This window comes from Nelumbo lutea, chromosome 6 (genome assembly GCF_056320005.1).
Source record: "Nelumbo lutea isolate HS-2025 chromosome 6, American lotus-T2T, whole genome shotgun sequence".
NCBI classification, from domain to species: domain Eukaryota; kingdom Viridiplantae; phylum Streptophyta; class Magnoliopsida; order Proteales; family Nelumbonaceae; genus Nelumbo; species Nelumbo lutea.
Genome location: NC_142689.1, coordinates 36,606,491 through 36,678,579, shown reverse-complemented (window position 1 = coordinate 36,678,579; position 72,089 = coordinate 36,606,491). Strand labels below are relative to the sequence as shown.

General features: G+C 36.1%; 2 protein-coding genes across 2 annotated transcripts; one reads left to right on the top strand and one right to left on the bottom strand.

The window, feature by feature from the left end:
• Nucleotides 1–47,551: 47,551 nt before the first annotated feature.
• Nucleotides 47,552–52,281, top strand: LOC148848560 (bifunctional UDP-glucose 4-epimerase and UDP-xylose 4-epimerase 1). The gene is made up of 9 exons (XM_088949063.1): nt 47,552–48,025; nt 48,154–48,203; nt 48,312–48,447; nt 50,447–50,548; nt 50,720–50,947; nt 51,051–51,132; nt 51,344–51,426; nt 51,518–51,609; nt 51,934–52,281. The coding sequence occupies exons 1-9, from the start codon at nt 47,828–47,830 to the stop codon at nt 52,016–52,018; spliced, it is 1,056 nt and encodes a 351-aa protein (XP_088805189.1). The 5' UTR covers nt 47,552–47,827; the 3' UTR covers nt 52,019–52,281.
• A 9,860-nt stretch (nt 52,282–62,141) lies between these two features.
• On the bottom strand, nt 62,142–62,807 carry LOC148848559 (uncharacterized). The gene is made up of 2 exons (XM_088951336.1): nt 62,496–62,807; nt 62,142–62,432 (listed from the first exon to the last, which is right to left on the bottom strand). Exons 1-2 carry the CDS (start codon nt 62,805–62,807, stop codon nt 62,142–62,144), a joined length of 603 nt encoding a protein of 200 aa, XP_088807462.1.
• Between the last annotated feature and the right edge of the window lie 9,282 nt (nt 62,808–72,089).

Here is a 72,089-nt window from a genome sequence, read left to right as displayed (position 1 = left end):
TTGAGATCCTTGGCATATAAGACAACTTGTAGAAGGGATATCAGCTCGGCCTTCATATTTGAACAAAAGCCAAAGTAGCGGGCAATATCAAAAAGAAAGGTTCCCTCATGATTTCTATAAATACCAACCCCAACACTCTCCCTGGAGTTACCCCTAAAGGTCCTGTGAACATTGAATTTAACAGTGCCCAACTGCCCATTGTCAAAGGAACCCACTTATTCCATATGAACCTTAATCTCCTAGGATTCAGCTATTTCAAATGGTCATTGGATATTGAGAAGGGTACTCTCCAATCATTCTGTCTGGATTACTTTTCCCAAGCTTTCACCGATGGTACATTGAAATCATCTATTGGGTGTAATTTATAATCGTAGGAGAAGAATGGGACTCTATTCTATATTGCAAACTGGGATTGCTCCATAGCAGAATGGAAACATGAGTAGGTTCAACTCAATGGACATAGAACCACATAATTCCAGCTGAAACACTATTACAGAAGCTTACAATATGTATTGGTCAAGTCACCATGTTCCTCTCTGGGTTCTTAGTTGCCAGGTCTCTGCTACATGTTACGTATCCAACAAAATTGGTCATTCATTCATGTTGGTGATCATATAAACGTAACAACAAATACAATCTTGTAATTTGTTATAAATACATATTAATTTCAAATTTGTTAGATTCTTTTGCTTGTACACTATATGTTCACTTCACAAATGCCATTTTGGGAGCTATTCCTTCATCAGAAAATAGTTGTTATTCTTTGGATAGCGTTGGTACTTCAACCTTCTGGAGTGAGGTTAAGATATCTCAACTTCTGGAGTTCCTCAAAGCAGAAACCCCAAGCTATTTGGAAGCTTTGTACTCACTGCTTCACGAAGAGCTGAGGGATTGCTTGATCCAAGAGCAGTCTTGAAGTGCTCATCTATAATGTGCATTGAGTTGAGCATCTCAACATCTATTGATTCGTCTTTCTAATCAAGGGCATCCATCTTTTCTCTGATGCACTTAAGAGCAACTTCAGTACACAAAGCTGCAAGGTCAGCACTAACATATCTGCATGTATCCTTGGCAATCCTTTCCAAATCAACCTGCACAGAGGAATCATAACAATAACTAAATATAACTGCTGACAGACGTATCAAAAAAATTCCTTTTGGTAGCCATACAAAAGAATTCCAGAATTGGTTTGAAAAGTTGTGTGTCTCAGAGGAAGTTCCAGTAATTCTTGTATTTGAGCCATCTCCTTTCTGACTCCACTAACTTCATCATAACATAATTCATCTAACCCATCTTCATCCTCCCTTACTAACTCCCCGTCACAAAAGATGTCAGTGTCTGGAGTAACCACACAATACTCTGCTGGGTCCCTCTCAATAACCTTAAATCCAATACTCCTCATTCCACCTCTAACAAGGAATGAGCTACAAATGCAACCGCTCAAATCAGATCTGGTAATATGCTGAAGGGTTAATGATAAAAACAAAAAATCAACAAGAGAATATCCAGATCTGGTAAAATCAAAATGAATTTGAATATCAAGAATACCTGCCTTATATGTGTGTTGAAATTATAGGTAGATGTTTTCAAATGTACAATTAGATAAATGTACTTGTAAAGTGTGTAATGAGTTGTTACTTGATAGAACTCTCCTCATGAATGACAAGAGAAACATTACCCAATGGGTGCACCAGTGAGGCCACCCTATGTATTTTATTTTAGATCACATCATGTATGTGTATGTCTATATATGTGATGTAGGCTTCTATCTCAAAACAAGGAACCAAGGACGCCTTCATTTTCTGTAACTTTATTTAAAAACTGGTGCCATTAAGAGCTTCATTTATAGAGAAAATAAAGCAAGAGCTGAGGATATTTTGGGGAGTTGAATGGAGCCTTTGTTCTGATACAAAATAAAGTGAGGACCCTCTACGCCCCTATGCAACTGTATCACTGTAAGAGGCTCTTTCTTCTCTGCTTCTTCCCCACTCTCTTTTTTTGGGAAGGGGAGGGGACCTTGTGTTACATATACAGAAAAAAGATACAGTGAGTAAACAGGGAGACAAAGAATCCAAGTTGGAGGTTGACTCTAGAACCTTGGTTTCCGTTTTCTCAAGCAAGCAATCTGTCTTTAAATCACACACCCATCAGAAAAAAGAAAAAAAAAACAAAGAAAATTGTAAAGAAAGAAAGAGAAAAGAAAAACTACAACACCAATTCCCAAATTTGACCAACATATGAAACTATTTGACTAATCCCAGATCTGCCCACAAGATAATAATCTCATAACCATCTGTTTAATTACTCTGCTAAGTACTAACTGATCAAGTTCAATATCTTTGCTATTCACTTGCAAAAAATAAAAAATAAATAAATAAATAAATAAAGAGATACATGATATGGTGTCACTTGGGGTGGTATTTTGGCCCACTTTTTACTGTCCAAGTTCAATAGGGCTCAGCTAGGAAAAGTGCTACCCCACGCCACCCTTCAGGGCATTAGTTACATTCAGTTAATCCTAAATCTAAAACCTGGCTCTAAGTGGTGTTTGCCTACCCTGACCCAGGAAATGTTGGGATACATACAACATAAGAAATCAGCCACGAACCAAACCCAACTTAAAACAGGACTGCCATGACTCATGCTAATCCGGTTCAGGTGTAAAGCGTTATCTACAAGATTTTAGATTAGTCAATTTAGGACTCTCCCACACCCATATATTGTTTTAGAGTTAATATTATTTTAATATTTTTCATCTTGATAATGTTTCTATACTATAAGAAAAAGAATCCGGAAAGAATTTTGGTTTTTGACTTTTCAGTACTTAAGAACATTTCAGAATAGAAAGAGGAAAACACATTGTTCTTCCTATACATGAACCTTAAGGTTCTCTCTCTTTGGTATGTCAAACTCCACAACTCCCTACTGGTAACTGTTCGTAAGTTTCAATGCACTGAACTAAGTGCAAAAAAGATTGCACTTCGTCTTTAACAAATTATCATGCTTTTAATAATGAAATTAAGTGGTTCCTTGGGCTGTGCCTGAAAAATATAGCATTTATAAATATCATGTCCATGCCACTAAGGCTGGACAATGAACAAACATTTTGACTAGAATCTTTCATGTCATATTAAAAAAATTGTAAATTTAGAAATTCATTTTCTGTTATCGAAATTGACTTTTCATAGCTCATAAACTCTAAATATCAAACAAGAAAATGGGATATCAGTAGTTGCCTAGAGATGATGTAAAATTTATTTAAGGCCAAAAAGCTGAAGTTTAATAATGACAATGTTCTAAAAGAGTTGTGTCCAATTGAGCCATATGCCTCATTGCACCTTGCTGAAAACTTTGCTACCATCTAAATGCCCAACATGGATAACAATGGTAAAGCATCCTCACCCGAATATCACCTAAATGCCCACCATATCGACATTCAGAGCAGCTAATCAATCTCACAACTTAAAATTTCACCAGCCATCTTCCACCGCAAAATGCTTATATCACTCTGTTAAAGAAAAGTTAATGGGATTTTAACAAGGATTAGTAGTAATTATCTTTAAAGAAAATAATAATTGCATATTTAAATACTAAGCAACTGCATAAATACCAAGCTGAAGTCCCAGTTGCATCCTCAACACAAGCAATCCATATATTTCATTACAAATACCCCACAATGGGTACTACAAATAAACAAGTCAAATTTAGTCGTGTGAGTTCTCAATTCAATGTTATCATTGTAGATAAAATATAAAATCTAATTCATCGAAAAGAAAAATGATACCCATTGTCTTCCTGAGATGGGGCATCTGTTCATGCATCAAAATCCCATGTATTAGGCCATCCCACACCAATGGCCCCATACTATGGTAGTTGCCTTCGAGAATATTTTGCTAAAGTATAACATTAAATATAAATTATAAATCAGAATTGATTGAATAAAAAATACCCATACAAGTTTGATGCTATGCAATACCTGTGCATATGTTGGTATATACAAGAATGGGCATGAGGCACCATCGTCTTACTCCTTGCATTCTCGGTCAATTAAAAGAAAACCATAAGCATTAATTATCTAAAAAAACAAATAAACCAACTCTTAATGGGCTAATCCTCAACTATCAAATTATTATATCAAAAGATTAACATATCAATAATTTAGCTTACATCATCATAAACCAACCCGCCGCTTAACAAAGTATATAGATGCATAGCAGTAAAATAATGATTCTCGTTCATCTACACCACGTTACTACAAAATTAATAAATTAGAGCTAGCAACTATCTAACTAACTAGGACAATGTACTTTGAAATTATTGTTGGTAAGCAGGTTAGCAAACCTTTCAATTGGTGTGGACAGGAAATTTTTAAGAATTGATAGATGCTTTCTTGCAATACTTTTTTTTTTTTCAGAAAAATTGCGCCAAAGGTGCTGCCCATTGATAACCTGAAGTGAAAATGTACAAGAAAGTAAGCTATATATTAAATTTATATCTAATTTTAATACTGAAATTTAAGTAAACTCTTCAGTCTCATCAGGAACTGCGGCACTTCCTACCTCAATTGGTGTATTTCGCTCTCCACCTATCTTTAAGGTGGACTCATAAGGAGACAATAAAACTTGAGATTTCTTTCTACTTCTCTGCCTTTGCCCTTGTAGGCCCATCATCACAAGTATTATGCTTTGAAGAAGAAGCAATTTGATGATGCAATATTTCAACCTCCTTTGTCAAACTTGAGGTTGAAATATTTCAACCTCAAGCTCGACAAGTCTTACCCACATGGATCTACAAGCAGGATTCCTACACTTCTCATCACTTTGATCAGCCAACAAGTCCCGCTCCTCATCAGTAACTCTTCTTGGTTTTTCAAGATCAAAAAAGGTTTTGAGCCTTCAATCCTAAGATGAGGGGCCAAGTGAGAGTTTCCTTGTTTGTACTTTGGTTACTAATCCAAGTCATTTAAATTTCGACACCGATGGCTAGATTGGTAAAAAATTAGTCTAACTTGGCCTCAAATGGGTTCCGTAAATTTTCTTGGTTTTTAGAAACCGAGAAAAATTCTCAACCCTAATACGAGTCATGTAAACTTTGACACCAATGGTCGGGTTGATGAAATATTAGTCTTACTTGCCCCCATATAGGTTCCATAAACTTTCTTGATTTTCAGTAACCGACAAAAGGTTCTCAGCCCTAAACCCAAGATCTATGGGACAAGTGACAATTTTTCTCTACTCATCTGGGTTAATAATATATATATAATGCATACCTTGACACAATGGCCAATGAGACAATTTTTTTCTAATATGGCTAAATTTGGGTTTAGTAACTTTTCTAGGTTTTCAAAATCCAAGAAAGGTTCTGAATCATAAACCTAAAGATGAAGGGGCTAAGTGAGAGTTTCTTTATTTGTACTTTTGTTACTAATCTAGGTTCGTTAACTTTTTTTGGTTTTCAAAAACCAAGGTTCCCAAATCTAAATCTAAACAACAGCTTGTGTAGTAATATCCCTACTAGAAATTGGTTTTTTATGCGAAGCTTGTTTATACAGAATATGCACCTATGACCTCCTTCAAATGAAAAGCTTGTGAAGACTTTACATTTCTCCCCATTCCTATTGGTTTTGTCTGCAACAATTAGTATTACATTAAAACCTATCTCTATAGAAAGTTTTGTCCCTATTTAGAATGTATGGACTTCGATATTAACAACTTCCCCCACTACAAGGGGGGTCGAGGGTAAAGCAAGAATCAAACCTGCATTGATAAACACAAGCCAATATCAAATGGCTCCAGATTGACTAAGTTGCATCTATCAAGGTTTAACTTGGTAAAACCTTCTTCATGGGACCTCCAATATACTACATGCTTATCCCTCCAAGTAGAGTTTTTTGCAACTAATGTCCAATTCCTCCCTATATCATTAATGAAAAACTGTGAAAATAAAACGAAGGCATTGACCTAGTTTCTCTTAAGAATACGATCACAAGCAGTAGCCAAATCTCTCTCCTTGTTAGTGAGTGCAAGACTTTCACGAAAAAACCATCCAATTAAGGCTTGCTAGTAGCTAAATCTCTCTCCTTGTTAGTGAGTGCGAGACTTTCACGAAAAAACCATCCAATTAAGCCTTGCAAGTACCCAAATCTCTCTCCTTGTTAGTTTGTGCAAGACTTTCATGAAGAAACCACCAATTACGCCTTGCATATAGAAAGCAATGGAACGAAAGTTACCAAACCCAAAAGGATTTAATATTAGCCACTTCTCAAAAAGGGCTAATATCATGGTGGATTTCAAATTTTAGCCTTTTATCACACCATCTGCAATTCTCCTCCAATCCCTTTGTGGTTTTTCAATAACCACTATTTACTTCCTCTCCCAATCAACATTGGCAACATTTTTTTGATAGATAACATTGGCAACATTGATGGTTAATTGGTTACCTTATCATCACTTTTAATGTATCCTAATGTCAATAGCGCTCCCATCAAAACATTCTTTTCACCATCTTAAATCTATGCACCACCATCATGTTAGGCTACCTAAACTATGAGAACTAAACAATCCCCCCCTCCAAAGCAACGTATTCACTATTTCACTTATTTTTTAGAGAAATAAGTGAAAGTATTCGACATTCTTGAACACTCAAAAAATAAAATATATCATTAGCCCTATCTATAAAAAAAATAGAGATATTGACATTCTTGAAGAACTCAAAAAATAAATTATATTATTAGCCCTAGTTGTGAGAAAAACAGAGATATTGACATTATTGAAGAACTCAAAAAATAAATTAGCCCTAAATGTGAGAAAAATAGAGATATCGGCATTCTTGAAGAACTCAAAAAACAAATTATATGATTATCCCTAACTGTGAAAGAGAGATGTTATTGAAACAGATGTCTCGATAGAAGGAGAGAAGAAAAACATAGTTACCTTCCCGAAGTGCTTTGTGTCTAAAAGAGCTATTTATATGTAGCATACTTAACCAAACTAATGTGTAAAGCAGCAAAGCTACCATTATCGTCAATTCTGATGATAAAGCGCTTGGGGTCAAACTTTAGAAGAGAAGACTTACATCTTGTGAATCTCTTTTTTTTTTTCTTGTTCCTAAATATTTGCCATCTTGTTTTAGTCTTACAAGTATCACTGTATAACTTCCAAGTTAGAAAGGAGAAGGAAATGAGACAATTTAATTTAAAGAAAACCCAGTTGGCATAAAACCTAATTAAGGAAAGGGAATAGAATGATCTCATCGATTGTGTATATATATTTTTATGTAGTATTATATGTACAGTAATTTCAAAAGTATACCCATTTGAAACTAAATAATGGAGATCCAAACAAAGGAATAAGGCAGTGAAATATCATATTATATTTCATAGAGTTTTCAATCTCCCTAGAGATGGAAAAAAATAAAGGAACAAACAACCTCTTGAGTCTTTAATGGAGACAATTCCTAGGCATGTTCACTATTATTTTAACCATTATTACTGAATACATTGGAATGGAAAAACCCTAGCAGTTGAAAGCAAGGCAAATAAACCCAAAAATGTAGCGAAGTAAGGCAGAAAAAAGAAACTGATAAAAGAGAATAAATAAATATTTTACCAGACAGAGATGAAGAGAAACTCCCGAGCAGAGAACCCAAGTGTGTAGGCGTTCACTCAGACGAGCGATTAAGAACTAAAAGATGTAGAGAGAAGCAGAGATTCACTCTCACGAACTGAGAACGATGTAGGGAGAGTCCAATGATTACAAAGAAGGAGAGAAGATTGGAGACTCGAAAGAACGAGAGATGCATGGAGATTTGAGCGATTACAAAGTAGGGAAGAGATGGATACTCGAGAGAGAAAAAACATTCGCACGTAGGAGGGAAAGAGGATCTGAAGATTTTGTTCAAAATTAATAAAGGGGCAATTTTGTCATAAAAAAATGAGATACGAATTGTATCTTATACGATGCTCTCCTTTCGTATACAGCTGCTCTTTTTTGATATTTCTTCAAAAAAATTGCCATCTTAGTTATTATATGAAGTGTGTTTCTTTAATTGATATTAAGGCCGAAAAGCTACTCTTATCGGCTAGAATCCCTTTTTTTTTCTTTCTTTACATATCTATTTCCCTTCTTTTAGTCTCATATTAAAACAACAACAGTAACAGAGATGTATTAGAATAATAGTAGCAATGCTCTAGTACAGGTTGCTCAATAATGCAAATGGTATCCGAAGAGGCCTAAAACCTGTGTGCAATCCAAAACAGGTTGCTCGATACTGCAACCTACCTACATTTGTGTTAAAGGAGGTATTTCATTCCTCTTTCATTCAATTTGTTTGTAAAATGTTAGTCCTCTGTTTATTGAAAAAAGAGAAAAAAAAGTGACCGAGCTATTTTGAGTCAAAGGAATGGAGAGTTAGAACCCATGTTTGTGAAATGCAACTACTATGCAAGACTATGTTTGCTAAATGAGTTAATTATGGGAGACTTGTCCGTGACCATAGAATTCATTGCGTGTCAGACGGTGGTTGTCTTATTGACCCAACGTCACTGTTACGTTCGCTATTCCTAACGAATAGAGCTGTCAATGGACCGAGTTCGGATTGGACCCATTTGGACGGTCCGAAGTGTTACATCGGACTGAACTGGTCCAAAATTTGATTGTCCAGTAAATTAGTGGACCAAAATGGATATAGTTTAAATACCCAATGGTCCGTTCAATAGTCCGCTTAATCTTTTTCCCTCTTTTTCTTCGACAGCTTATCAGAGGGTTTATCTCCGGCAATGATTATGCATTCTCTCTCTATCTCTTTAAATGATCTCTTCTTTAAGCGATGATAAGTGATCTCTTCTTTAACTGATGGCATACTACAGAGGTTTCTCTCTCCAGCAATATTACAGAGTGTTTTCAAACGATTTCAGCAACAATCTCTCTCCTTCATCTCTGGCAACGGTTCCAGCCTGAGGTGTTCTCTCTCGCTTCAGTAGTATTTTAGAGAACGTTTTCAAACAATTTCAGCAACGAGATCTCTCTCTCTGACTCCCAGTTTTTTTTTTTTTAACAATTAAAGAGAGTAGATACAATAATAACCTTCCTAAACAAATTTTTGTTTCCAGATCACAAACACAAGAAAAATTTAGGAATTCATCAAAATCCCCCAATTTGTCCCACTTCACTTGAGAATCCATCATGTGCTCAGATTGGAGAAAGCAAGTTCAGAGATAAGAAGTTGAAGGCCGCTCGCTCAAAGCTAACGTTCACCAAATGGTGATCTCTATCATTGTGGAAATTTATTTTCTTTTTATTTTTTTATTTTCTATTTTAATACATTTTTATATTTTGTGACATTTTTAATAAATGTTTTAAATATCGATGCGCAACCGGAATCGCTTTGGCCACTGGTTTTTGGGTCAGCCGTTTGACCATTTGACTCAAATGGATGGCCCATTCCATTTTAAAAAGTAAAAAATAATTAAAATAAAAAATGACAAAAAATGGTCTAACTAGTTGATGGTTCAAGTATCCAGGTCAATAGGTCATTGACCAAATCAACGCTTTTTGGCCAAGATACGGGTTAATGGTGAAATGGAACCAATTGCCTTGATGGTTTTCTAACTGAACGGTCTAACTATACAGGTCAATGATGGTTCGAAAACCATGTTTTTAATATATTTTTATAAATTTTTATATTTTTTATGTAATTTATTTATGTTTCATTCAGTTTGGATCGGATTGGACCCAATCCAATCCATTTGCATTTTAATTCTACCAGTTTGGATCTAGCTTGTATGGGTTTTGACTAGATTGGATTTGATGCATTTGTAAATGGATCCAATCAGATTGGACCAATTGGACCAAATCTAATCCAGTTAACACCCTTACTTATTGATGAGTTTTTTGTTAGTAAGGGTGAATTGGACTTGGATTGGATCGGATAATTGGATTGGAATGGATTGCAACAATTGTTATAGTTTTTTATATATTTTTCCGGATCTCTCATGTTATTTTGGTGTTTGGTCCAAGTTGGATGGAATTGGATCCAATCCAATCCATTTATATTTTAACTGGATTGGATTGGTTTGGATTGCAGTAGGTGTTATAGTTTTTTATATATTTTTTTAGATTTTTTATGTTATTTTGGTATTTGATTCAATTTGAATTGGATTGGACCCAATCTAGTCCGTTTGCATTTTATTTGGACCGAATTAGACTTGGTTTGTTTAGATTTGGTTCAATCCATTTATAAATGGATCAATATTGGATTGGACCAAATCCAATCCAATTGATAGTCGTACAAGCAAGCAACAAATCTCCTATTCGGGTTAAGAAGATGATATATGTGGAAAAATCCAGAGGAATTTTGTGCTCATCTTCCCTAGTTTGATCCAACTAGTTGAATTACAGTTTCGCTAAAAATTGCATTGTTAAACTGACTTCAGGAATATACTATGCCATCTTCAATGGAGGCTGGTTTTATGACCCTTTGGTTGGTTTCAAATCTGGTCTGGTTTAGTGCAAGATTGATTATGAAAAATATAATTTTTCAAAAGATAGGGAATTCGATTCTCGGAAGGAGTAGGAAATTTTTAAAAATTTTCCCAGCCATCTAGCATGGTTTGGTCATTCATATGATGGATCCTAACCCTTTCTTCAAAAATATCTTTTTTTTTTTCAATTATATATACATGCATATATATAAAATATATAAATACATATGTACATTTGTTAATGAAATTTGTACATATTTTCAATCAATAGATATATAAATTCTTTCAAGCCTGACCAACTCTCCCAAGCCCAACTAACTTAGCGTGGCCCAGCTCAAGCCCAAGCACAATTCGAATTGTTTGGGCAGCTCAAATTAGGTCTGGTTTATAAACTTGACCTTAACGTCAGGTTGGACCAGGCTTGCATTCGAGGTTTGCACCTTTTAAGGTTAGGCATGCGTAGATCTTCTTCCCGACCTAGCCTGCCCGAATTACACCCCTACTCTTGATACAACCATGGAAGTGGAACCCAATAAACTTGATACAACCTATTCCTCTAACAATAATAAAATTAAAAACAAGAAAAATAATTAAAAATAAAATAATATAATATAAATTTGTTAGTTTTAAATTTTGTTTCATTAATTAAAATCTCATTTAATAATTGCTAAAATTAAACACTAGTAAGTTTATGGTTGGATTGGATTTAAAACTTATTTGACCCAACCCTAGTTTTTGCACATGTTGTGATTATGTTTCGGTTTGTGGGATAGGCTTGGGTTAGACAATTTGGGTTTGATGTTAATTTTGGTTGTTAAGTGCTTGGGTAGCCAAGGCTTTACCCATTTTACCCATCCCAACTTGGGCACACTCCAACTCAAGTCTTACCCAACAAAATGCATACACGCATGCATTATATTTGTATATGTCCTATCAAATTATGGGTCATCATTTTCAGCCTAGCCCACCCTACCTCGAAAATTCTGGGATTGTTTAGGCATGGTCGTAGGCTCATTTTAGCTTCGAACTCAAGATGGGCCCAAGCTTAAGCTATCCTTTATCACAAATGCAATCCCGACCCTGCCCATCATTACCCTTAAATGTATAAGATATGTATATTACATTTGTAAATGGAATTTGTGCATATCTTGAATCAATTGTATTGTGAAGTTAGGCCATGAAGTCCAATAAAAAATGTTAATTAAATAAAATTATATCCATGCATTCTTTTAAATCTGACCAATCCAACTAAGCTTGACCATACCTAATAACTCGAGCCCGAGCCTTAGCCTATCTCTAAATTCTATTGTGTTAAACTAGTTCAATCTAGGCCTGAGTTCGTAAACTTTGGCCTAACCACAGGTTGGATTAAACCTAAGATTGAGATTTTTACCTTTAGGATTGGACTTAAATTTATCTTCAATGTTACGCAGTTAACTTAGGATATAATTATATAATTTTTATTATATAATATATATATATATATATATATATATATTTATACATATTTATACACATACATTTGCTTATATGGCACAGCCTGACCTGTTTCACATGGGAGATGTTATATCATGCCAAAAGTCTATTGGAACATATTTTGTAGGGGCCATATCCCAAAAGATATCCGTGGATAATTCCTAACTAAGAAATGCATCCTACATATCTCTCAATACAAGATGGCGATGTGTGGCTGCAATTCTGGGTTGGTAGAGTGTGTTAGAGATTAATGGGCAAGAAATCTGGTTTGGGAGGGAAACCTTGTATTTCTGAATTTACATCTATTCCCCATGGAGGGCGCCCCACAAACGCCCCATAGCATATCTCAATCATGTATTGGGAACATTTCACATTGACAACTTTGGGAGATGTTCCCAATGCACACTAAGATGTGCATGCAGAGCGTTTGTGGGGCGCAGATGTGATTTTTATATTTACCTTCATTTTCTGTGCTTTCATATGCTTTTCTTCAAACCAAACAGCTAAAGATATTTTGGCTGTATTTGGAAACGATGCAAATGGAGTGTAAATCCCGGTTCAGGGTAAATTTGCACTTTGGTTCATTTTTGTCTGTGTTTGGCAGCATTACAGTTATGTATTCATAAATGACAAAATACATTTTCCAATGCATATTTACATTGATAATAAGATGTAAAAATACATCAATAAAAAAAGATGTAAATTTGCAATCAAGTGGGCTTTTAATAAAAAATAAAAAAGGCATATGCTTTATTGGAATTTGTATTTGCATTATTACAGCTAAAAATTTGTTTGGTAAAAAGGTAAATTTGTCGGTGCAAAACTAACCCAATTTGCAGTTTATATGAACCATTTTATACTCTACATATTTGCATCCACACTTATTTGCATTGTTTCCAAACACACATTCAGATTCGCAACATGTACAACAAGTTAGGAAACTAATGAAAGATGAACAAATCATTGATGTTTTTTTTTTCTTTTCTTTTCTTTTTTTTTTGCTTTTATGGTTTTGATGGTGAGAAGTGATAACTACATTGCTTTTGGCCCAGTTTAATTTGCTGCCAGGTTGAGTGTAGGCTGTCAATGGATTGGGTTTGACCTGACGGGCCCAGCAGATTGACCCGATTGCATCAATTCCAGTTTCAGGGTCGGATCTGTTTCTTGTTTTTTTGGTTCCAATTATTATCAGGTTGGGACCGGTTCTGCCCTGTACAGAATTGATTCAAACCTGACCCAAGCCTTATTTATTTATAGATATATATTAAATATAGGGTAAATTATATATAGGTATCCTGTACTTAGGGGGTAGTGACAAATAGGTATCTGAATTTTCAATTGCAACATTTGAATAAGAACTCTCAAAAATAGACATTTAGGTCCATTCATTAGTATTCCATCAGTTAAACATTATATAATGTCAAAAATACCCTTCTTGAATATTTTTGAGATCATTTTGCAGAATAAAATCATTACCAAAGAATGAGATTGTCAAGAAATTTGAATATGTTATTTGCTGTCCATGTGAGAACATAATTGCAGGGAGACATTCAATTACCTGAGAATGATCTCAGAAATATATGAAAAGGGTATTTTTTGCATTATGTAATGTTTAATTAACGTTATATTAATGGATGGACCGAAATGACTATTTTTGAGAGTTCAGGGTACTCAAGTATTGCAATTGAAAGTTGCAGAAAACCTATCTGTTGTTACCCCAAAGTACAAGGTACCTAGCTATCTGTAATTCACTCTTAAATATATAATATTTTCAACAAATTTATTATAATTGGGTCATCGAGTTAGACCTGATAAACCTGAGAAGTGAGAACCGATTGGTTTGGTTTTAGGTCTAACATTACAGATCCTATATATAGGGTCTGGTTCTATTCTGAGACCTTAACATTTATTATCAATCCACGACAGCCCTGGTAGACTGTTCTTCCGTTTGTGAAAGAATGAAAACGTTGTCGTAGGCAAAGTGACTAGAAATTGCATATTTGTGTAATAACTAGGCAAATAAAAATCAAGAACCAGAGGCATTTAAGAGAAATGCTATAATGAGGTTGATCTTAAACAAAATAAAATTTATTTAGAAGATCACACTCGTAAAGCACTTTTTGTGGATTTTGCACTGAGATCTGTATGTGCATCAATATTAATGCACGGTGAAACGTAAGATCATAAGGCTATTTTTTGTTTGAAGGAAAATGTAGGGAAAGGAAGGGAAAGATAAAGAAACCTTTACAACCTTTATATTAATTTTTTTATTTTTTTTCTCTTTTTCCTACTTTTTCCTTTTGAAGCATAAAATGATGACAGCACGCCAGATGGGGTTAGGGCCTGAAATTAGCTGGTAGTTAGCAAGGGGTGCAAGTAGACCTGATAATAATCTGATCTCATCCGAATTTGACCCTATTTCTATCGGATTTAATTATATAAATGGTCAATCTCCATCACAATTTATTCATCCGCCCTGCATTTTGAGGTTTTCAATAAGGCAACGTAGGATCAATCTTGCTCGATTCTATGCTTACGGCTTACCTTTACACTTTGTACGTAGTTCCTAGCCGTAATTCAGTCAAGCCTTTTCTTTGAAACCATTTAGAGACTTTGCGTTAACCTGTCAATATTATATAAAACATTTTTCACAGAGTGATCAGTACCGTTGAAAATTAATTCATTTCTTTGAATCCAAGCATGCCATAAAATGTAAACTAAAATAGTAAATAAATTATTGAGGGTCCGCTTGGTTTGCAATTGGAATCGGAATCAAAATCTTTTGGAATAGGAGGAATGACTTATTTCCATAGTCTGTTTGATTCAGCCAGAAATGGAAATAGGAATTGGAATCAGCATAGACTTTCATTCCCAAAGGAAGGGCACTGGGGTAGGGAATGGCCATTCCCTTAAATGGGGGAATGCCATTCCAGCAGGAATGGGAATGAGATTCTGATTCCACCCAAATAAACAGTTAGAATTAGAATAGCCCATTCCGATTTTGATTCCAGACCCCTATTCTTGCGAACCAAATGGGGCCTGGAATTATCATTTTAATTCAAAAGAAAATTAACAATAGAGAGCCAAGAATGAAATTATAAGTTATTATCCACCATATCTATCATAAGACCATGCTTACCAACCAGCCAAATTCACCTAACCTTGTTACAAGTTCAGGCATGTGTAGAAGGGTAGAGTAGTCTTTTTAATAGTTTTTTGGTATTTATCTGTAGAAAGTGTGTTTTGCAAATGATTTACTTTTATGTTCACTTAGATATCAAGACATACTAATCTTTAATCATCAGTTTATATCCAAGCATCTTTGAAGTTTTGGATTTTAGTTGACATAAATGGCTTCAAAGAATGTATGAAATAAATAAGAAAGTTATACTGTTTTCTATAAACCCTCAAAGGGATATTAAGGGGGCATTCTTTTTCTGGATTTTGAGGGGGGGGGGGAAGTTGGTCAATGGGATTTTGATTTCCATTGACCAACAATTTCATGCTCTTTTTTCATATTTATGTGGGGATCAGGGAAAGTTTATTTTCCTGGGTGTTACTTATCCAGGTAAGTGATACCCTTCTCCTAAGTGGGTAAATAACTTTCTCACCTTGGGGTAAAGTTATCAACACTTGAATGGGACAAAAATGCCCCTTGTAATAATGAATTTTTATGACTAAAATGGTCATTGCTTTATTTACATGAGAAATAAAAGAACATGGGTAAATGCACTTACCTGGGTAAATCTTTCCTAGGAAACATTTACTTGGGCAAGTGCATTTACCTGGATAAATAGCTTACTGAAAAGCAAGCAGGCCTAAATAAAACCATTATTCTAAATAAATTAAGGGTTCATTTTGTTCGTGGGAATAGGGATCTGGAATCAGAATCAGAATGGACCATTCTGGCCAATTCCAACTGGTTTGGTTGGACAAAATCCGAATCCCATTCCTATTCCTAGGCCATTCTCGTCTAAACCAAATAGACTATGGAAATGGACTCCGATTCCAAGATATTTTGGTTCTGGTTCTAGCTGCAAACCAAATTGACCAAAGAGATCAATACATTGAATGATAGAAATAAGAGAATTGAGGTAAAATCCGAGGCCCTTTTTCTTCAGCCTTTCTTCAAGGGACCTCAAAGCTTAAGCGTCACAAGACTTTCAAAACACCAAGTTATTTAATATTTGGGGATAGGGATGCCACCTATGTTGCCGTAGTTTTTGCAATGACTATAAAATATTTAATTGTCTGCAATCTAAGGCCATCTTTGGGAGTGCTTATTCAAAATAAGTGCTTATTTGGGCCATTAAGCACTTATTGGTATTTGGTAAATAAGCCCAAAATAAGTGCTTATTTAAAAAATAATGGCTTATTTTTTAAGCCCAAATTTTCATCTTTTTTAAAGTGATTATACAATAAGCGCTTATTCAATTTTTTACCACTTACAAAATTATCCATGGTTGAAATTTATAAAAGTACTTCCGTAAAAGTTCGTTTATAAAAGCACTTTTATAAAGTATTTTCGTAAAAGTGTTTTTGTGAAAATACTTTTATAAAAACTTTTATGAAAGTATTTTTGTGAAAGCACTTTTACAAAAGCACTTTATAAAAATACTTTTATGAAAGCACTTCTACAAAAGTACTTTTATGAAAGCATTTTTAAGAAAGTACTTTTATAAAAGTATTTTTACGAAAGTACTTTTATGAAATTACTTTTACGGTACTTTTATAAAAGTGCTTTAGTAAAAATACTTTTATAAAAGTGCTTTCATAAAGTTACTCTCATAAAAGTGTTTTTATAAAAGTTATTTAATAAAAGTGCTTCCAAAGGATGTATTTTGAAAATTAGAAAGAAATTGAATGACAAAATAGTCACAAATGCTTATTAGAGAAAAAGACTACCAAATGCCCAATATTTTAAAATAAATGCTTATTTTAAAAAATAAGCTCTTAAAAAAGTTGGGTGCCATATGCAAATAAATACTTATTCGAATAAGCACTTATTTTTAAATTAAGCACTCCCAAACATGGCCTAAATACTAGCGGAAATAACATGAAAGAATAGTGCAACGATAAATTTGAAGAAAACTTTAGAGAATTAAAGTATTGATATGTTATTTTGGTGCTTTTTGTCGTGACACATCATTGTTAGAATAGCTATATCAATTGTATTGGAAGTGTTCTACTGTACGTCCTGGTAACACTGAATGTGATAATACAAACACATAGAGATATGAGGTCTCTTTTTAGGATATATATAAACATTGAAGTGAGATAGAGGTAAATATTAAAGCGGAAGGAGATTTAAAGTGAGGGGGAATAATGTTCAAGTTTTTTTCAGTAATCCAAAGTGGAACATAATATAAAACTTGGGGGAAGTGGTTGTTCACATAAGCGGTGTGAAGGTGGGCAAAGAAATCTTTAATTATAAAAAGTGTTAATAAATATTAATAGATTTAAATTTGAAAAAGAAATTTGTTTTGTATATGCTAGGAACAATATGAAGGTTTTGAACCAATTATTTCCATTCAATGCTAGGCTATTTGGAGATCTTTTTGGTTTTGACATTTGTGTAACCCATTGTAGTAGTTGTGTAATGTTTGTTCCTTGGACAAACTTTGGTTATATTGAACCTTTAGTAACTGTGCAAGATTACTATTTAAGTTCAATGGTTATTATTTATGTACATTGTATTTTTAGTCCTTAGCTTTTTCTCGTATCACTTGCTGATCTTTTAAAGTTAAGGGTTCGACTATGATACAGGAAAGAAGAAAATCTTGTGATCAATTAATGGGTATCATAAACATGTTAATCTATAAGATGCTATTTATCAAAATTCATGTATAGATTTTAATTGGTCAAAACTCTTCTGACATCATATCTTTCGGTATTATAGATTTTTTTTTCTTTTATATTTAAAAAAAAAAAGATAAGGTAAAATTTATTAAGAAAAACAAAAGCATACAAGAAGTATACAAATCAAAAGCGGCTACAAAATGAGCCAGATGAAAGAAACTAACAACCCCTTAAACAGGCCCAAGCACAGACCAAACATACAAGCCTGGACCCAAACAAAAAGCTAACACCAGCAACAATACCTCAACAAACAAGGAACACTTCACCCTAACAGCTCTAGAACTAAGTCCCAAGAACCCAAAATACTCTCTCGCCTCAAACAATTGAAGGACCTCCCCCTTCCCTCTTTGTCCATCCCTAGTACAAAGAGACAAAGAACTTTGGCCAAGACTTTTCTACCTCTACCCCCTCTTCCCCTTCCATGAATACTATCTTTACTTCTAGGCTTTGTTGGAATTAATGTAAGACTCTTAGGCTCCATTTGGAAGGAGTACAAATACAAATATGTAGAGCACAAAACCTTATATTTTGTATAGATTTGTACCGTACATATTTGTATTTGTATTCCTTCGGAACTGAGCCTTCACAAAATTAAAGGCACTTGGTTTCCTCTAACTTAAAGAGATTGAAATATGCCATTAACAAAACAATAGCATGTAATTTACTCCATGGTTCAAAATTAACAAAAGGCATCAACTTTTGTTAAGGATACAGCCATGTTACCTTCATGATAACTTGCTAACAATTATAATTGTTATTAGTTTATCTTCTTATGTTATTTTCTGTTTTCTGGTTGATCGATGTAACCACTTACATATTGAAAACTATTTATTTTATTTATTGCCACCAAGACTCTCCTCATGCATATACACTAAGGGAGTCATCTATCTTTCTGTTCAATATTTATTTACAAGAAAAATGGCTTAAGACGGCGGTCTTTCTAACCACTGCTATACTAATATCTAAGACCGTTGCCTCTATTGAATTTAAGAACAGGCACGGCAGTCTAAGAGAATAGACACGATGCTTTTAAAAATAAACCAGATTTGAACCGGCCTAACAAAAGGATGCGGGAAAGCCAAAAATACTTCTCTCGTGCACTCTCCACTTCCTGTTCAACGAGACAAAGGGTCTCCTTGCAGAGAACCGGATAATAGTTTCTTTGACGAAGAAGAATATTGCAGAGGGAGAATCACTGAATCATTGATCAAATAGAGATTGAGAAGGAAATCTAGGGTTACAAGTGTTATGCGACTCCGAATCCAGCATCAACTTTGCTTGAGAAGGGTGAAGATTTCTTTCAATTTGGAGATATCCAAGTCAACATTGACCCTTATTCGTTTGAGTAGGAGAAGAGAAGGTAATGTCATATCCTTCTTGGTTTAACATTTATACTTTTAAAGCAGGAGGTTGAAGGGTATAAGGGAAGGGTTTTCGATGAAAAACCCTTTGGTCATCAAGTTAGTAACCTAATGAAAAACCCTTCGGAGCCCAGAGCATCATTCTTTCTGCCTTCTTCTCTTTGATCAGTATCTGTTTGTGGCCTTGGAAAACCCCGTCGATGAGAGTTTTTCCTTAACCTATGCCCTCCTTCCTCTTAATGTGCCCATCTATTCAGCTTAACAAACCCTCTACTTCTATTCTGTTTCCCTAAACTTGTTCCAGTGGAGTTTCCAGTAGAAAAAATCTTCTCCATTGACGTGCTCCGTGTTTATATGGTTCTTCACTATTTTCTTTGATTTTAGAAGTGAATTGTCACTTCCCACATAGGTTTTGTTCCTCCTCCTCCTGCACCCTCTAAGGGCAATGAAACCAAGGCTGTGGAGAAATTGATTACCTGAATCTTCCTTGCCCCATACTATACGAAAAAATCAATTGAGAAGCTCTAAGTGAGTCTTTTTCTTAGTATTCTATTTTTTTACCGTTTCTCACTGCCCTTTTTTTTAATGGTTTTGTAGGTTTTAGTTCATTTCCCCCCTTTAAATAATCTATTTGATCTTTGAGTGCTTTCCTCTCTAGTGATTATGACATTATTTTCATTTATTTATTTCAATCATCTTTGTTTCAATTTAGTCTGATTTGAGATCAAATGGACGGTGAATAGGTGAAATGATGGAAAACATGAATCCATTACTCCAAGATGAAATAATGGAATTATGAATTCATATTTTATTGTCAATGGAATTTTTGTTTATGTTGTTTTTTTCTCGTTCCTGCTCATATTTTGCGTATGAGACTTCTGACGGTGTTGAAATTTTAGTGTTGTTTCTTGTGAACTTAATTTTTGACAATGTTATGAGCACTTTTGATATAATTATGATGCTTTGCAAATTAGTTGTAGATTGTAGATCCCCATTTAAAGGTACTACATCAGAAATTAATGCCATCTCCTAAACATATTCCGTCATTCATTTTTTTTGTTAGAACTGTCTGGAATATCACATGAGAAAACTTAATTTGTGAAACTTAACTTAAGCTTTATGCTTTTTACTTGATTTAATCTACTTAATGTGTGCTAACATATGCATATGCAAATACTTTTTTTTTTTTTGTGAACATATAGTCATATACACATGCTTATGTACGTAAACATAGATGCATAAACGAAAGTTTATGCCATGTGTAGGCATGGACAATTTAGATGATAATTTCTGATGAGGCCTATAAATTGCAAACAACAATCAAAACATGAAAAAGTTTCTATTAGTTTCCCTTGTTTTGGGTATTAGTGAGGAGCAGAAGTGTTTAGCATGAACTAAAGAGTTTATTTAGGAGAATTTGTTTACAAAAATGATGAATTGGGTTTATTCTTTAAGTGGCAAATCATATTTTGGCCAAATTGGGGAGAGTGCATTGCCATTCCAATATGTTTAGTAGAGAGGCTGAGAGGGGACCTTTGCATTGCTTGGGAACAGATTTTTTGACTAATTCATTGCAAATTTTTGTTCAACTCTGTATTTCTTTCTTTTAGTCATTTAGTACAATGTTTATGAGTCTACATGCATTTGTAGGTGATGATTCTGATACTGAATCCCCTGGAGACAATCACACTTCGGGAACAAGTTTGAAGCAACATGGAGATTCTCAGAAGTCAATTAAAGATTCCAATAGTGAACATAATGAGCAACAAAGAACATTGACAAATGGAAGTGAGAACCCAATAAATGAGATGGATGGTAGTAGCAATTTACCTGCCAATGAATCTCACCATCCAATGGGAGAGATTGTGTCTTCAGTGGATCCGGGACTAGTTATCCTACACTTGGACTTGAATTATGTGCAGAAAAGCATGCAAGTAAACTAAATGGCTCCAACTTCAATGTCAAGCGTTCGACTTTCTGGGGAAGGAACACTGTAAGATGTTCAACCCTGTTAACAGAGCAAGGGTAGTGCTAAAACCCAGAAGTTTAGGGGGTCTTTGTTGCAAAACAAAGTTTGGATGGCTAAGTGACACCACCCCCTAAACCCTAAGTACATGGTGGTAGTTTGTAATTTACCTTTCTTTCTTTTGATGGATAATACATGATGAGCACTTGGCCATCTGAATGCTGTCAGTATCTTGTCACACCATTGACACTGATCTCTGCAAACCCTAATCGGCAATTGGCCTCTCTTTGTGGTTGCATTGTTGTTCTAACTTTTTTTATTTAGAATAGTTACTGTAAATAAGAAGTTTCTTATACTTTCTAAAATATCAGTGTTCTCAATTCTTGCTTAAGTACTAGGATATGAGATGTTTCATTCTTAGAATCAAAGTTCTGACATATTGTTCTTAATCCTTTTATTTTTCCTACAAACCAGGAAAACACATCCATGGAGTCGATTGACTCTTCTGGTGAAGAAGAGTATGTTATCCCACCTTTAACAACTTAACATCCTTCTATTTATAGCTAAGAAAATTCTTACCTCTGCAATAATTCTTACCTTGGCTTGAAAATGAATGGCAACTTCTTGCTTATTTGGCTAGAAAGAGGTAACCATTTCACAAAGTTTTGGAAGGTCCTTATCATGCATATGACAGTGCATTGAAACTTGAAGTTTTTTGTTTACTGTCTTGTATTCTCTCATTCTCATGGAATTGTATCACATAGTCATTCATTGAAGTGTTTCTGACTAGACTCTTGGCTCTTAATATCAGATGTGACAGTGCCGAGAAAATGGTCACACCCTATAGGAGTTATATGATGTACCAAGAAAAAAATGGTATTTTAAAAATTTAAAATCAATTCATATCTTTACATTTTCTATGAAATATTTTTGTTTCAATGGGTTCTTATATGAACCATTACGCTTTCATAAAACATTTTCTCTTTCTCTTGTTTTATTTCATATTTGAGCAAGCTTACGCAGAAAGCTACAGATTGGGTTTAAGGATTCACCTATTTTATCCATTTCTCTATTACCATCAATGATCTTTTTACATTTTGGAAATTTACTTTGTCTACAATTATAGGTACCAGGCCAATCATGATAGGATCCATTCCACACACATACAGGGGGTATGTGTGTATGTTTGTCATGCATATCATTCTGACTGACGTGGCATGTATTGATATATATCATGGACAGATCCATTATCTAATTCCTGTACATATATAATTGGGAACAAAACCTTTGAGCCAAACAAGAAAATAAAACCTACATCACATCCCACATACGTTTTATTTTTATAATATATGAAATGAATTTCTGAATTTCTTTGAGAAATTTAGAGAAATTCATGTATTTATTGCACCTACACCTACACCACATCCCACAAGAGAATAGCACCTTTCAGTACCATGTAACCACTGCTTAATCATTCTGAATTTCTCTAAGAATTAGAAGAAAAAACCTAATTATGTATGTGTGTGGACTAATGCCATATGACAACAGTCTCGGCCATCACTCAAGTGTGTAGTGGGATTAGTCTCTTCATACAATAGGTGAACTGATTAGTTGCAGCAGTAAAGCGACTTCAAATGCTCTGCCACCATGTTCTCTAGAGATTGGTCAATTACCCATCCGGGCCATCTCTGCTTCCAAAAGGATTATGGTGAAATAATATGTTAATGTTAACATCTGAGCAAGGTACCTTGGATGTTAAGATTTCTGGTAAGGGAAACAAGGAAAGTGTCTGCTAACCTGAACTGCTTGTTTTTGGTGGAACCCAGGATCAGAAAATGCTTTGGCTTACAATTTGGCTAAGGTTGGAGTAAATAGGGACAACATGAATGTGGTAATCTAGGGCTAGATAGGACAATGTGATAACCAATTTGAATCTTCCAATTTTCTTTTACAATCTCATTCTAGTGTACTGCATTCTTCTCCAATTCCTTTAAATCTTATACATATCTGAATTCCATAATCCAAAACCACAACACATTTTTTTTGTAGTTTGCTAAATTCCATAATCTTATGATGATGACTTAGAAGAAGGGTTATTAGGTGAAACTCCCCTTCACTTTTTTGAAATTCTCTTGGTACAAGGACTATCTCACTGGAGGTGTGGTTTTTAATGGCAAAAGTTTGACATAGGGTTACTATCTCACTAGAGGTGTCCAAAAGTCACGGTAAACCCAAGAGAAATATAGAAAAGTGAAGAGTGATTTCAAATAATAACCCAAATAAGTAATACGATCTCTTTAATTAATCGAATTAGTTAATTGTTTAGGGTATCAGACTCCTAAATTTGCATATTCTATATATTTGTGATGAGAATTAACTAATCATATACGTAACCTTGTTCTTTGTAGAGGTCAGATAGAGCTATTTGCTTATAGGTATTTACAATGTTTGAGCATAAAGCTTAGTGCATGATACAACCCAGAGGGAAAATATCTCTATTTTGTTTGAGCATAAAACTTAACTTTATCATTCTCTAGACTTTGTAGCAGAGGTTGTGGAACTAGGAAATTTAAATTATTCGTTTGAAACATGAATCTCCAATCGATCGTTAATCCTGAAAAATATTTCGATGATAATTATATTTAAAGAACTATCATACAATCTGTCTTCATGTAGGAACTATACTCAAAATTGAAGATTCTGAGAGAGATAAGGCATAATCAATTTGTTTGGTTGGGCTTGATTAAAATATCCATCTACTGTCTTCAAGTTTCTGCAATATTGCATTTCATTTAAGCTGCATTTGGATTGTGGGAGTAGATTTGAAATTAGGCTACACCTCTATTCTTGGAAAGAATTTGAAATCTGGTAAAATACAGAATTTGCAAGGTTTTTCTTCCATATGCTTCCAAATTCCACATACTGAAAAAGCGGAATTTGAAATCCACCCTCATCTAATAATCATTACCCTAGTGAGTTGGGCTCTCTAAAGTGCATATAATAAATCAAAGATGTATTGACATGGCAAATAAGAATGTGTATATATGGCTCAATTTGGAGTGCAAAGCCTTATATTTTACATGTGGTTTGAAAATTTCCAAATGCATGGCTGAAAAGGGCAGTGAGAATGGTGTGAGCACAGTTTTGTGAGGACTGAATCCGCTCACCTTTGATGTTGTTTGCCCTTCTTACATTAAATGTGGTTTGAAGATTTGCAAGTAGGTAAAGAACTCGCATCAACTGAATTTTGAACTACTATTGATATTCCAATTAATTGCTTAGAATTCAGCCCATGTAAATTTTAGTTACTAGTCCTATCTTTATAGTTAAAATATTTGAACATAATTCTAATATTTATATGTTTTGATTTGCAGGTTCAACCAATATGTTAAGTGGATTTGCATTGGAAGATGTATTGCATTATTAAAGAATTTGATTATTTTTTTTAAGTTCTTGTACTATTTATATGTCAATTGGATACTGTATTTGAACAATGTCTTTTGGATATTTTAATATATAATCTTTGAATTAATAGATCTCATTTTAAATAGATTTTTATCAAATGGTTTTGTTGTATTAAACATGTATGAAAATGCTAAATCAATAAACAATTCAAGTACCACAAAAATCCTACAATTAAGCAGGTATATGATTTTTTTTTTAAATAGGTTTATGACGGCGGTCATGTCCATTGGCTTAGCTATCAACCTGGTATAAATAAAAATAATAAAAAAAATCTAAACCGGCGGTCTTTGATGGCTGGGCGAAGGGAATTCAACTTGCTCTAAGCTGGCGGTCCTGATCTATAATAACAACATTACCTTTATGCTAACTTACTAACAACTCTAATTGCTATCAGCTTATCTTCTTTATCCTATTTTCTATTTTCTGGTTGATCTATGTAACCACTTTAAGCATTGTACTTGAACTCAAACTATTTCTATTTTCTATTGTCACCATTCACCAAGACTCCCCTCATGCACATACAATGAGAGAGTCATCTTTCTGTTCAATTAATATTATATTTGCGCTCTGTTACTTACCATCTTTGAGCAATATTAGTTAGAAGGAAAGGGGAAAATTTCCGACAAGAAAATGTCGTGTTTAAAGTGGTTGGTCTTTGTCTAATCTTTGTTTTGTCCACTTGCTTCATTAATTTACTTTATAGAAAGTTTAGCTTTTAATAATATGAAAAATTGGATGCTGACAAGATGAAATTAACTCATCAAATACTGTTCATAACAGCTGTACTATATTTAATAGCGAACCATTTAACTTAAAATCTTAACCTGTTAATTAAATGAGGTCCTTGAATAGGTTGATATTTTCTAACACGTCCTTTTACACAAAAGGCCATTAAGCTTGAAGTGTGAACAGGCAAAGATCCACCCATACACACCTTGTGAAACTTATTTTATTATAATAGGGGTAACGAGGATCAAACACTAGACTACTTGATTAAGATGGCTCTGATACCATCTCAAAGAACCATTCAGCCTAAAAGTTTAAGTTGTAAAGTAAGGTCCTTGGATAGGTTGATATTATCTAAGAGTGAACAATAATAAAGCATGTTTAAAGTTCCAAATATATATTGATTGATACATCAAGGATTACTTATGAAATATGAAAATTCTAGAAAAAAAAACATGATGCTTGTAAGATAGATACATATTTTATCTGCATAAAAGGGCCAACATGTATTGGATGCATGGATTTTACTTGGCAGTATTGGGTGGCACAGTCATATTTCAAAATGTGGAGTGCCCCTTTTGCTTGTAAAAAAGAAAGAGTAATCCCATCCAAAAGTAGGAACTTAGATTCATTTGCTTTTCACTTTCTTTAATTTTTGAACCTTGGTCTTGCTGTTTTTTAATGACAGGTTGGTCTTGAGCCAAGATTATGTCAAAATTTGGGATTTATGAAACTTTGCTTCATTATGACTTCACAAAATTTACAAGCTTGGATGTTCTTTTATCTATTATACTCTTGGTTGGTGGAAAATAGCTTTTCTAAGTCGGTGCATGATTTTGGAATATGGAAGAATATATTCTATGTTGGTTGAAGGTAACCCCCCATCTGAAGGGAATTGAAATGATGAAAGACAAGTAGAGAACATTATTGTATTTGGTGGGAATTGGATGAGAAGCATAGTTTTCTTTATATATATATATAGAGAGAGAGAGAAAGCCTACTTTTCTGGTCACACTTCACACATCATTACTCGATCGATAGTCACAAGATTTCCACGTTCCTTTTGTTGTTGGGTGGGGCGTCTGGTGAATGATTTCTATCAAGGACAGGCCACCTATTGTTTTGGCTTGATGATGGCATTAATTTCCTACTGCTTTCCAACGGGTTTGTACATATTTTGGTTTTCTTGTTTCTTCCCCACCATTAAGATTATTGTTGTAAATAGGGGAAGAATTGAAGGATGAGATGAAAACAAAACTTCAGGAATTAATGAAAATGCTGGATCTTGTCTGTCATTAAACAATAAAGCAGGGCTGGATCTTCCATTGATAGATCAAAAGAAGCAAATTAAGGCTTACTGTAAATGAGTAATTTTTTTGGTATACGTATTTAATTCCCTGGTAGTGCTGGTTGCTCTGGACAAAGTAGGGAACTGACCCCTCGGTGGGTATGGTTCACCAGAGTATGCAAATATATTATGATTTCATAGTTGATCTGATTTGACGTAAGTTTGAACCTGCTAGCCAGTTCACATTAGAAAGTGTGTTTGTAACTTGCAAAATAGCAGCAGAAGGGTCCAATTCAAGTGGGACATGAATTGACTCTTACTCAGATTTTGATCATGCAGTTGGTAGAAGAAATAGAATGTTTCATAGTACGTTTTTCGTAAAACTTTCCATTAGGCTCAGTTTGGAAAGAGTATAAATACAAAATACATACAAAATAATAAGGTTTTGCACTTTACATATTTGCATTTATATTCCTTTCCAAACTCAGCATTAATTTTTCAAACTAGGATCTGGTACACTAATGTCCAAAACAACCATCCATGAAGATGGAACCAAATACACACCTCCCCCCATCGATCATCTTAAAAAATAGAGCCAACCCGTCCTGCCTTTCCTTTGAGGATTAGTTTGGGCATGTAGACAGATCAATCCGATTTGTGAGTGAGTCACGTCATGCTATATGTCCTCTAAGTGGCGTTTGGTTTGTCAATAGGTCCATGGTTGGTAGGAAAGTAACTTACCGGTCATGACAAATTACTTTTTTATTTAACTGGATTTGCATTTAAAAGGCACAAATTTTTTTTATGACAAAATTTATCCCTTCATACTTAAGTTTATTGATAAAAAATGAATTAAGTATACTGCCTGCAGTCCAATGCAGATTTTTGAATTACAGCCCCCCATATTTTACTAGTAACCCCCTTATAAACCACATCCTGCATGTGATTTGGCATCAATCCATGGTCAGGATTCATCACCTGTATGGTGGGGCTAAAGAATTCTGAGCTGGACTGATCAGTCATTCTCCCAAAAAAAAAAACTATACACTCTCTCTCTCTTTCACTTGTTCCCACACATTCCCAACAACCTAAATAATATCCTCTCCTAAACTACCTACCCCACTATCCTTCACTTTCTCTTAAATTATCTCTAATTTAATAAAGATTTCTCTCCTAAATTATCTCTAATCCTATTTATCCTCTCCTCTACTTTTTATCTAGAGGTGTAAAACGGGTTGTGTTGGGCTGGCACGACACGGCCCGCATGCAACCCGTGCAAAGTGCAGGGTGGGTCGTGCCTCCCTCCCTTGGGATATTTTGGGAGGTCGACCCAGAATGGCCCGTGGCCCAAGCCCGCATGGGCTTGTGTTGGGCCAAGCTGAAATGGTTCATGGGCCGAGCCTTAGGCCAAGCTAGGCCGTGGACTGAGACAAAGCTATTTATATAAAAAACAAAAAAATTTAAAATTAAAATTTTATATGAATTTTGATGTATACGATTTTTATATATACAATAATTAAATAAAATAGTATAATAAAATTGAAAAATTTTGTTTATTTTATTAAAATATTATATACTATATATTATTATATAATTATAATTTATATAATATTATATATATATAAATATATGAAATATGTAAATATTATATATATATATATTTATATTTAAATATATGGGTTGTGTTTGGCTGGGTTGGGTTGATCCAGCTTGTGGGCCACAAACGGCACGGCACGACAATGCGGGTTGTGTCGGCCCGTTTCGTCGACCTAAAACCCCAGACCCGGCATGACCCGTGGAACATCGGGCCAGGCCAGCTCGAAATCGTGTTGGGCTATGTCGGACTGCTACAAAATCGTACGGGCAACACAACTCATGAAACTATACAATAACTTTAAAATATTTATTAAAAACACAAAAAAATAGTTATAATATTGTTTTCTAGATTATTCAATTGAAATGTTATTGAAATAATTAAATATTGAACATTAAATAAAATAAAATATTGTTTATATATTTCAATAACTAAATATCTAAACTAACAAAATATTAAAAATAGCCAAAACATTATATAACAAAATATTTAATATTATGTAATAACTTTAAAATAAATAAGTCAAATAACAAAAATTTTTAAATATTTTATATATTATTTAAATAACTAGATATTTTAACTAATGAAATATTTAATATAACCAGGTTTTAAATAGTTAAAATAATGAAATTATGTAATAAATTTAAAAAATTTCTTAAAAGTAGAAAAATTAATAATAATTTAATATTCTTACAAAATTAATAGCAAAATTATGTAAATAACTAATTTACATATAAATCAATTAATAAATTTAGAAAATAACTTTCAAAAAAACTAAAGTTTATTAGTAATAATTTTAAAATCTTAATCTATATTTATTATATATTTATATATAATAAAATCAATATTTGTTGTATTTCAAGTAATTATTTATTGTTTTTTGTGATAAATATGTTTTCAATAACTATGTATGAATATATTTTTTGTTTTGTTCTTTAACAGAAAATTTTCAATAATTATTAGAGATTAAACTACTGTTATTTAACTTTTTAAGTTTAGTTTATTGCACTTACTATATTTATTTTATTTTTGTTATAATTTATTTATTAATATTTATTAGGGACTAAACTATTATTTAAGATTACATATTAATTGACTAATTTAATATATTTTTTAGTATTTATTGTATTTTGATTGCCAATATATTTTCAATAATTGAGTATTTTTCTATAAATTTTCAACAATTATTGGAGATTAAATTATTTTTATTTATTAGAGACGAGACTATGAATTTAGCTAAAATTAGGAGTGTTCATGGGTTGGTTCAGTTCAGTTGTAAGTTGTTTGGCCAACCAAATCAACCTAGTTAGGTTGGGAAGTTGGTCACCCGAATCTAGGGATGCAAACATATCAGATCAAATTTGAATCAGGGTATATCTGAATTTGATATGATACTATTAATTGTAGATCCTGGATAGGATACACATGGATTTGAATTCGAATCCAATGACAAAGTCGGATTTTTAGATCTGATCTAATCTAATTTGACTTTTAAAAAATAATAAATTATTAAAATGCATACAAAATTTAACAATTTAAAAAAAGAAAAACAAAAACTACAAGTATCTTTTCAACTATTTTCATCATATATATACATTTTTTTTATTAAAAAGTAAATAATATAACAAATTTATGAAAATGAAATATATAATATATTTAGAAATGAATAAATAAGTAACATATCTATGTGTGTAATATAAATAAATAAATAACATATATATCAGATCGAATCTTATCGAATTATATAGGGATCGGGTGATCTAAATTTGATCTGATTTCTGATCGGATTCAATTATTTGATCCAATCCAAAGATTCGAAATGGGGCTATCTGAATCCAAGAATATAGGATCGAACTTCATATCCGATCATGATCTGATCCATTTGCACCCCTACCCAAAACCAACTTACCATTAGTAAAACCTGCCCAACTCGAGTTGTATCAGTTAAAATCAATTTTCGGTTTGGTTAGTCGGATCATGATATAAAATATTTTAGAATCAGAAATATGAGAATTTTCCCACTTTCCCGTATTAAAGATTTATATTAAAAATAATATATATATATATATATATATATATATTTATGGTCGGGTTGTTCAATTTTGGTCAATTTATAAATAGCCAAAGTGAAACTGATCTAACTTTGTCAAGTTGGGAAATTGTCGAACCAAAGCCAAACAAAAATAGTAGAAAATCAACCAACTCGAGTCAGGTTGGTTGGTTTCATCAGTATGATGAACAAAGCTAGTTGAAATTAATTATTATTAATTTTGTGTTGTAAAAACATTATTAATATTAGTATATAAGGGAATGATGTGGGAAAGATATGGTATCAAAATAACACCTTTTGGCTACCAAGTTTATGATACCAATCGACTGGGGAAAAATTTTTCAGATATCATATCTTTTCTATATCATTGTTGAACTCAAAATATAAATAATTATTAATTATTTAAAAATTAAAAAATATAAAGCAATTGTATACTCTTATGTGTTTCTACAATTTAGCTTTTGCTTAACAAATCCTGTGAATTAGATGGGTCCCACGAGTATCTATCTAAAGAAAGTTTGAATTAAAAAATTTAAGATTTATTTAAATATTCTAATGAAATTATTTAATAACCTTAAAATATCATTTAAAAACACAAAAATAATTCCAATAGATTTAATAATATTCATATTATTAATAATTTTATACTTTTACAAAATTCATCAAGAAATTATATACTAACAATATAAATTATTACTTTTATGAATTATTCAATTTAAATGTTATTCAAATAATAAAAATATAACATTAAGAAAATAAAATATTATTTAAATATTTCAATAACTAAATATATTAAATAACAAAATACTAAAAATTGATAAATAAATATATAACAAATTGTTTAATATTATGTAATAGCTTTAAAATAAATAAAATTCAAATAACAAAAAATTTTAAATATTTTACACAATGTTTATATATTTAAATAACGAAATATTTAACATAACTAGATTTTATATAGTTAAAACAATGAAATTATGTAATGAAATTTAAAAAAGAAAAATTCTTAAACATAGAAAATAATTATAACATAATATTGAAATTAATAATGATTTAATATTTTACAAATATAACAATAGTATTAATTCTAATTTTATAGATTATTAAATTTTAAATTTTTAATAATGGTATTATTTAAATAACTAATTTCATTAATATTTACCAATAATAATTTTAACTCGTAATCTATATTTATTATAAAATTATCTATACTAAAATTAATATTATTTGTATTTCAGTAATTATTTATTGTTTTTTGTGATAAATATATTTTCAATATTTTTGTATAAATTTAATTATTTATTATTTAATAGAAAATTTTCAATAATTATTGGATATTAAACTACTATTATTGAAATTTTTAAATTTAATTTATTGTACTTATTGTATTTTTGTTGTAATTTATTGATTAATATTTATTAGAGATTAAACTGTTATTTGAGATTATACTATTTATTGACTAATTTAATATATTTTTTAGTATTTATTGTATTTTTATAATTAATATATTTATTATATTTTTATTAGTTATTTATTGTACTTTCATTGTCAATATATTTCCAATAATTGTCTATTTTTGCTATAAACTTTCAATAATCATTGGGGATTAAACTATTGTTATTATTAGAAATTAGACTATTAATTTAACTAAAATTAGGAGTGTTCATGATTTGGTTCAGTTCGGTTGTAGGCTATTTGGCCAACCAAATCGACCTAATCAGGTTGCGGAGTTGATCACTCGAAACCAATTGACCATTTGTGAAAGCCGACCCACTCAAGTTGTATTATTTTGACTCAATTTTGGTTTGATCGATCAATTCAAAAGATTTAAACATAAAAAAATTAATATTAAATTTAAAAAATTATAGTGGAATTATTAAAAATTAAATTTATGATAAAAAATATTTTAGACTAAGAAACATGGGAATTTTCCCACTTTCCGTATTAAAAAATTATATTTAAAATATAAAATACTAATATATATCAATAGTCTAGCCATTTCATTTTGGTCAGTTTACAAATGGCCAAAGTAAAACTAATCCAGCATGTTTGGGTTGGGAAATTATTGAACTAAAACTGACCAAAAATACTAGAAAACCGATAGTTTGATGAACATTATTGTTATTTTTGTATTGTAAAAAAAATTATTAGAATAGTATATAAAATATAAATAATTACTAATTAATTAAAAAATTAAAAATATAAAACAATTATATACACTTATGTGTTTCCATTGTTAATCCCGTGCATTATACGGTCCCTTTTGATATCTATCTATCTATCTATCTATCTATCGATATATATATATATATATATATATATATATATATATATATATATATATATATTGGTCCTGCCATGTCAGCAGCCCTCTCCTTGCTTCAAACCCCCCTTCCTAATTTTCTGTTTTTTTGAATTTTTTATTTTCTAATTCCACATAATTACCCACTAAACCAATAAGGAAATCACACATGCTTCACTATTTCTAAGAACCATAAAGAAAGAGGGATTTGCTTTTCTAACGTAGCCAGGTGGCACCACATTCCCCCACTTCCTCCTAAATTGTCTCTAATTCCTAACTCCCATTTATCTCATAAATTATCTCTAGTTTACTAGAGAGATTCTCTCCTAAACTATCTCTAATTCCTATTTATCCTCTCCCCCACTTTTTATCTATATCTATCTAAAGAAAGTTTCAATTAAAAAAAAAAGCAAAACTATTTAAATGTTATAACAAAATTATATACTAAATTTAAAATATTTATTCAAAAAACAAAAAACTAATAGATTTAATAATATTCATATTATTAATAAATCAATATATTTACAAAATTCATAATGAAATTATTTATTAACAATATAAATTATAATTTTATGAATAATTCAATTTAAATGTTATCCAAATAATAAAATTTTAACATTCAAAATTAAAACATTATTTAAATATTTCAATAAATAAGAATCTTAAAAAAACATTAAAAGTGGCTAAAAAATATAACAAAATATTTAATATTATGTAATAACATTAAAATAAATAATATTCAAATAATGAACATTTTTAAATATTTTACGTATTATTTAAACATTTAATTAAAAAATATTTAACATGACAAAATTTTAAATAGTTAAAATAACGAAATTATGTAATAAATTAAAAAATTCTTAAAAGTAGAAAAATAATTATAATAAAATTCATAATATCCATATTAATAATAATTTCATATTTTATAAAATTAATAACGAATTATGCAATAATAGTACATTTATAATTTTATGGATTATTAAATTCAATAAGTAATTAATATTTTAAGAATTTAAATAACAATATTATTTCAATAACTAAATAATATTGTAAATAACTAATTTCACGTATATCAATTAATAATTATAGAAAATAACTATCAACAAAATTATATTTATTAGTAATAATTTTACAATAATAGTGTATATTGATTATATATTTTTATATACTATAACTAATATTTATTTTATATTTATATATACTATAACTAATATTTGTTTTATTTTCAGTAATTATTTATTGTTTTTATAAATATGCTTTCAATAATTATTTTTATTTATCGGAGATTAGAAAAATATTATTTAACTTTTGAAATTTAATTTATAATATTTATTAGACTTTTGTTATAAATTTATTTTTAGTAATTATATATTTTTTATAATTTATAGATTAATACTTATTAGAGATTAAACTAATATTTAAGATTACACTATTTATTGACTAATTTAGTATATTTTCAGTATTTATTATAATTTTGTAATTATTGTATTTTTATTATATATCTATTATATTTTAATTATAAATTTATTTTCAATGGTTATATAAGTTTGCTATAAATTTTCAATAATTATTGGAGATTAAACTATTGTTATTTATTAGATATTAGACTATAAATTTAGTTAAAATTAGGAGTGTTCGATGATTGGTTCAATTGAGTTGCAAGCTGTTTTGCCAACCAAATCGATCTGGTCAAGTCTGTAGTTTGTCACTCGAAACCAATTGACCATTTGCGAAAATCCACCAACTCGGGTTGTGTCTATTTGGATCTATTGCTTAACTTTCGCTTAACAAAGCATGGGTCCCTGTCACCATGCCTCTCCTTGCTCCATTATCCACACCTTGCATTCTCTTTGACTTTCACTCCCCTCCCCTCCACCACTCCCATTAAGCCATGTCACCCAACTACCTAAAATTATTCATATATCTCATTTAAATCAATAGGAAAGTATCATGTTGCCCGCTCCTTAATTAATTCCTAAAATGCATCCCCCCAATCTATATCCACTCTCCCTCATTTAAAATATCCACATTAATTAATAAATAGTTAAATACGGTAAATATTTAACCTCACCATATTCAATGAGTATTAAATAGTGTTATTACCAAAAGTTAATAAATACGGTTAGTAAATTACCAAAAATGAAATATTCTTATTAGTATGGTTAGTAAATTACCAAAAATTAATAAATTTTGTTATTAATTAACTCATTAACAACATTTTATAGAAATTAAAAACTCTTTAACTAATTTCTATAAAATTGAGAATTATATTTAACAATTATCAAAAAGTATAAAAATTTAGTTATTGTTATTGTTATAATTAATAACCAAATACAAATGGGAGAACAAAATATTATAATGTTAGTGTAGGTATGTAGAGCTCAAAGAACATCAAACATCAAGATTAACACCACAAATGTGTGTGCGAACAACCCACAGTCAACCTCCATGCTGTGATGAACCTGTAACACATCATCTACCCTACAATGAACTCACAACGCGTATCATAAAACCGCGACAAACTTGCGGTCCACCAGGCCTACTCGGTACCCGAACCAAGGGAAACCATGATCGAAGCCACCCAAGGGCCTCATGCCTACTCGAGTGTGCGATGAACCCACGCCCACCAAAGTGTGCGATGAACCAATGGCTTACAAACCCACTCGTAACCCAAGTCAAGAGAAACCTAGGCCGAGCCCATCATGAGGCCCACGTGTGCCTGAAGGCACGTGGAACCTATGACCGCAAAAGAGGTGACAAAGTGCGAACATGGAGTCGGCAAAGTGGCACCTGCCAAACAGTGACGTCATTACTACCACGTCAATTAAGTTAAACCACGCAAAAGGTAGTAGCACACGTGAGTAATGAGGAATCTCGAGGAGAAGGAAAGCCAATCCTCGGGAAGATCCTCATGAGACACATAGTGAAACCTTGGTAGTGCACTTAATAATTGACAATGGATCCAATATTCCCTTTCCCGATATGGTGCAAACACCCTTATCTCCCACCTTTTGTGATCTCGGGATCTTCCTCATAAATAGAGAGCCATCTTCGTATTGAAAGGCATCCAATCCTTGGCATTTGGCACCCCGCACTCTCGAGTACTCTCTCTAATCCTTCGTCCTCACATCCTTAATCGCAAAAACTCATTTTCCCTGCTCATAGGCCTCTCTCTGTCTTCCAAAGAGACCACTCTCCAACTGAGCCTTACCCCACCTATAGTAGAATCTTTGGTTCCATCTTTGATCATAGAGAATGGCCTCAAGGAGAATCAACCTCACCGTAATCCCTAAAAAGTAGAACAGCACCCCGGAAAACACCAACCTCAGGGCAGAAAACTAGCTTGAAATGGAGACACCTATCCAAGCTAACATTGAGATACTCTCAAACAAAGTCTACGGGTTCGAGGTGCTCTTCGAAAGCAGATTCAAGAAACTTGAGCAGAGCCAAGAGGAAACATGAAGCACCCTCCAAATCTTACTCAACGTTTGGCCCAAGCCAAATAGACACCTGCCACCACTCTTACCGTCATTCCTAATCCTAATACCAACCCCAGCCATCACGCCTCCAACTTGACTTCCACTATCCACAAGCAGCCCAATAGGGCCAACCCGATCCGAACCCAAATGAGCCATCAACATGTCCATCAATCCCACACCTTTTCCTACGCTGACCTAACAGCAAAGGTCCCTACTCCGATCGCATCCTGTACAAGCCTTACCATGCTGGGTACACCCCTCCTCAATAGTGGCCACAATAAGACAGTCAGAGAGGCAGCCCATAGGAGTACATCAGAAAGTTCGAGGATATCCTCAGTGCATTTGCCCTCGATGGGGATCTTAAGGTATGAGAATTCTCAAAGTCATTAACCGGCGCGACATACACATGGTTCATGAGCTTCACCCCTAGGAGCATTGACTCATGGGGTGAAATAGCCAAGAGGTTCCTGTCGAAGTGGTTCACCCTAGAGAGGAAGTTAACAATGGTTGACCTACAGAATGTGGAGAAAGGGGTAGGGGAAGATCTTCTGGCCTATGTGATGAGGTTTCAAAAGCTTACACACTATGTCTTTGACAAGCATGCCACCGAAAAGAGCTTCATTGAGCAGTGCATACAAGGCATGTGCCCTACCTTTAGAATCGGCATCGAGAACATCGAAGTCAAAACCTTTACCTAACTTTGGAAGTGCGCAAAGAGGCACAAACTATCAAGGACACCTCTTCGTACAATAGAAAAAAGGCATATACAGTTGATAGAAAGCCCAGACATAACGAAAGAGTTAGACAAGGGCCATACCAGTGCGATAACGCCCAAGAAAAAAGAAGCATTCCTCCCCCCTTCTCCTGCACAAGGGAGAAGGTAATCATGATAATGAATAAGCTAGTTGAGGACAGAGTCATCAGCCTACTACTGCCACCACCCGGAGTAGACCTAGAAAAAGACAAGCGTGGCAGGAGATGGTGCAACTTCCATTAGACACCACATCATGATCTAATGGATTGTTTCACAATACGAAGGTTGTTTGTACAGAAGGTAAAGCTGGATCAATTCATTAAAAAGGATCCAACACATGTGGAAACTAACCCCCTCCCAGCCCATACCCAGTTAGAACATAGCAAAGAACTCCAACAGTTCTTTACCAAGCAAGGGGCCAACACAACAACACAAAAGTTGTCCATCAAAGCATTGGCAAAGTTCTTCCGGTATCCATTATAGCCTTATAGCCACGACCGCAGCAGTGCAGAGTTCATAGCAAAGGACATGTTGGTCGCTGACCCCTATACATAATGGAAAAAATAGGGGGTTTTGATATGAGATTGATGGTTGACCCGGGAAGCTCCGCCACCTCATTTCCATCCATACGCTAGAACTAATGAATGTTTGGAAGGAAGACATCAAGGGGCTTCCACTAGAAGTAATGGACTTCAACGGGAACCCATCCATCACTGAAGGATCCATCAACCAGCAAGTAGCGATCGGCCCATTCAGCTTCATGCAAGAGTTCCAGGTAATCCTGGGAAGGACTCCTTATCACGTCCTCTTGGGGCGCCCACCAATACACGACTTGGCTCTTCATCCCCTCGACATACCACCAATGCATCAAAGCCAGATACCGGGGGAGATTGATAAGGATCTTGGCCACCAGGGCCTCTTTCGACAAGTTTGAGACACACTTACAAGATGTCATCTACTTCACAGAGTTGGCAGGTGATGATGAGACGAGGATAGCCAAGGTCGAAGGGACGAAGTTACCTTATCCGCCAGAGAACAAGCCTACGGTGACCACTGAATGGAAAAAGAGAAGCAGATGCTTTTGGGTAATGGGGAACGATGGGCAAGACTACTACACTATCGCTGAGGACTGCGAGGACGACGAACCACCTGCGGCAAAGAAAGCCATCCTTAAGGTATGATTTCATCATAATATATCTAATCACTATATTTCTATAATGAAAAGCTCTAAGTAATGTTTCAACCAGTACCATTTTACTACATCGCAAAATGATGTCACTACAGTCATACCATCAAACAACAGTCCAGCCATTGAACATGACACAAAGGAGTTGAGAGAAGATGATCTGGAGTACTGCGATGAAGTCAAAGCACCTCCCAGGTGCATGACGGATTCTGTTGACACAGTAGAAGAGCTACTAGAAGAGATCAACCTAGCGGCTGATGGAACAGACAAAAGACCTTTATACATATCTGACAGGCTGAAAGCCAAAGACAGAGAAAAACTCATCACACTCTTAAAAGGTAAGGAAGTATCCTTATCACAAAAACCTTAGAACCTGAAATCGGCCTAACTCACATTCTCTCGCAGAATTTCATGATGTGTTTGCCTAGTCATATGACCAAATGCCAGGATTAGATTTGGACCTCGCCAGACACTCCCTATGTATAGACCTGAAATTCTGGCCAGTAAATCAGCCACAGAGGATCTTCAAGCTAGAGGTAACCCTGAAGTTCAAGGAGGAAGTAGAGCAGCTTTTGAAAGTAGGTTTTATCAAACCTATAGCACACCCTCAATGGCTAGACAACATAGTCCCAATGAAGAAGAAGAGCGGACATCTAAGGTTGGTACCCTCCCACCTAGTCCTTTAGCGATAGCACATCACCAAAAAACTAACTTCACCTTATCGCATATGTTGTATCAACTTTAGAGACCTAAACAAGGCTTGCCCAAAGGATGAATTCCCTTTACCCAACATGGAGGTACTGATAGACTCCACCACGAGATGTGAGCTTTTCTCCTTCCTAGATGCCTACAGCAGATATAATCAAATCTTCATGAATCATGTAGATGCGCCCCATATAGCCTTCAGGGCACCGATAGGAAATTTTTACTACAAGATGATGCCCTTTGGACTAAAGAATGCAAGGGCAATATGCGATGACTAGCATCTTTCACGATATGATACATAAAGAAATCAAATGTTATGTGGATGACATAGTCGTCAATGCAAGGAAGAAAGAATAGCACTTTGAGATCTTAAGGAAAGTCTTCACCCGACGTAGGGAATTCAAGTTGAGGTTAAACCCACTAAAATGTGTGTTCGGGGTACAGTCAGGGAAGTTTTTAGGCTACCGAGTAGACCAGACAGGGATACATCCAGATGAGAGCAAAGTCAAAGCCATTCTAGACCTCCTACCTCCAGTCAATGAATCTCAGTTAAAAACCTTCCTAGGAAAAATTTCATATCTAAGGAGGTCCATCCCCGGTCTCGCACATGCAGCATTGCCACTAATGAAGCTAATAAAGAAGTCCGTTGAGTTTAGATGGACCCAAGAGCACCAATAGACATTTGAAGAACTAAAAGCTACACTCACTAGGGCCCCAACAATGTCACCACCCAAAGACGGACGAGAATTCAGAATATACATTGCAACAGGGTCAGAAACTACAGGATGCCTACTAGCATAGGAGGATGATAACAGAGTGGAGCTCCCAATATATTACGCCAACAAAACCCTCAAACCAATGGAGAAGAACTATTCCTACATGGAGCAACAATGTCTAGTGCTGGTCTTTGCAACACAGAAATTTAGACACTACATCCTAGGGCAATAGGTGAGGCATATCGCACGGGATGACCCAATAAAGTTCTTAATGGATAGACCTCCCACCTCTGGTAGACTTGTCAAGTGGATGATGCAGCTCAAGGAATATACAATAGAGTACACCCAACCAAGGGCGATCAAGTGCCAGGTAGTGGCGGACCTATTGGCCACTTTCCCATCAAGTATTGACTTCCCCATATTAGATGAAGTACCTAGAGACATGCCCATGATTGCCTTGGCTGAAAGTAAAGAGTGGGTCCTGACCTTTGATGGAAGTAGCACTAGCACTTCAGCTGGCGCCGGAGTAACCCTAACCTCACTTGATAGACAAACCTCTGCCTTTTCCTTCAAACTCCAATTCCCCTGCTCACACAACATAGTCAAATACGAGGCCATGGTCCTTGGCCTGATCAAAGAAATAGAATCTGGCACAAAGAAAATAAAGGTGATTGGTGATGCTAAACTAGTAATTGGGAAACTTGACGAAAGCACAAAAATGAAGGAGGTCACCATCCTGCCGTATAGGACCCTGATCCAGAAGTTGGTCTGCAATCTGGAGGTAGACTTCAAACATCAAAATAGAGCCAAAAATAGGTTCACTAACGCACTAACCACTTTAGGGTCCAAGATGCAAGCTAGCACGGAGCCAATAGAGATCACCATCCAGTCAATAGATAGACAATTAATCTTCACCCTGAAAGACCAAATAGAAGAGGAGCGTGAGATAACACCGGATGATTGGAGATACAAAATAATCCAGAAGCTGAAAAGTCATACCATAGGAACACAAGATATCAAGCTGACCTCAAAGTTTCAGCTTGTGAACGAGGTACTGTACCATAGAGTCAGATGGCATTAGGGCGAGATGCCTAGGGAAATCAGAAGCCAAAGAGGTGTTGAACAAAGTATACAGGGCCAATTGTGGGAATGTCACATGTACCCTATTCCGAAAATTGCAGAGGTTAGGGTATTACTGGCCTGTGATGAAGTGGGACTCGACTTAGGTACAAAGAGAATGCGAAAAGTGCATCCCACAGGCGGTCAACAAGGAATGTCTCATGGTTTATGAAGAGGACTGGAGAAGGGTGTATATAGAATACCTGAAGGAGCACACGTTGCCAATTGACATTACATTGAGGAGGAAGCTACTATCTAAAGTTAAGCGATTCTACCTCCAAGATGGAATGTTGTACAAGAAATCACATGCAGGAAAACCTTTGCGATGCCTGGTTGGTGACGAGATTGATGAAGTACTAGAGGCAACCCATAGTTCTAAACCTACGACTCATCAAGGTTAGCTAGCACTACACAACTACATCCTACACTTAGGCTTCTACTAGCCAACCATGATGGAGGATACCTAGTGATACGTATGCATATGTCACAAGTGCCAAATCCACGACAAAAGGATCCACAAACCTACCAACAGCCTCCACGTTGTCATCACACCCTGGCCATTCCATACTTGGGGGGTAGACCTAATAGGTAAAATACACCTACCTTCTAGAGGGTATTGCTTCACCATAGTAGCTACGGACTATTTCACCAAATCAAGATTTCGATCTCCTCTTGTACGAACAGCCTATGAATCAAGAAAATCATAAAGAACAATTTTAAATAATAATCAGATTTATATAAAATTTAATTTCAGATTATTTGCCCATAATTTTGGGAACAATTTCCCAAAAACCCTTATCTGCACAAATTGGGTAGAACGCCTTCTGCCCATTTGCGCAGGTTCAGATCTGAAACAAATTGGTTCAAAATTTGAACCATGGCTCTGATACCATTGAAGGGATGAGAGATCCATCATATGGACGCCCAAATCTTGTGGAATAAGGTGAGCGAATTTCAAAAATTTTCCTCTCTTTTAACTGGGAATCGCATTCCCTATTTAGGAAATCATATTTTCAATGATCAATCTTGAACCATAAGCTGAACCAAATCTGAACCAAAAGGAGTAAGAGAGAGGTATACCTGATATAGAGAAATATTATCTCTCAATGGAGGTATTCACACCCAATGAAGGACAAAGACTGCTCCCACTGAAAATGGCGCAGTGCAGGATGGAGCAGAATCAGCAACGTTCTCCAAGAACCTGATCCTTCATTAGAATAGCTGGATGGCACTTGAGCACTACTTCCAATCAGTCCTTCACAAAGGGATACTATCAAGATCGAATCTTGATTTCTCCTACAAAGTTGGAGATCGAACTAGAAGTCGGGCGGCAATAGGAAGGAGGCGGCAAGAAAGAATTTCGCAGAGATTGCAAAAATCTTTCTTCTGTGATTTCAGCTCTAAAGACTAGAGAACTTGGTGATGTGTTTTCTGTTGTGTCCAAAGGCTACCACCCCCTCTTTTTCTTGTAACCCTAAAGGATCAGCTCCTAATCCAATTAGGAGTTTCTGATCCAAATCACATTTGGATCAGACATCTCTTTAGGTGATGAGGATAAACCCTTATCTTATCTATGGATTAGATCAGTCCTCTACTAATCCTATTAGGAGGCTCATAGATCTAAATAAGATTTAGATCTTGGACTCTCTGAGTGGATGGGGTCAAGGCCCAATCCTATTAATTGATTTAATCCCATATCTGCCCCTCACTTAAACTGATCAAATCAGCCCAGTTCGAAATGGGCTTTAGGCCCATTAAGGTTGTGGGCTCACTAAGCCTTCCAAACTGCTGCCCAGTTGGGCTTCCTTGTATGGCATGGGACCCAAAACATTGATCTACACATCAGCCACATGGATTCGGCCCAGCCTTTGTTACAAGGCTTGGCCGAACACACTACTATGGACAATTCACCCCTGAAACCCATCAGATGGGCTCTATGGGCCCAACACTTACCCTAAGTGGTCCCTGGGCCAAACCACCTTGTAACACTCAGGGACTGTGGGTAGATGCAAGATTAGCCTATCAGGCATTACCCTCAATGATCTTACACTCAACCTCTCAGCCCATAATGATCAAACACTGCCCGACAAGAGAGGACCTCTCCCTCGGCTGCAAGGAACAGTGCTGCACTCTCTACTCATATGGATCCCGGGAATTAAAACCTTTTGCAAACATTTTAGAAACCATAATATATATACTTTTATATCACATATAAAATATATTTTGCAAGACAAATCTCAACGATTGAAATCGGTTGTCAGTAGTCTTGGTTTCTATCAAAGAGTGTGCATCCCCGATCATTATCTTTGTCCGACAAAGGGGCTGATCCTGTCACTATGATCACCCACTCAGATGAATTCTCAAACTGTCCCAACATACCCAGGTTTTGACCACCCGCTAATGATCTCACTGATTGGTACATCAAAGACAGCCCAACCCGACACCTAGTGTAGTATCATAATCGAGTCTAAGGGTCGGGTGTAACTTTCCAGTTTTGCCCATTAATCTCCAAGGTCCAAGGCAATACTGGAAATCTGGTCCAGTTCAAAGATTCAATTTATCCTACACTGCATGTGCCTAGGGTCTCACCCTAGCAGCTGAGACAGGCCACCCCAACCGATTTGGTGGCACATTAGTGTTAGCCTTATCAGGATAGGTCTCCCCAGACCGACCCACTGGCTGTGAACATTCTAAACTAACATGAGTCTTTTTATGTGTCTAGTTTAAGGGTATTACACAGAAATATATCAAGGGAACATGAATCAAATATGTACTTTTATTCATTTGCAATAAACTCATAATGTACATCATTCTGATTGAAGCTAAGGGCATACAAAATTGTCTAACATGAGTACGACAACACTAGTGCTCCAAAAGAGGCTTCACATACTTTATGCCTTCCTGACCCCTCAGCCCGATATAGCAGTCCACGAAATGAAGAAGACCAGCATCCTAAAGCATCCTACAATACATAGGGTTTTCTAGAAGAAACCGCGTCCAGGCACTATAGCTGGTCGGGGACTTCGAATTGTCAATCCTTGGCTCTTGGCACTTGTAGGATATAGACGGGTTTGAGTGGCCACAAAGACACAATAATTCTGTGGCATCGATGACATCAAATGAGCCACCTTTACCGCAATACACTGGCATTGGGGACCAAAACCCCTTTCCCCCATCAACGATTGTAGTCACCTCCCTCTCCACCAAAAGTTTTGTAGTATCGACTTGCTTGACAAAATCAGGGAAGGGGCACTCAACCGTCCTCCCCACCTTCTTCACAGTCTTCTTCTCCTTCTTTTGACCAGGATCCATGATGAATGAACACTGAGAATTATGGCACGCACGAGGCAAGGAGTAGAAAGGGCTTCAGAAAACAACTTAGGGCACAAGACACTTCACAAAGGCAATAATAAGAGATAAAAAGAAAGCATATATGTTCCCCTCCCACACTATTATTATAGAAATCTTCTCATGCGTGCGGAACACCGAACATTGTCGAAGAAGACGAAGAGACGCTTGTACATGGCCCAACATAATGCTTAGCGAAAAAGTAACCGATGTAATTTACTTAAAGGCGGGACCAAAATGATGCATTAATTCAAAAGAGACGCCACGTCAATGACCGCCACCGCACGCGTATCGGGTATCGAAATAACCCCACACGTGTGACTGACCTACATTTATTATGGAATGACAAACAAAGAGCCACTACCAATGGTTGAAACACAGTCAACCACGAAGACGCTTTCTTGACCACCCCATCATGCACAGAATCCTAACAAACCACTAAATCACCACTTCATCAACAAAAACAAATATCGAAGATTAATGCAATCATCACACAAGAGGGCTAAAATGTACACGAGTTTACAAATGGGTAGAACGAAAGCGATCAGCAAAGATAACTCCAAATGTCTTTTCCCAATTTCCTTCAGGTCGATGGTCAGGGGAGCTAAAACACAATAATAAAACAAGCATTGACCACCGACGGGAAGCAAATTGTCAAAAGACAGGGGAGCTAAACTATAGAATGCAAGAAATCACCATTGCAAACACAAAGTTACACAACAGAAAAACCCCCAGACCTAACGTTGCAAAACCTGTGGACGAGAGATCAACATGCTTATCGATAAGCTCCCACTTACCAATAAGCAGGCGGGCTAATGTAGGTATGTAGCACTCACTTAGACCCTTAGAGAACATCAAACATCAAGATTAACACCACAAAGGTGCATGCGAACAATCCATAGTCAACCTCCATGCCGCGATGAACCTGCAACACACCATCAACCCAGCGATGAACTCACAATGCGTATCGCAAAACCGCGATAAACTCGTAGTCCACTGTGCCTACTCAGTGCCCGAACCAAGGGAAACCATGATCGAACCCATCCAAGGGCCTCAAGCCTACTCGAGCATGCAATGAACCCACGCCCACCAAAGTGTGCGGTAAACCAACGACATACAAACCCACTCGTAATCCAGATCAAGAGAAACCTAGGCCGAGCCCATGGAGAGGCCCACGTGCGCTTGAAGGCACATGGAACCTACGACTACAAAAGACGTGACGAAGTGCCACGTGGAGTCAGCAAAGCTGCACCTACCAAGTGGTGACATCATTACTGCCACATCAATTAAGTTAAACTGTACAAAAGGTAATAGCACATGTGAGTAATGAAGAATCTTGGGGAAAAGGAAATTCAATCCTCGGGAAGATCCTCATGAGACACGTGACGAAACCCCGATAGCACACTTAATAATTGATAGTGGATCCAATATTCCCTTCCCTGATACAGTGCAAACACCCTAATCTTCTACCTTTTAGGATATCGGGACCTCCCCCATAAATAGAGGTCCTCTTCGTATTGAAAGACATCCGATCCTTGGCATTTGGCATCTCGCACTCTTGAGTACTCTCTCTAATCCCTCATCATCACATCCTTAACCCTAAATACTCAATTTTCCTACTCACAGGCCTCTCTATCTTTCAAAGAGATCATTCCCCAATCAAGCCTTACCCCACCTACAGTTAGAAAATGGAATTATTAATTATTTTATATTGAAAAATAAAAAATAAATTAGTATAATTTTGTTAGTAAACTATCAAATAAAAATTATATATTTATTAACAATTTTAAAAAATCAATAAATCCCCATAGTTACACAAATGTAATAATTTTTTCAAAAATTTTCATAAAACTACATTTTCGTAAAATAACATTTTTGAAATTAAAAGATATAAAGTATTTGAAAGTTTATTTAAAGTGCATTGAATAATTATTGAAAATTATTGGAATATTTTGAAAATTTTAGAAAAATTATTACATTTGATAGATTTTGGAAAACCATTGAAAAATTATATAATTTTCATTGCAAATCATTGAAAATTATTAAAGATAAATGACTATGGGAAATGGAAAACTATAATTTGAACAAATAATTACACAAATTATTAAGATAAATTAGTATAATATTGGGAAAAGGAAATTATTGGTTAGTCTATTTTAGAAATTATTTAAAAAGAAAATAAATTATTTAATAAAAATTTAAATAAATTTGAATAAATTTTCAAAATTACACAAGTATAATAAATTTTCCAAAATTTTCATAAAATTACATTTTTGAATATTAAAGGCAATTTAGTCTACTTTTAAAAATTTACCATGTGGTTAATACTCAATATATCCTTTTGATCATTTCTATTATCAAATTGAATATTGGGTTGACAGGGACAGTATTTTCAAAACTAGATCAAACCAGATGGTTAAACCGGAAAAATTGGGAGTCGGACACCGTTTCACCTCAAAACTGCTTTTTGTCCAAAAACCGTTTATTTGGTTAGCGAATCGTTGACCTGGGTGGTCGAACCGCCAACCCAGACAATAGTTTTTGGCCTTTTTTTCTAATTTTTTATTTTTTTTTTGTTAGAGCAGGTCAGCTGTTCGGACCGAATAGTCAAACCGTTTGACCCCAGAATGGTTCCCTATCGGGTCCAATTTTAAAAACCTTGGACGGGGAGTGGGTGTTTTGCCTTGAGCTTGGCTTGGTGTGCTGCATGGCCTGGCCCAAGGTTCAGCCCATGGACTAGCCTAACTCACGACACGTCACGGGCTCAAGCCGTGGGCCATGGCAAGCTAACCCCTAAATTATCCTAGATGAGGGAGGCACGGCCTGGGACGCCTCGTGGACCAACACAACATGACATGCACTTTGTGCGGGCCACATGTGTGTCGTGTCGTACCAACCCAGCACAACCCAATTTACACCTCTACTTGATTCTACCCAATACTGGGGATGGTGTAAGGAAATTCAAGGGTTCTTCATCCTTGATGAGGAGTGGGGTGCCTTGCCCCTTAACTCGCCCGACATTGAGGAGTGGTTACCTTGCCCTCAACCTATATGACAAAAGGGACGGGGCGAGGATGGGGTAGAGTGTCTTGACTATGGGGCAGGGAAAGGGATGGGGTGCCCTGCCCTGAACCCACCCCGTTGTCATTCATATATAATTGTTAATTATTAGTGGAATTAATAAAAATATTAATTTTTATATTATTTTATTTATTTAAGATTAATCAAAATTTCATTTAAAATAATAAAAAGAATAAAAATTATTAAAATTATAACAAATGATTAATAAAATTAAATTTGCTAAAAAATATTTGTTAATAATCAATTAATAATAATTATTTTTTATAAATTAATATTAAATATTTCGGATTTTCCTGTGCATCGCACGGATCCTGTTAGTACTTTTATATGATTGTGAGAAAATCAAAAGGAGATTTCCATACTTTACTCCTAATTTTTTTAGTATTATAATTATCCTTATTTTTTTTTAATTATTATACCCCTAAAAAAACAAAATAAGAAACAGCAAAAAATGTCGCCTGATGGTACCGATAATTTGAGCGACAATGATATAAGTCAGTGACGGCAGGAAATATCCGATAGAGAAACAATGAGACCGACCAATCATGAACGAATTATTCGGTTAGTATTTTAGCTAGCTGTCACTTTCTGTAAGCGGATTTAGTTTTACCAATAGACATCAGATACAAGGTAAGGAGAACAGGAAGAGAAATCAATTGACTCTGACCCGTGATTTTGCTTTAATTCTTTGTTGCTGGTCCATATGCTCTTTTATTCCGTCTTAACTTCCTTAGCATGTTTATCCATCCAACCGAGGAAGTTTGCTCAAACTAAATTACTCTTTCATGTGAATAAATCATCCTCACCCATTTTGACATCTCATTTCTTCCGTCCCTCGTCTAGTCGTCCTGCGTCCTCTCCTCGGCTCTTAAATGACGGTACCCCAGGAACAGACTATACTCGTAACCGGTGGGGCTGGCTTCATAGGCACCCACACCGTCATCCAGCTTCTTAATGAGGGTTTTAGGGTATCCATCATTGACAATCTTGATAACTCGGTCGAAGAAGCTGTCAACAGGGTTAGATGTTTAGTGGGTCATGATCTCTCTAAAAAACTTCAATTCCATCTGGTAAAATAATCCGATCGTTTTTTCATGAGTTTCTTTCTTTCTGTATGTATTGGGCGATTGGCGTTTTTTTCCTTTTCCTTTTCTTTATACGTTTCACAGTTCAAATGACCTGTTTCCGGTGATTGCAGGGTGATCTGCGGAATAAGGATGATTTAGAGAAACTTTTCTCTAAAACTAAGTAAGTGCATTTCAGTCGTTTGAATTCCCAAAAACTAAGTTTATATGCTTACCTTTGAATGATACCTGATGATAATGACATTGGTTTTATCATCGCAAATTGTAATAGATTTGATGCTGTGATTCATTTTGCTGGCGTGAAGGCTGTTGGGGAAAGCGTTCAGTATCCTATGCGGTACTTTGATAACAATTTGATCGGCACGTTGAATTTGTACCAAGTCATGACAAAATATGGTTGTAAGAAGGTACGTTACTGAGTGCTTTCTTTAGGCATTTCCCAAGAGGTATCTACACACAAACCATTCGCGTTTTTCTTCGTTCCTTGGGCATTTCTGAGTGTTTCATGCCAATTGAAGTGATTCATACCTCATGCCGTCATGCGAGAATTCTCTTATAAGTCACGACTAAACCGTTTTATACTTTATACAGGAAAACGTTATTTCTTATATAATTTTATGGGAATTATGTGTTGTTTTCTTCTTGTGAAGAGCTTGATGAACCACTCTTTTGTCAGTATTATCTTCTTGTATAGACCGAAGTGATTCATACCTCATATGAGGTACATGGTTCTCTCATTTCCTTTTGGCAGCAGTAAGAATAATGAAGAAAAGAAACTCTCCTGGTCAAAGACAAAAAATCTCTTCACGATTGAAGATGCTAACCGGGATCAACTGATTCTTATTTTCTGAGGGTCCTCCTCACGCAAAAAACTTGCATGAGGAAAAATGACTTGGTTTCTTCTTTGCCATGTGAGAATCCCTTGGAATCTATAAGATTTTTTTGTACTCAACACCTATAACCAGTCTTTGACACCATGTGTTGCGCCTAATCCCCTGTTTTGCAAATTTGATCTTTTTTAAAGGAGGTAAGCTCCATCTGATGGTATCCAGACTGAATTGCCACTCTTAGAGTGCTTCTTATAGTCCTGCCTTAAACCCTTTGGCACTATGCTTAGCAATAGCAAAGCACAATTGTGCATTTACTTCTGTTTTTCTTCTTCTTCCAATAGACAATTGTTAATTGCTTGTACATATTGAGGATTGGTCAAGATGCGTTTTAATCCCAGTTATCATATGATGCTTGTAGACCTTATTACTTTGATGTGCTAGAATTATTTTTTACCCTTGGAAGTTGCATTTAGATTTTGAAGAAAAAGAACTCCAGGAATTAGGACCACTTCAATGAAAAGGGAACATATACCTGATGGATACTATTCAAGACAGCTACCACTTCACTAATTAGAGAGTATTCTTGCTCTTAAAAGACAAGATGCTTGCAGTATCTATTCTCAGTTGAGTATAGTTTAAACTTCTGAGTAAAAGAACACTTGGTGGTTGTTTATTTCTACATGACTCTGAGATGAATGGGATGCCAATACTAATTAACGAACTAAACATTACAAAGTCAACAAGAAAACATAAGGCTTATAATATATATAGGGAAAAATATAAGATGCAGTTCTGTATGGTCTATTGGAATGTATTTCTTCACATAATATTCTTTCATTCTTACAATCTATAAAGTTACCATGATTCTCTATTATGTGCAAAGCTAAAGTGTTTAGAAGGAGAGTGATTTGGGTGCATCCCATTTGTGGCAAACATGGTACATCTGTGGTGTAAAGATAGAAACAACTTTTGCTTATGACAAAAGTTAAAACATAGGGGTATTTTTTCTATTGATACATTTAGTTTTTGAGTTGATTAATGATGTGCCCTGTTTATCGAAAAAATGGGGGTTCTTGTGTTCCAAATCAATTCCCTTTCTAAAATCAAAGATAATAAAGTTGGATGTTATAAATATTCATATCTTATGTTATATTTATTTTGGTATAAGAATTATGACACAAATTTATGGGAATCATTTATTATACTAACAGAAACATTGATAATCATTGTACTTAATTTAAAGGGTAAAATATGTTGACCTCAATGATTATATAGACACAGTTGTCCTTGAGAAATCAGGACGCAACTAATTACTTGATGCTGCTTTTTCCCCTGAACCCCAGTTATGATAAAGTTGTTCAGGAACCTTGCTTGGTTTAAGGTACATAGAACAGAACAGGGTACCTCTTTCCAGATCTTTATCATTTTCTTAATGCCTTTACTCTAGTTGATCAATCTCATAGGACTTCTGCTAGTTTACTTTTGATTTCTGCATTCAGTTTCTTTTCCCTTATTGATTAGTGCAGTTTCTTGCTTTTGTCCACTGAAAGATTCTATATGGTTTGGTACAATGTAGATGGTCTTCTCATCTTCTGCAACTGTTTATGGCCAACCTGAAAAGATTCCATGTGTTGAAGATTTTAATTTAATGGCTATGAATCCCTATGGGAGGACCAAGGTACACATCTATGTTTTTAGTTTTTTCATCTGAGTTCTCTTTTACTCTAGACATATAACAAGTATAGTTTGATTTCCATGGTTTTCTTTAAACTTATTGACCTCTTAACTTTTTTGGCTGTATTCGTGTGTTTTTAATCAATTTGACTTCTATCTTTTTTCAACATACTAGCTTTTTCTTGAAGAAATTGCCGGAGATATTCAAAAGGCAGAGCCAGACTGGAGAATTATCTTACTAAGGTACTTTAATCCTGTTGGAGCTCATGAGAGTGGCAAACTTGGTGAAGATCCCAAGGGAATCCCAAATAACCTAATGCCTTATATCCAACAAGTAGCTGTAGGCAGATTGCCAGAGCTGAATGTGTATGGCCATGATTATCCAACAAAGGATGGCAGTGCAGTATGTGAATTTTATATAACTTAAATTTCAGTTTAATCTCTCTCTCTCTCTCTCTCTCTCTCTTTGTTCTCTTCATGGTGCTAATAAATCCCATGGTAAACAGGTTAGAGATTACATTCATGTTATGGATTTAGCTGATGGTCACATAGCAGCCCTTCAGAAGCTTCTCACTACTGATAATATAGGTACATTTCCTATGTGTAATTTTACCAATTACACATTCATGTATTTTTTTGGTGGTCTACTACACTTCCATATAATTTTGCGAACACTGTTCCATTATTAGTGAAGGAAATAACTGTAAATTTCTAAAAATATTTATATTTTTCTGTCATCAAAACTTATATATATTATGCATTCATTTGTGCATGGTTTCTAATGGGCATCCTGTTTTAGGTTGTGTTGCATACAACTTAGGAACCGGGTGTGGTACATCTGTACTTGAAATGGTAGCGGCATTTGAGAAGGCATCTGGCAAGGTGAATTGTAACAGTTTATAGATCACAAACCAAAACAGTCGAAATTTAAACTAATTACTAATCAATGTTGTGCTTATTTAATTACTCCCAGAAAATCCCCATCAAACTATGTCCACGGCGGCCAGGAGATGCTACTGCAGTTTATGCTTCTACTGAGAAGGCCGAAAAAGAACTTGGTTGGAAGTAAGTTTGTAAATCTATATATCCATATTCACGTGAATTCAGTTTCTATCATTCAAATAGTAGCTGCAAAGTGGAAAATCTTTGGAAACATGGCTCTGGAATTGTTGATTTCACCCTATGAGATTTTGTACCTTAAAATTGATCCGATATTTTGACATCGTTTCTGGTGCTTCTATCACTGCTTATTTGTCACTGAAAAAGGGGATTGCAGTAGTTTCCCATTTCTGTTATTAGTGGTTCCTAAAATTTTGGCATAACATCTATAACTCCTCTCTCACCAGACCACTTAACTACGGATTTATTTGTATTTTGACTTCTCCACAGGGCAAAGTACGGAATAGAAGAGATGTGTAGAGATCAATGGAATTGGGCAAGCAATAACCCATGGGGTTACCAATCCAAGCCGTGAATGACATGAATAAGGAATGCCGCTTGTATTTACCTGCCTTCTCCTATTTAATTAAACTTGATAAACAAATACTACAAAAATATTTTGACGGTTCAATTTATGGGATCACATTCACTGTCCCCTTGAAAAATTAAACTTATTAATAGTTTTTCTTTTTATCCTTTCAATGTTTTAGTCTGTGCTTTATAATTTTGATTAATGTAATGATGCATGTTAAGGCATAATTTACATTAAAATAACAGAGAATGTCCTTAGGGGATGAATCATGGGAGTGGAAGTATGAGTAAGTAGTTCCATGATATGGTTAATTGTTATTATCTTTTAATCATGCTCAGCTTTGAAGATTTTGGTATCAAATGCTACAGGAAATGAATAGTTTTAATTCACATTTTTTTATTTGTATTTCTTCTTTTCTTAATTTTTTTTATCTGTACTTTGGACCCAAGTTGATTTATGATCAAAAGCAATGTTTTCAACCCACCATTGACCTGGTCGGTTGAACTGTTCAAACCGCCACCCGGACAGGATTCTGGGTTCGATTCAATCAAGACCTGGTAGACAGTTAAAACCCATTTATTTGGTCAAGAACCATTCAACCCGACTAGTTTGACCGTTGACCCATTTGACCCGGTGACCGGGTCATGGGTTGTACACTGAATACATGCAAAACTTTTAGAGGCCATAACTTTGCACTCCGATATCGGATTGGGATGATTTTTTTTTTTATTTTAGGTAACTTTTCAAAATCTATGCATCCCAAGGAGCCCTAGGCGCTAGGGATGTCAACAGGTCGGGTTTGGCGCAGGTTTGTCTCAATCCTAACATGACCCTCCAGCACCCCAACCCAAAACCAACCCGACCTGACTTAAAAATACATAATTCCTGAACCTGACCTGACCCTATAGTGTTTAACCCAATTCTGACCCAACTTGACCTGTATAATTTCAAATATATTTTTTAATTCATTTTGAAGACCTAAAATACATTACTTTAAGTAAGGAAATTGTTTTATAGATTCTAAGGCCACATCAGATGGCCTCAACCCTAACTCGACCATCCAGCCCCCCTCAATGTATTAAAATATTAATGTTTAAATTAAAAATTTTAATTCAAAGTTGCTAATAATAATGATAATAATTTTTATTAATTGAAAGTTTAATTAAATTACTAATACTATAAATAAAACTAGTTTTATAAATAACATTAATAAAAATTAGTTTTAAAATTAATTTTTATTAATTTAACTGCTATTTGAATAATTACATTAATAATGCTTTATGGTAAGCCTATAGCCCACCTATTCCATGATCACACCTAATTAAGAATGTTATAGGGCTATTTCTACTTCATTTTCTCTTGAAAAATTCCGTACAAAACAAAAACAGAGCATAAGAGGATAAAGGATGCCACCCCAATAACCCATAAACCAATTTCCAACTTAAATTAATGGCTCTTTGAGTTTTTAAAATGTGTTACAAAATATTTAATTGAAAGATTGTGACACAGGTTGTGCTGGTAATAGGTGTTGAACCCTATAAGTTTGGGTGGGCTGGCATGGGTCTGACTTAACCCTAGCGTGGTCTTCCCATGTTTCCACTTAAGCCCAACCCAATCCAACTCAACACTATGCAGTTTCTAAGCCTGCCCCGACCTATAGAATTGGCTTATGGCTCCAAGGTATAGTTTCTCTAAAGTGAAAATAAAAAACAAAATCAAATAGTGGAATAAATCATATATATACTTTAAGTTTAGAGGTTAGAAGTCAGACCAAATTATAAGAATACCCTTTATATGTATAGGGGTATAATGACCCAATGGCGGGGGTTAGTCAAACCTGAACCTAGGGGTGAGCATAATTCGGTTAAAACCGAATAACCGAACTGAAAATTTCGGTTTTGGTTTTTTCAGTTTGATTTTTCGGTTTTTGGTTAAATCGGTTCGGTTATTTTGGTTTTTAGAATTAGAATTTCGGTTAACCGAATCAACTGAACTTATTATTATTATATATAATATATAATATATAATATATTTATATATTAATATATAATATACTGAAATTCGATTTCATAATATATATTTTATAATACATAATATATATAATAGTATATATTATTATTCAGTTTTAACCAAAAACCGAACCAAAATATTGGTTTCGATTATTTCGGTTTTTTAAATTTTGGTTTCGGTTTGGTTTTTATTTTTTAGTTCAGTTTTTAAAATTTTGGTTTATTTGGTTCGGTTTTTAACCAAATAAACTGAATGCTCACCCCTGCCTGAACCTGATTTGAATTAAATAATCGAAACTCTAACCTAACACCTAACCCTACACCTTTTGTTTTTTGGTAGGAACCCTACACCTAATTTGGATTAAAACATTGAAAGAAATCATAAACTTTTGGGTTAGGGGTTAGAAGTCAAACCAAATTATAAGAATACCCTTTATATGTGTAGGGGTATTTTGACCCGATGGGCCAGGTTAGCCAAAAATGCACCCAATTTGGGTTAAACAATCAAAATTCTAACCTGACCCAACACCCTAATAATCCTGACCAACTTGAAATTACCATATAACTTTACCCATTGACATTCCTATACAAGATTAGGCACTCTTAGGCCATGTTTGGGAGTGCTTAAAAATAAGTGCTTATTTGGGCCATTAAGCACTTATTGGTATTCGGGATATAAGCCCACAATAACTGCTTGTTTTTTAAGCCCAAATTTCCAGTTTTCTTTAAGTGCTTATACACTTATCCTATTTTTTCTTACAAAATTATCCCTAGTTGAATTTTAAAATGCCACTTATAAAATTATTCCTAGTTGAATTTTATAAAATTAATTTTATGAATAAAGTGCTTTCATAAAAGTATTTTTATAAAAGTGCTTTCATGAAAGTACTTTTTTAAAAATGCTTTCATAAAATTACTTTCACAAAAGTGTTTTTATAAAAGTACTTTCATAAAAGTGTTTTTACAAAATTAATTTAATAAAAGTGCTTCCAAGGATATATTTTGAAAATTTGAAAGAAAATGAAGGACAAAATAGTCACAAATGCTAATTTAAGTGCTTATTAAAGATAAAGACTACCAAACACCCAATATAAAATAAGTGCTTATAAGTTGGGTGCCAAATGCAAATAAGTGCTTTTTCGAATAAGCACTTGTTTTAAGCACTTATTTTTAACCTAAGCACTACCAAACATGGCCTTACTAGGGTTTCAACTTGTAGTCATAACCATGGTTCAAAGTATCGATACACCTCTATGTATCGGCAGAGGTGTATTGGTACTTTGATACACATGGAAACATGGGGTTTTTTAGTTTTTTTTCCAAAATTTGGTTTTTGGGAATTAAATACATATGTTTTTCATTAGAAAAGAGTGGGGTCCCAACACACCTGTAAACATGTGTATTGAGACCCAAAAGATACGATACGATACACTTGTATCGTATCAAAATTTTGAACCTTGGTCATAACCACTAAACATAACTCAAAAATATGATACTTGAGTTGGCTTAGATTGATTTATCTCAATTTGAATGTTGGGCTCCTTCTAATCCAATTTTACAACAGCTTTGATTTCGGTTTTTAAACTGATGCTGCTCAATCTGAGGCGGTGCACAAACTGAGGAGAGCAACCAGATAGTCCTTGCTGACAGGGAGAGACCGAGCTACAAGGACGAGGCTACGCTTCAAGACCTGTGATAAAAAAAGAAGTCAGAGGCCCGAGGAGTTATCTTCGGGTAAGTACTCTAACGCTCAAGTCGGTAAGAGGTGGTGGGTGGTCAGGCCGAGTTATGAGGATGCTGGTCCGAGCTAAGTAGCAGTACTGGTCTCAGAAGTTGGATGCCTTACCTTGAGCAAGGAGTGCCTTTTTATAGCCAAAGATCCGTGTCCTGGTCGATTGGGCTTTCGGGGTTGTTGGGGTGAGGTTAGCCGCCAAGGTACTCGGGATAGAGTCCCATTCCCCTACGAAGTCGTCTTTCCTTACTCCTTATTTGTAGTTGTGTTCATCCGCATGACATGTAGTTGGCGTGGATAGAAGGATAAGATGGGGGGCCACAGTAATAGTATAGCTTGGCCGAGCTACGCTGACATGGTCGAGCTAGGGTGATGTGGTCGGGCGATAGGTGGGCAGCCACTTGTCTCACAGGACCAGCTCAGCCATGATCCGAACACCACTCCCCTAGTTCTGAAGTCAAAGGATGAAGTAGTCCAATTCGTTCTTCGACTAAAGAACTTCAAGTTGATGTCCGGATGGGTGTTTGGCCCTCGTGGTGTTCCTCGATGACTGTCACAATCTCGGGAACCGGGCAATACGGGGAATGACCAAGGAATCTTCCCATTGTCGGCTGTAGAACTCTAAAAGCTCTAACTTCGGAATCCGGACCACTTCCCCAATCCTGCAATTGAGGATGGGGAGTGCCTAGCCCGAAGTGTTGCGTGGTTGCGTTGCTTGGTAGAGAGCCAAGGTGTCGAACTGATCTTCTGAGTTCATCTTGGTTAGGTCGAGGAATGGCTTTGATTCCAAGTGGAAGTCGAGCTTTGGTGCCGTGGTGATGTTCGGCCATGGTGCATCGAGCTTTGGAGTTGGGTCCATATTTCGGAGTTGGGGTTTGTGTCATGCTTGGCTTTGACGTGTCGTGCTTCCAAAATCGAGGCTTAGCTTGGTCGTATGCCGTGGAAAGGCCTTTTGCTGACGGTCGGAGGCCAAGCTCCAGAATTGAGGTTGTGATGTTCGGTCATGGGGTGTTGGGCTGTGGAGACGGGTTCCTTCGGTGTTGCTGAGCTGTGAAACTGAGGTCGTTGTGATTCATTCGCGCCATGTCAGTCGTTGCCAAGGAGTCTTCCACTCGTTGGGTGCAGAACTTAAATGAGAACCGAAGTTTGGTTCCCGAACCACTCCCCCAGTTTTGCTATCGAGGAGTGAGGGGTGCTCGGCCAGGCTATTGTGCGGACTTGTAGCCTCAAGCGGCCTAGCCGAGGACTTGAGTGGCCTAGCTGAGGGTCCGCGTCGAAGATTGGACTGGTACTGTGGGTCTCCGTGTCGAAGGTTGGACCGATACTACTGTCGAATCGGTGCAATTAATAGGCATAATCATTGCCTATAGAGAATGTCGCTTCAATTTTTGAGCCTTCCCGTCGTACGTTGTTGGTCGCGTTGATTGGTCTTCTGAGATGTTGTTAGAGGTTCTTCATCTACATCGATGATCTCTCCTTGGTTCATTGCCTATAGAGAATGTCGCTTCAATTTCCGAGCCTTCCCGTCGTACATTGTTGGTCGCGTTGATTGGTCTTCTAAGGTGTTGTTAGAGGTTCTTCATCTACATCGATGATCTCTCCTTGGTTTGTGCCCCTGATGGTTATAAAAGGGAAGATGGGGGGGGCAACCCCCTATCCTCAGTATTACTTGCAAGAAGGTGTTTGACACTCGCTGCTTGGAAGGTTGTTCGATAGATAGCTTGACGACCAGCACGGAAGATAGCTCCGTGGCTTTCGCTCCTCTGTTCTTGTAAATTGCCTAGTATGTCCTTTTCATCTTGTCAGTCCTCTTCCTCTTTTGGGTCCTCCAGTAGTTCTGGTTCCAGCTCTTTTCATGGCTCGAACAACAAGCTTGAGTTGAGAGATTTTGTGGCTGTCGAAGTTGAGGAGGCTGAGGTTGGTACCTCCGGAATGGAGGCAGAGTTTCCTCTATGGGTAGTTCGTCGGTTTGGCACCACACCCAGCATCTTGGCGCTCGTATGGCTCGTACCCGAGCTACGTATGCCATTCCTGCGGAATACCAAATGAGGTGTCCGCTTCCCAGGGAGATGGTCACTAATGCTCACCCTGGTGAACTATACATTTTTTAGCATAGCTTGGAGGCTAGGATGAGGTTCCCATTGAGTGAGGGGTTCGCCGAGGTGCTAAACTAGCACAGGGTGTTGCTGGTGCAACTGATGTCGAACTCCTTTAGGTTCTGTTGGAGTGTGCACTGCTATGGTCCATGGCCCAGGTAAGTCCCCTTTTCTTATTCCTTGTGTTTCGTTATCTTTCTTGGTACACTTATCATGTTCGTCTGCAGAATGCTTGTGTGGCGGTCACGCTGGTTGATCATCTTTGAGACCTCCAATCATCGTACGAACGGGAACACTCTGAGTATTTGCGGCAAAAGGCCCACTCGCCGAGCTTAAGGCGGAGTGAGACAAGTTGAGGCTGCCGAGGAGGCAATCAACCAGTACAAGGCATCAAAGGAGATGCACCTGCAAATGGACGAATGCGTCGAAGCTTCCTTTGTGATTGGGTTCAACCTCTTTCATCGAAGGATCCTTCGTCACCATCCAGAGTTGGCCGATGAGTGTTGTTGAGGTCGAAACCGTTGATGGTGTTGCTGACTCTGCCGTCGAGGATTGAGCAGCTACCTTCTCTCTCTCTTTTTTTTTTGGGGGCTCGGTACGCCATGCCTCAAGCGATGTAATGAATGACTTTGAGTTGAATATTTAGTATTTCTTTTCTCTGCCTATATGTTGCTATCCTAGTGCCTTTTTCTTTCCCAACCAAGGCATGTTTGGCCAGGCTATTATGTGTGTTGAGTTGGGCTATGCCTCGACATCTTATTGTACAATTTTCTGTTGGCCTTATTGTACCATTTTCTGTTGGCGGGGGTGTGGCCGGTCGGGCTACTGTACGGGCCAGGGTAGGTTGTGCCTTGGGTGACTTCTTTGTATTTCTGCAATTTTAGTTCATTGGCCGAGGCATAGCCGGACGGGCTACACCTCGACATCCTCGGTTTTGTCCCGATCGAGGTGTAGTTGGCCTAGGTATAGCCGGTCGAGTTATGCCTTGGCATCCCCGGTCTTGTGTCGGCCGAGGTGTAGTTGCCCGAGATCTTTTGGTTCCCAGTTCTCAGCCATGGGACGCTCAGTTTTTGGTCTCGGGAGACTTTGGGGCCCTTCTAGAGCTAGCCATTTCCCATCTTGCTCAACTATTAAGCCAACGATTGTGCGGAGTTCCTCAACTGCCCTTAGGCTTTAGTGGGCAGGGGCATTCTTCCTCCACGTTTAGGCTCAGCCATTGTCAGCTAAGTCGGGTAGCTTAGTCAACGATACACTACCGAGCTAGGCGTAATGGGCTCAACCATTTGAGGATCGGCGGAGTCAACTCGATTGGGAGTGCGACTCAGCATGTGTATGTGCAGTGTGTGCGGTGGGCGTGTGCGCGTCTTGGAGTCAGAGTTGTAGCTTAAAAGAAAGAAAACTCTTATTGCTTACAAGTCTACTGGTAGTACATCCTAAGAATTCCCGAGCTCCAACTCCTAAATATTGGTTGGCCATCTAGATCTTCGAGCCTGTAGGTGCCTGGGCCAAGGACCTTGGTGACTTTATATGGCCCTTCCCAGTTCGGTTCAATCTTTCCTTCTCTAAGTACGGGTACTATAACTTTGTGGAGGGCGAGGTCGCTAGTCTTGAATTTGCGTCTTTTGACTTTAGTGTCGTAGTACTTCGTCGTCCTAGGCTTCCTCAATCATGTCTAACTCTGCACGGAAGTCCTCATTGTTCTGGTCCTCATCGAAGAGTTTGGTCCGGAGGGTTGGGGAGCCAATTTCTATAGGAACCATAGCCTTGGCTCCATAGGTCAGGCTAAAGGGGGTCTCACCGGTGGCTGCCCACGGAGTAGTCCTGTATGCCCAAAGTATGCTCGAAATTCCTCGTCCCACCTACCCTTGACCTGGTCTAGTCGAGTCTTCAAGCCGTTTAACAAGGTTCGATTGGTCACCTCGGTCTGCCCATTGCTCTGGGGTCGGTGTACAATCATGGTCCGACGGTTGATCTTCAGGTCAGAGCAGAGGGCTTCGAACATTCAGTCGGTGAACTGTGTCCCATTATCTGTGATGAGGACATGCAGAATACCGAATTGGTAGACAATACTTTGCTAGAAAAAGTTCCGAGCATTATGCGTAGTAATGTGTGCTAAAGCTTTGGATTTTACTCATTTGGTGAAGTAATCCACCGCCACCAGGAGGAACTTCTTCTGAGCAACCGCAGTGGGAAAGGGGCCGAGGATGTCCATCCCCCATTGCACGAACGGCCATGGGCTGGTGATTGGCTTTAGGGGGATTGCAGGCTGGTAGTGGAGATTGGAGTGTCGCTTGTAGTTGCTGCATCTTCGAACTAACTGGGCCGCATCCTGTTTCATCGTCAGCCAGAAATAATCTTGCCAGAGTGCCTTGTGTGTCAGCATGCATGTGCCAGGATGGTCTTCGCAAATGCCTTCGTGGATCTCCCTGAGGATGTAGTATGCTTTGGATGGGAAGAGGCATTTCAAGTAGGGGAGAGTATGTGAGCGGTGGTAGAGTTGACCCTGCATAAGGCAGTACCAGGCTGATCTGTGCTGGAGCTTCTTTGCTTCTGTCCAATCTTCTGGAAGTGTTCCTTCGCGGAGTTACTATGTTATAGGGTCCATCTAGGATGGATCATGCTATACCGGGAGGACGAGGAGAGTTGTCTACGTGATGCTCGGCTGGGCTAGGGTGTCCAACCATGTTGTTTTGCCGAGGTCGATTCTTGGGGAGCTAGCCAACTTGGATAGTGTGCCGGCTCTTATGTTCTCAGCTTGAGGAATTTTCTAGATGTTGAAGTGCTCAAGTCGGTGGATGTGCTCTTGCACCTTTTGTAGGTAACATGCCATCATTAGCGTTCTTGTCTCAAATTGTTTGTGGATCTGGTTAACTACTAGTTGAGAGTCACTGAAGGCTTCTATTCTCCGAGCTTCCAATTCTAGGGCGAGGCATAGCCTAGCGATCAAAGCCTCATACTCAGCCTCGTTGTTGGGCGCTTTAAACTCGAGCCTGAGGGAATGCTCTAAAACCGTATCATCCGGGCCGAGGAGAATAAGACCAGCTCCGCCGCGTTGCTGATTGGATGAGTCGTCCACGTGTAGGGTCCATATTTGTGGTGGCGGGGCAGGATCCTCAGTGGTGAATGTGCATTAGGAAATGAAGTCGGCTAGGGAATGAGCTTTGATTGCAGACCGGTGTGCATACTCGATGCCGAACTCACTTAACTCCATGCTCCATTTGATTAAGCGGCTAGATGCTTTCGGCCTTTGTAGGATTTGCCTAAGTGGCTGGTCAGTGAGCACTTAAATAGTGTGGGCCTAAAAGTACGGTCTGAGCTTTCTAGCCGAGGTGACTAAAGCCAGAGCCATTTTCTCCAAGTTAGAGTACCGGGTTTCTACGCCGCCAAGGACTTTACTGGTATAGTAAATCAGCCTCTATGCCTGGCCTTCCTCCTTGACTAGTACCGAGCTGACAACCTCATCCCCGGCTGAGAGGTAAAGCAACAGCTCATCCCCTAGGCTCAGCTTGGTGAGGAGAGGCGGCGAACTTAGGTACCACTTTAGTTCTTGAAAGGACCGTTCACATTCCTCTGTCCATTGGAAGTCTTTCGGTCGTTTGAGGGCTTTGAAGAAGGGTAGACACCAGTCCGCGGATTTAGACATGAACCTGCTAAGGGCGGCTATTCTACCAGCAAGTCGTTGTACGTCTTTGTGGGTTCGGGGGGATTGCATGTTGAGCCGACCCCGAAAGCACATTTGGTCAGGTTCAACTTCATCTTATACTTCCTGAGGGTATTGAAGACTTCCTTTAGGTCGGCAAGGTGCTGCTCGACCTTCTTGCTCTTCACGAGCATGTCATCGACGTATGCCTCTACGTTTCAGTCGAGTTGATCTTTGAACACCTCATTCACCAGCCATTGGTAAGTGGCGCCAGCGTTCTTGAGGCCAAAGGGCATGACCTTGTAGCAATACAAGCTGCAATCAGTGATAAAGACTGTTTTCTCCTGGTCATCGGGATGCATTCGGATCTGATTGTACCCTGAGAAGGCATCCATAAAGCTCGGGAGTTCATGGCCCACCGTTGCATCGACAAGTTGGTCGATCCTTGGTAGAGGAAAGTTGTCTTTGGGACAGGCCTTGTTTAGGTCGGTGAAGTCGATGCATATTCTCCACTTCCCGTTGGATTTTTTTACCATTACTATATTAGCTAGTCGGGATACTTAACCTCCCGAATGAAGCCAGCGTCGAGTAGCGTTTGTACTTTGTTTGCAATCACCTACCACCGTTCTATTGCGAAACTCCTCTTCCTCTACTTGACAGGTCGATAGCGGGGGTTGGCATTCAAATGGTGTGTGATGACTTCGGGGTCGATCCCCAGCATATCTGCTGCTGACCAGGCAAATACATCGGCGTGGTCTCTCAGTAGTTGTACAAGCTCTTCCCGGAGGTGGTCATTTAAGAGAGAGCCGATCTGGACTGTCCTCTCGGGGTCTCCTTCGTTAAGCGGTACCTGGATGAGGTCTTCGACAGGTTGGTCGTGTTGTGTCCTCACCTCATCTCGGAAGTCATAAGCTTCTGTCATTAGTGTTTCTACGGCCGACTGTGGTTTTCGGTAGAAGAGCAAGTAGCACTACCGCACAGTTTTTTGATCTCCGCATACTACCCCTATACCATATTCAGTGGGGAACTTCATAGCGAGATGGAATGTGGAGACTGCAGCTTGCAGAGCATTAAGGGTCGACCTACCAAGGATGGCGTTGTACGAAGAGGGGCAACAAACCACAGTGAAGCCCACCATGGCCGTTGTAGTAACGTCATTGTCTCCAATCAATAGGGAAAGAGTTATCCTCCCAGAGGTTAGGAGGGACTCCCCAGAGAAGCCCATTATGGGAGTGTTGACGGGGGTGAGGCGCTCTTTGTCAATGTCGAGCTTTTCAAACACGTCCTCAAAGAGTACGTCAACAGAGCTACCCATGTCAACCAGAATTCGTCTTATCTCGAGGTGGCCATCTCAGCCTTGATGACCAAGGCGTCATCATGCGGGGTCTGAACCCCCTGAAGGTCATCGTCAGTGAACGTGATGGTCTGGTCACGCTTCTTCTTGTGCCCCCAGTTGTCGATCTCGCATAGTTGTGCATACTTCTTACGCCCTGAGCTACTCTCCCCTCCTATGGCGATTCCACCTAATATGACGTGGATCACACCAGCAAGGGGAGCTCGGGGCGGCGGTCGAGCATCCTCCATGTGCTATTCTTCCTATGTCAGCTTCTCGCTCTTGATGAATCCGCTAAAGTATCCGTGCCTAATTAGGTCTTCAATGTGGTTCTCCTCCTCTTGTCGGGCCTCTGTTCCCCATCCCGTAGTTGTGTCTACGCTTCTTCTATGTTGATATACTTCTACGCATGGCTCATCAGTGTAGCTAGGGTTTGCGGAGGGTTTTTGGAGATGAAAAAGTTGAATGGGGATGGGTAGAGGCCATGCTGGATAGTGGTGACAGCCACGAACTGGTTCAGCTTCCTGACCTATAGTGCTTCCGTGTTGAATCTGGCCAGGTAGTCCCTAAGGGACTCATTTTTCTTCTATCACACCTGCATGAGGCTGGCTGAGGTCTTCAATGCTTTTGACTCACTGTGAACTGAGTGCAGAATTGGGTCTCCAGCTACTCCCACGACGCTATTGAGCATGGGGGCAGGGAGGAATACCAGGTTAGGGCTAGACCTGCGAGAGTGGCCACTAAGGTTTTGCACATCAAGCCCTCGAAGGATCCGTGATTAGCTGAGCCTTTAATGCTTCGATATGGTCAGCAGGATCAGTGTTTCCATCATACATGTCAAGCTGGGGTGGCCGCCATCCTATGGAAGGTACCTCGTCCACAATTTCCTGAGTGAAGGGTGGCTCTTTGGTCATGGGCACGAGTGGGTGCGTGAGCCAATCTTCGGCTAGCGCCGTGCTTCTCTGGCTACGCTCTAACTCCTCTAAGCGCTGGCAGAGTTCTCGAATCTCATCATCCCTTTGATCTGGAGCTGTAGTGTGCGTCGCCCTTTCCTTCTTGGAGTGCGTTGCGTGGTCCTTCACGGAGCTGGACTTGGCGACGGAGACCACGTGAGGTGGCATCCGTCTGTCGAGCCTCTCTTTGATCGGGATCTACGTGGTTTGGTGTGTCCTACTACAAGAGCGGACGGAGGGACCGACCTTCTTGTTGTATCCTGCTTTTCTTGGTTGGATCGCACTATGCCCTTGTCTGCTCGGCGTGCTTTGGGGTCCTCGAGATGAGGATCATCCTTTATGCGTGTCGGTGCGTAAGGGGGGACGATCTTGCTAGGCAGTGTTGCGGGTCCTAGGTTCTACATCATTTCGAAGATCTTGTCATGCGGCTCAGGATCGACCGCGGCTGGGGGCTGTGGAATTTCTTGATGCGGAGAACTACGATGGCGAGACTCCCGAGACGGGGATCGGCTTGTTGAGCGCTCGGATTGGTTCTTGGGCATCTTGATCACTTTCTTGATTGCGCGGTAAGGAAAGATTTTCGGGGTGGCTTTTTGTGCATTACTATAGACGGCACCAATCTGATCCTGCTCAATCCGAGGTGGTGCACGAACTGAGGAGAGCAACCAGATAGTCCTTGTTGACAAGGCGAGGCCGAGCTACAAGGACGAGGCCACACTTCAAGACCTGTGATCGAAAAAGAAGTAAGAGGCCTGAGGAGTTATCCCCGGGTAAGTGGTTTGGAAACCGAAACTTCGGTTCTCATTTAAGTTCTGCATCCGACGAGCAGAAGACTCCTCAGCAACGACTGACATGGCGCAGACGAATCGCAATGACCTCAGTTTCACAGCTCGGTAACCCCTAAGGAACCCGTCTCCGCAGCCCAGCACCCCGTGGCCGAACATCACAATCTCAATTCTAGAGCTCGGCCTCCGACCATCAGCAAAAGACCTTTCCTCGGCATACGGCTGTGCTAAGCCCCAATTTTGGAAGCACGGCACATCAAAGCCGAGCATGACACAAACCCCAACTCCGAAACACAAACCCAACTCCAAAGCTCAGTGCACCATGGCCGAGCATCACCACGGCACCAAAGCTTGACTTCCACTTGGAATCAGATATGTTCCTCGGCCCCACCAGGACGGACTCGGAAGCTCAGTTCGACACCTTGGCTCTCTGCCAAGCTACGCAACCACGCAACACTTCAGGCCAGGCACTCCCCATCCTTAGCTGTAGGACTGGGGGAGTGGTTCAGATTTCGAAGTTAGAGCTTTTAGAGTTCTATAGCCGACAATGGGAAGATTCCTCGGTCATTCCCCGTATTGTCTGGTTCCCAAGATTGTGACAGTCACCGAGGAACACCAAGAGGGCCAAATGCCCATCTAGACATCAACTTGAAGTTTTTCAGCCGAAGAATGAATTGGACTTCTTTGTCCCTCGACTTCAGAACTGGAGGAGTGGTGCTCGGGTTATGGCTGAGCTGGTCCTGCGAGGCACATGGCTGCCCAACTATCGATCGACCACGTCACCTATCTCAGCCACGTTGGCCTAGCTCAACTAAGCTATACTATTGCTGTGGCCCCTCGTCTTATCCTTCCAGCCACATCAACTACACATCATGCGGATGAGCACAATTACAGATAAGGAGTAAGGAAAGACGACTCCGCTGGGGAATGAGACTCTATCCCGAGTACCTTGGCGGCTAACCTCACCCCGACAACCCTGAAGACCAATCCGATCAGGACATTCCATGGTTGAGGTAAGGCATCCAATTTCTGAGACCAATAATGCTACTTAGCTCGGATCGACATCCTCATAGCTCAGCCCGACCACCCACCACCTCTTACTAACTTGAGTGTCGGAGTACTTAACTGAGGATAACTCCTCCGGCCTCTGATTTCTTTTTTTATTACATGTCTTGAAGTTCGGTCTTGCCTTGTCAACAATGACTATTTGAATAGTCTGCTCAGTTCGTGCATCTTGAATTGAGTAGCATCATAAACAAACGGATTGATGACCATTACTCATATCAGCCCACATTTGTCGCTGTGCTGAAACAAGTAAATCAACGCTTAGCTCATAATGAATTTGATGAAATGACTTTTTGGTGAGGCCACTGAAAAGCAAAGGTTTACTCTAGTCAGTACTCATACACCCACAAGGCACTGAAGCCGCTTGTCCTGTTGTCGTTCATGGCGAGACCACCGAGACTTACCTATTATACACGGCTATAGTGTATTGTCTATTGCGAGTAACGTGGGTAACAGACCGGAGTCTCCTGGCGACGCTGAAACATCTCAAGTTTTTTTTCTTCTTTTTTTAATTAAAACATCTAAATTTCAGAGAATAATAAAATAGAGGTGAAAATTTCCTGAGACCGACTGGGTCATGAAAGAAGAAGGGTTTAGGATAAGAAGGGTTTTAGCTTTGGGATTTTTAATGCTCAGTCTATCTTAAAAAATCTTAATTAATTCAGTGGTGGATGTATATGATAGAAGTGAGGTGTTTATAATTTTAAATATTTATAAGTTTACAGTTTAATTCAGAATTCTGAGATGGAGTACAGTCTATTTATTCCTCTAAACTTTAATAGTCAATATTGTACGTTTGTAGATAGAGTTTGGCCGTTGACTGACCTCTTCTATTGAAAACATTTTTGGGAATAACAAGTTATCATAAGATGGGGTAAAATAGTAATTGCTCCCTTTTTTTTTTTTTTAAATCAAAAGATAGACATGAGCGTGAATTGATGAATGTGTCCAATCTAAAACCACTCTTCAACAGCATATGCTGCTCGCCCACAATAGCCAAAGTTAATTCGAAATTGTCTGTCCATACTCCATATGAGGACAACACGTGGCACTGGCGAGGGAGCTCTTTGTTATGTCCAGCGACTCAACCATGTGTAAAATGATGCTTTAATAAGGACAGTTTTATAATTTCAATGTCTCTGTTACAAGAAGGATAACATGCTCAGTTTTATAATTTCAAAGTTCAATTTTTTATAAGGGCGCAAATTTCTTAAGTTATCCTAGTTTAGAAAATTAATTAACTCTATTCTTACTGTTTATATATTGTCTTAAAATATCTCCATTTTTTTTATAATTGATGTTATCATTAAGTAGTAACGAAAAAATGAAATGTCGAATTTGTCCTTCATTATGCTTTAAATTTTCAAAATAAAACCCAATTAATGAAAATTTTCAAGAAGAGAAAGTGGATTGCATCGAAGAACGCTGGAACAAAAATTCCAATGTGAATAAAAACCTTTCAACTGCTTGTTGAAGTTCCCCAGATTAATGGTATATGTACTGGAATGTCTGAAAGCTTTACCATCTGGAATCTTGACATTCCCATTCCAATTATCCACCATTAGAGGTAACTAAATCTACAAAAGCTTAAATCTGCAACAATTTCTCCAAAGGAATCAAGGCACAACTAGGATTACTTCAAATCCTTTTGAATCTCCATAAGAAATTTTCTAAAGGCCCAACAATTTATGCTATTATTACATAATTTATATTGTTAGGTAATTTATGCTCTCCTTCCCCATAAAAAATTACCTAAAATCTCTCTATCTCTCCCAAATGATCTCTAATTCTTATTTTTCCTCACTCCCACATTTCATCTATATCTATATAAAGAGAGTTTGAATTAAAAAAAAAAACTATAAGAATTATTTAAATATTCTAATGAAATTATATCATAACTTTGAAATGTTTATTAAAAGCACAAAAATAATTATAATAGTTTTAATAACATTCATATTATTAATATTTTTATATTTACAGATTATTATATTCAGTAAATAACTAATATTTTAAAAATTAAATAATGATAGTATTTAAATAAATAAACAATATTATAAATAATTAAAATTATTAATAATAGTTTTAAAATATTAATTTATATTGAAAATATGTTTATAAATACTAAAATTAATATTTAATGTATTTTAGTAATTATTTATTTTTGTGATAAATGTATTTTTCAATAATTATGTATAAATCTATTTTTGTTTTGTTATTAAACAAAAAAAAATTCATAATTATTGGAGGTTAAACTACTGTTATTTAACTTTTAAATTTAATTTATTGTACTTATTGTATTTTTGTTATAATTTATTCATTAATATTTATTAGAGATTACACTATTATTTGATATTGAACTATTTATTGACTAATTTAATATATATATATATATATATATATATATATAGAGAGAGAGAGAGAGAGAGATAGATAGATAGATAGATAGATGGATGGATAGATAGATATTGTATTTATTGCATTTTTGTAATTATTGTATTTTTATTATTTATTTATTATATTTTTTATCAATATATTTTCAATAATTTTGTATTTTCTCTATAAATTTTGAATAATTATTGGATTGCTATTTATTAGATAATAGACTATTAGTTTAGTTGAAATTAGGAGTATTCACAGGTTGGTTCAGTTTGGCTGTAGGTTGTTTGGCTAACCAAATCGACCTGGTCAGGTTGGGAAGTTGGTCACTCGAAAGCGACTAACCATTAGTGAAAACTGGCCAACTCGGGTTGTATTAGTTTGGGTCAATTTTTGGTTTGGTCAGTCAATTTGAAAGATTTAAACTTAAAAATTCAAATTTAAATTAAAAATATATATATCATGACTATAAAAAATAGTTCTAAAAATTAAATTTATGATATAAAATATTCTTGGCTATGAAATATGGAAAATTTTCCACTTTCCCATATTAAAAAAATTATATTTAAAATATAAAATATTAATATATATCTATGGCCGAGTCATTCAATTTTGGTCGCTTTACAAATGACCTAAGTGAAATTGAACCAACCTAGTCAGGTTGGGAAATTGTTGAACCAAAGTCAACCAAAAATACTAAAAAACCAACCAACTAGGGTCAAATTGGTCAAGTTGGTTGGTTTCATCAATTTGATGAACACCCCTAGCTAAAATTAATTATTGTTACTTTTGTGTTGTAAAAAAAAATATTTAAAGTAGCATATAAAATATAAATAATTATTAAGTATTTAAGAAGTTAAAAATATATTACTATCATATACTTTTATGTATTTCTATTGTTTAGCTCAAAGTTTTCAAACCATCATTGACCTGGATGGTTGGACCATTCTGTCCAAGAGCAGTCTAGGCACCCGGTTCCGTTTTACTCCAAACCCAGTCCCTGGCAAAAAATTGTTGAATTAGTCAATGACCCATTAACTCGAATAATCGAATCGTTGACCCATTCAATAATTTTGGCCGTGTTTTTTTTTCATTAAAATGGGCCATCCATTCGAATCAGACAATCAAACCATCAAACCAAAAACCAATGGCCATAATGGTTTTTTTTCACAGTCAATTTTTAAAACCTTAGTTTAGCTTTTGCTTAACAAATCCTGTATATTGCACGGGTTCCCGTTAGTATATATTAAAAGAAGTTGGGAATTTTTTCCTTTTTTGATTTTTTTGATTTTTTAATTCCATGTCATTTTTTAAACAACCAATGAGATGTTCTCTCTCTCTCTCTCTCTCTCTCTCTCTCTCTCTCTCTCTCTCTCTCCGCACATGTTCCCAATAATCTAAATAATCTCCTCTCCTAATATCCCCACTTTCTCCTAAATTATCTCTAATTCCTATTATCCTTTCCTCCACTTTATATCTCTCTCTATCTATCTGTCTAAATTATCTCTATCTATCTATAGTGAAGAAATTTTATGCTTTTTTTTAATTTCCTATTTTTTATTCCATATCATTTTTTAAACAACCAATGAGATGTTCTCCTTTCCCATAAAAATTACCTAAAATCTCTCTCTCTCTCTCTCTCTCTCTCTCTCTCTCTCTCTTACTCTGACACATTTCCAATAACTTAAAAAACATCCTCTCCTAAAATTTCTCCTAAACTACCTCTCCCACTATCCCTCACTTTCTCCTAAATTATCTTCAATTTAATAGTTATTTCTCTCATAAATTATCTCTAATCCTATTTATCATCTCCCCACTTTTTATCTATATCTATGTAAAGAAAAGTTTAAATTAAAAATTTTAAAAATTATTTAATATTCTCACAAAATTATATAATAACTTCAATATATTGGTCCTACCATGTCAGCAGCCCTCTCCTTGCTTCAAATCCCCTTCCTAATTTTCTGTTTTTTTGAATTTTTTTTTAATTCCACATAATTATCCATTAAACTATATACCTAACTATTTCTAACAACCATAAAGCTTTTCTAATGTTTAGACAAGTGGAACCACTTTCCCCCACTTCCTCCTAAATTGTCTCTAATTCCTATTTATCTCCTAAATTATCTCTAACTCCTATTTATCTCTTCGATTATCTCTAATTTAGTGGAGAGATTCTCTCCTAAACTATTTCTAATTCCTATTTATCCTCTCCCCCACTTTTTGTCTATATCTATCTAAAGAAAGTTTCAATTAAAAAAAATCAAAACTATTTAAATTTTATAACGAAATTATATACTAAATTTAAAAGATTTATTCAAAACACAAAAAATTAATAGATTTAATAATATTCATAATATTAATAATTCAATATTTTTACAAAATTCATCATGAAATTATGTGGTAAAAATATAAATTATAGTTTTTTGAATTATTCAATTTAAATTTTATTCAAATAATAAAAATTTAACATTAAAAAATAAAATATTATTCAAATATTTCAATAACTAAAAATCTTAAAAAACATTAAAAAGAGCTAAATAGTATAAAAATATATATAATATTATGTAATAACATTTAAATAAATAAAATTCAAATAATGAATATTTTTAAATATTTTACATTTTATTTAAATATTTAAGATGACAAAATTTTAAATAGTTAAAAATAACGAAATTATGTAATAAATTTAAAAAAAAAATCTTAAAAGTAGAAAAATAATTATAATAGAATTCATAATATTCATATTAATAATAATTTAATATTTACAAAATTAATAACGAATTATGTAATAATAGTACAATTACAATTTTATGGATTATTAAATTCAATAAATAATTAATATTTTAAGAATTTAAATAATAATATTATTTAAATAACTAAATAATAATGTAAATAACTAATTTCACTTATATTAGTTAATAATTATAGAAAATAACTATCAAAAATTATATTTATTTGTAATAATTTTGCAATAATAGTGTATATTCATTATATATTTATATATACTATAATTATTATTTTTTATTTTCAGTAATTATTTTTTGTTTTTTATAAATATGCTTTCAAGAATAATTTATAAATATATTTTTGTTTTTGTTATTTAATAGAAAATTATCAATAATTATTGGAGATTAAACAACTATTATTTAACTTTTAAAATTTAATTTATCATATTTAGTGTACTATTGTTATAAATTTCTTTTTGGTAATTATATATTTTTTATAATTTATAGATTAATACTTATTAGAGATTTAACTATTATTTAAGATTATACTATTTATTGACTAATTTAGTATATTTTCAGTATTAATTGTATTTTTATTATATTTTCATTGTAAACTTATTTTCAATGATTGTGTACGCTTGATATAAATTTTGAATAATTATTAGAGATTAAACTATTGTTATTTATTAGAGATTAGACTATAAATTTAGTTGAAATTAGGAGTGTTCAATGATTGGTTCAGTTCAATTGTAGGATGTTTCGCCAACCAAATCGATCTGGTCAAGTTCGCAACTTGTCACTCGAAACCAATTGACCACTAGTGAAAACCCACCAACTCGGGTTGTATCGATTTAGGTCTATTTTCAGTTTAGTTTGTTTGCTCAAAAGATTTAAACTTAAAAATTAACTTTAAATTTCATAAATTACAATAATATTATTAAAAAATAAATTACAAAAATTAAATATATGATTTAAAATATTTTAGACTAACAAATATGAGAATTTTCCTACTTTCCCGTATTAAAAATTTTAATTTAAAATATAAAATATTAATGTATATTTATTAAACCAAAGTCGATCTGAAATACTAGAAAATTGACTAACTTGGGTTGAATTTGATCAAATTATTTATTAAAAAGTTAAAATATAAAACAATTATATACTCCTATGTATTTCTATTGTTTAACTTCCGCTTAACAAATCACGGGTCTCCATCACCATGCCTCTCCTTGCTCCATTATTCCCACCCTACATTCTCTTTGACTTTCTCTCCTCTCCCCTTCCCACCACTCCCATTAAGCCATGTCACCAAACTACCTAAACATATTCCTATAGTATCTCTCCTAAGGTATTTCC

Excerpts from the sequence above, each read along its gene's own strand:
- LOC148848560 (XM_088949063.1), top strand. The coding sequence starts at position 47,828 with ATGACGGTACCCCAGGAACAGACTATACTCGTAACCGGTGGGGCTGGC. Across the intron at positions 48,448-50,446 it reads CAAAATATGGTTGTAAGAAG|ATGGTCTTCTCATCTTCTGC; the intron begins GTACGTTACTGA and ends GGTACAATGTAG. Across the intron at positions 51,133-51,343 it reads TCTCACTACTGATAATATAG|GTTGTGTTGCATACAACTTA; the intron begins GTACATTTCCTA and ends ATCCTGTTTTAG.
- LOC148848559 (XM_088951336.1), bottom strand. The coding sequence starts at position 62,807 with ATGGGTAGCTCTGTTGACGTACTCTTTGAGGACGTGTTTGAAAAGCTC. Across the intron at positions 62,433-62,495 it reads CCACTGAATATGGTATAGGG|TCGGCCGTAGAAACACTAAT; the intron begins GTAGTATGCGGA and ends CGAAAACCACAG.